The sequence below is a fragment of the Pelophylax lessonae genome, assembly GCF_965119305.1.
Source record: "Pelophylax lessonae genome assembly, chromosome: 2".
Classification (NCBI taxonomy): domain Eukaryota; kingdom Metazoa; phylum Chordata; class Amphibia; order Anura; family Ranidae; genus Pelophylax; species Pelophylax lessonae.
Genome location: NC_138769.1, coordinates 304560974 through 304633062, shown reverse-complemented (window position 1 = coordinate 304633062; position 72089 = coordinate 304560974). Strand labels below are relative to the sequence as shown.

Below are 72089 nucleotides of genomic sequence, written 5' to 3'. Positions count from 1 at the left end.
TTTAGCATTCAGCTCCGAAACACAGTCCTGGGATAATAGTAAAATCCCATGATATTCTTGCAGATTCTGGGACATTTTGGGAATGTGTGTTACCAAACAAAATCTATACTGATCTATATCTATGCATCTACTCTCTGTGTCACTGACCTAGAGTTCTGATTTTCATGGATTCATCCTTGTTCTGATTCTTTTACCGAAAATTAAAGCCATAGGATTTTTAGAAATACACAGCAATGAACAGATCAGCTCTGTAAATAAGTAAACAACTGTGCTATTTATTTCTAAATGAGAGCATTATAACTTGCTCGTGTGACTTTCATCATTTGAATGTGTGGGACATGTGATTTATTAACACGTGTTATGTGAATATATCTTTAATTTAAATGGCTTCTGACTCCATTGCACATTAGAGTTCTCTGTAATAAAATTCTCAGAACCTTGGAATGCAGTAAATACTTGACCTATAATGTGGTTAAAGAGATGATATGTGTCTTACTTTAACGGCTTAAGTGCATACATTTGATGTGTCACTTTCTTCCATACATGTGCATGAAGAACACCACATCCAGGTGAAGAGGCTGCAGTGGGGAAACACGGCCTTTCACCTGATAGTCACAACAAAACTCATGGCATGCTTCTCTATGTCCATTAACGATGCTCCTGAATTGACATAAGGAGAGAAAATGTTTCAATGCATGCAGTCAGGACATCATGCTGGGTTTTAGTGATCGACCCATATCGTTTTTTTATTGCCGATACCGATATTTTGGTCTTCACATATCGGTTTTGGCCGATATTGGCCGATATTTTCGGACATTAAAAAAAAAAAAACATTTTTTCGAAAAGACCCCAAACCCCTCCTCTGCACTTAAAAGCATTCAAAACGCCAAGTTTGGCTGTTTTGAATGCTGTCATTTTTTTTAATTTGGTGCAGAGTACTCGGAAGTGATGTCATGACATCACTTCCGGGTTTTTACATGGAGACCCAATCAGAGCCAAATGTCTGTCTTTCTCCCTCTGCTGCGGGAGATTGTAAGTGGCCGGCGGCCATCAGAGCCACCGGTCACATGCACTGGCTTCCCAGGTAACGAACGGGGATGGGAGCACGCCGCCGGCAGTGCACGCTCGCCCCTAGAGTCTCCTGAGCGAGCGACGTAGTACTACGTTGCTTTGCCCAGGAGCAGCTGCCTGCCGTAGTAAAACTGCGGTGGGCGGTCGTTATGTGGTTAAAAATAATGTCCTCCGTTTCTGTAAAAAGCATGAAAAAAGCATTGGTGTGAATGGATCCTAGGGGGCAGTTCACATGTATAGTTGGAAACTGCTGCGCTCGAGTGTGAAGTGGTTCAAGATTAAGAGAAGTCACTTGCTGGGACCAAATGCAATATTATACCAGATTCTACCACAATAGTGGAGAGACAAGTTTGCAATTATTGTGGATAGATTATGCAGAATAGATACAAGGTACATATACAATGGAACAAAGGGTCCTGTTGAACTTTGTATTGGATCAGGTGTTTGGTACACCTTCCAGTTCCAGAACAGTTCCAGCAACTTCTTGTATCTTTATATAGTCCCTGTATGGACTCTCTCAAATCTAAGTATCTTATTTGATGTACAATGTATTTATACAAAATTGTAATGAACATGTATGTTTATCTGTTTTGATGTATTTCCAATAAAAACCTTTTTATCAACTTTTAAATATGGACTGAATTTGGAAAGAAAAAAATTATTGATGTAATTTTTTTTTCTCTTTTGGCATCTGTGGCACATTTAAATTCCCCTTGGTTCCACCTCTGCCCTCCTTTCTGGACAGGGTTGCTAACCCCCCCCCCCTTTTCTCTTTTTACATAAACAGTAACCTAGTTTATTGTAGTCTTGAAACAGAGCATGTATGTTTTTTGAAGCTTGATTTACATATTTGTGACAGTGGATTGAGGAAGTAACCGAGCCACTGCTAATATAGGGATTTTTAATTCAAGGGACTTCTAAAGTTTATTTGCTCGAAATTCAGCTTTTAAGTCCAACCAATTAATAGCAATACTCAATACACCTTGTAAAATGGTCACTGTAAAGAGGTTCGATTGTGAAAGTATCTGGCTTTTTAGGGCATGACAACTGAGGTTTCCACACCAAACAACAACATATATACAGTGGTGGGATTCAAAAATTTTAGAAACCAGTTCCGACTTTCCCAGCAGAATGACCAGCGTGCCCCCTTTAAATGCACAGAGACCAGCGTGCCCCCTTTCAATGCACAGTGACCAGCGTGCCCCCTTTCAATGCAGAGAGACCAGCATGCCCCCATTCAATGCACATTGCCCCCAATGATTGCAGAGTGCCAGCCACAGCATTGTCCTCAATGATTGCAGAATGCTAGCCACAGCTTTGCCCCTAATGATTGCAGAGTGCCAGCCACAGCATTGCCCCCAATGATTGCAGAGTGCCAGAAGACAGCATTGCCCCCAATGATTGCAGAGTGCCACAACACAGCATTGCCCCCAATGATTGCAGAGTGCCAGAACACAGCATTGCCCCCAATGATTGCAGAGTGCCAGAACACAGCATTGCCCTCAATGATTGCAGAGTGCCAGAACACAGCATTGCCCCCTATGATTGCAGAATGCCAGAACACAGCATTGCCCCCAATGATTGCAGAGTGCCAGCTACAGCATTGCCCCCAATGATTGCAGAGTGCCAGCCACTCATTGCCCCCAATGATTGCAGAGTGCCAGCCACAGCATTGCCCCCAATGATTGCAGAGTGCCAGCCACACATTGCCCCCAATGATTGCAGAGTGCCAGCCACATCATTGCCCCCAATGATTGCAGAGTGCCAGCCACAGCATTGCCCCTAATGATTGCAGAGTGCCAGCCACAGCATTGCCCCCAATGACTGCAGAGTGCCAGCCACAGCATTGCCCCTAATGATTGCAGAGTGCCAGCCACAGCATTGCCCCCAATGATTGCAGAGTGCCAGAACACAGCATTGCCCCCAATGATTGCAGAGTGCCAGAACACAGCATTGCCCCCAATGATTGCAGAGTGCCAGAACACAGCATTGCCCACAATGATTGCAGAGTGCCAGAACACAGCATTGCCCTCAATAATTGCAGAGTGCCAGAACACAGCATTGCCCCCAATGATTACAGAGTGCCAGCCACAGCATTGCCCCCAATGATTGCAGAGTGCCAGCCACACATTGCCCCCAATGATTGCAGAGTGCCCGCCACAGCATTGCCCCCAATGATTGCAGAGTGCCAGCCACACATTGCCCCCAATGATTGCAGAGTGCCAGCCACAGCATTGCCCCCAATGATTGCAGAGTGCCAGCCACACATTGCCCCCAATGATTGCAAAGTGCCAGCCACAGCATTGCCCTCAATAATTGCAGAGTGCCAGCCACACATTGCCCCCAATGATTGCAGAGTGCCAGCCACACATTGCCCCCAATGATTGCAGAGTGCCAGCCACACATTGCCCCCAATGATTGCAGAGTGCCAGCCACACATTGCCCCCAATGATTGCAGAGTGCCCACAGCATTGCCCCCAATGATTGCAGAGTGCCAGCCACAGCATTGCCCCCAATGATTGCAGAGTGCCAGAACACAGCAGTGCCCCCAATGATTGCAGAGTGCCAGGCACACATTGCCCCCAATGATTGCAGAGTGCCAGCCACAGCATCGCCCCCAATGATTGCAGAGTGCCAGCCACACATTGCCCCCAATGATTGCAGAGTGCCAGCCACAGCATTGCCCTCAATGATTGCAGAGTGCCAGCCACACATTGCCCCCAATGATTGCAGAGTGCCCGCCACAGCATTGCCCTCAATGATTGCAGAGTGCCAGCCACATATTGCCCCCAATGATTGCAGAGTGCCAGCCACAGCATTGCCCCCAATGATTGCAGAGTGCCAGCCACACATTGCCCCCAATGATTGCAAAGTGCCAGCCACAGCATTGCCCTCAATGATTGCAGAGTGCCAGCCACACATTGCCCCCAATGATTGCAGAGTGCCAGCCACACATTGCCCCCAATGATTGCAGAGTGCCAGCCACACATTGCCCCCAATGATTGCAGAGTGCCAGCCACACATTGCCCCCAATGATTGCAGAGTGCCCACAGCATTGCCCCCAATGATTGCAGAGTGCCAGCCACAGCATTGCCCCCAATGATTGCAGAGTGCCAGAACACAGCAGTGCCCCAATGATTGCAGAGTGCCAGCCACACATTGCCCCCAATGATTGCAGAGTGCCAGCCACAGCATTGCCCCCAATGATTGCAGAGTGCCAGCCACACATTGCCCCCAATGATTGCAGAGTGCCAGCCACAGCATTGCCCTCAATGATTGCAGAGTGCCAGCCACACATTGCCCCCAATGATTGCAAAGTGCCAGCCACACATTGCCCCCAATGATTGCAGAGTGCCAGCCACACATTGCCCCCAATGATTGCAGAGTGCCAGCCACACATTGCCCCCAATGATTGCAGAGTGCCAGCCACACATTGCCCCCAATGATTGCAGAGTGCCAGCCACACCTTGCCCCCAATGATTGCAGAGTGCCCACAGCATTGCCCCCAATGATTGCAGAGTGCCCACAGCATTGCCCCCAATGATTGCAGAGTGCCAGCCACACATTGCCCCCAATGATTGCAGAGTGCCAGCCACACATTGCCCTCAATGATTGCAGAGTGCCAGCCACACATTGCCCCCAATGATTGCAGAGTGCCAGCCACAGCATTGCCCCCAATGATTGCAGAGTGCCAGCCACAGCATTGCCCCCAATGATTGCAGAGTGTCAGCCACACATTGCCCCCAATGATTGCAGAGTGCCAGCCACACATTGCCCCCAATGATTGCAGAGTCCCAGCCACAGCATTGCCCCCAATGATTGCAGAGTGCCAGCCACAGCATTGCCCCTAATGATTGCAGAGTGCCAGCCACAGCATTGCCCCCAATGACTGCAGAGTGCCAGCCACAGCATTGCCCCTAATGATTGCAGAGTGCCAGCCACAGCATTGCCCCCAATGATTGCAGAGTGCCAGCCACACATTGCCCCCAATGATTGCAGAGTGCCAGCCACACATTGCCCCCAATGATTGCAGAGTGCCAGCCACAGCATTGCCCCCAATGATTGCAGAGTGCCAGCCACAGCATTGCCCCTAATGATTGCAGAGTGCCAGCCACAGCATTGCCCCCAATGATTGCAGAGTGCCAGCCACAGCATTGCCCCTAATGATTGCAGAGTGCCAGCCACAGCATTGCCCCCAATGATTGCAGAGTGCCAGAACACAGCATTGCCCCCAATGATTGCAGAGTGGCAGAACACAGCATTGCCCCCAATGATTGCAGAGTGCAGAACACAGCATTGCCCCCAATGATTGCAGAGTGCCCGAACACAGCATTGCCCTCAATGATTGCAGAGTGCCAGAACACAGCATTGCCCCCTAATGATTGCAGAGTGCCAGCCACAACATTGCCCCCAATGATTGCAGAGTGCCAGCCACACATTGCCCCCAATGATTGCAGAGTGCCAGCCACACATTGCCCCCAATGATTGCAGAGTGCCAGCCACAGCATTGCCCCCAATGATTGCAGAGTGCCAGCCACAGCATTGCCCCTAATGATTGCAGAGTGCCAGCCACAGCATTGCCCCCAATGATTGCAGAGTGCCAGCCACAGCATTGCCCCTAATGATTGCAGAGTGCCAGCCACAGCATTGCCCCCAATGATTGCAGAGTGCCAGAACACAGCATTGCCCCCAATGATTGCAGAGTGCCAGAACACAGCATTGCCCCCAATGATTGCAGAGTGCAGAACACAGCATTGCCCCCAATGATTGCAGAGTGCCCGAACACAGCATTGCCCTCAATGATTGCAGAGTGCCAGAACACAGCATTGCCCCCAATGATTGCAGAGTGCCAGCCACAGCATTGCCCCCAATGATTGCAGAGTGCCAGCCACACATTGCCCCCAATGATTGCAGAGTGCCCGCCACAGAATTGCCCCCAATGATTGCAGAGTGCCAGCCACACATTGCCCCCAATGATTGCAGAGTGCCAGCCACAGCATTGCCCCCAATGATTGCAGAGTGCCAGCCACACATTGCCCCCAATGATTGCAGAGTGCCAGCCACAGCATTGCCCTCATTGATTGCAGAGTGCCAGCCACACATTGCCCCCAATGATTGCAGAGTGCCAGCCACACATTGCCCCCAATGATTGCAGAGTGCCAGCCACACATTGCCCCCAATGATTGCAGAGTGCCAGCCACACATTGCCCCCAATGATTGCAGAGTGCCAGCCACACATTGCCCCCCATGATTGCAGAGTGTCAGCCACACATTGCCCCCAATGATTGCAGAGTGCCCACAGCATTGCCCCCAATGATTGCAGAGTGCCAGAACACAGCATTGCCCCCAATGATTGCAGAGTGCCAGCCACACATTGCCCCCAATGATTGCAGAGTGCCAGCCACACATTGCGACCAATGATTGCAGAGTGCCAGCCACACATTGCCCCCAATGATTACAGAGTGCCAGCCACAGCATTGCCCTCAATGATTGCAGAGTGCCAGCCACACATTGCCCCCAATGATTGCAGAGTGCCAGCCACAGCATTGCCCCCAATGATTGCAGAGTGCCAGCCACAGCATTGCCCCCAATGATTGCAGAGTGTCAGCCACACATTGCCCCCAATGATTGCAGAGTGCCAGCCACACATTGCCCCCAATGATTGCAGAGTGCCAGCCACAGCATTGCCCCCAATGATTGCAGAGTGCCAGCCACAGCATTTCCCCTAATGATTGCAGAGTGCCAGCCACAGCAATGCCCCCAATGACTGCAGAGTGCCAGCCACAGCATTGCCCCTAATGATTGCAGAGTGCCAGCCACAGCATTGCCCCCAATGATTGCAGAGTGCCAGCCACAGCATTGCCCCCAATGATTGCAGAGTGCCAGCCACAGCATTGCCCCTAATGATTGCAGAGTGCCAGCCACAGCATTGCCCCCAATGACTGCACAGTGCCAGCCACAGCATTGCCCCTAATGATTGCAGAGTGCCAGCCACAGCATTGCCCCCAATGATTGCAGAGTGCCAGAACACAGCATTGCCCCCAATGATTGCAGAGTGCCAGAACACAGCATTGCCCTCAATGATTGCAGAGTGCCAGAACACAGCATTGGCCCCAATGATTGCAGAGTGCCAGCCACAGCATTGCCCCCAATGATTGCAGTGTGCCAGCCACACATTGCCCCCAATGATTGCAGAGTGCCCGCCACAGCATTGCCCCCAATGATTGCAGAGTGCCCGCCAGAGCATTGCCCCCAATGATTGCAGAGTGCCAGCCACAGCATTGCCCCCAATGATTGCAGAGTGCCAGCCACACATTGCCCCCAATGATTGCAGAATGCCAGCCACAGCATTTTCCTCAATGATTGCAGAGTGCCAGCCACACATTGCCCCCAATGATTGCAGAGTGCCAGCCACACATTGCCCCCAATGTTTGCATAGTGCCAGCCACACATTGCCCCCAATGATTGCAGAGTGCCAGCCACACATTGCCCCCAATGATTGCAGAGTGCCCACAGCATTGCCCCCAATGATTGCAGAGTGCCAGCCACAGCATTGCCCCCAATGATTGCAGAGTGCCAGAACACACATTGCCCCCAATGATTGCAGAGTGCCAGAACACACATTGCCCCCAATGATTGCAGAGTGCCAGCCACAGCATTGCCCCCAATGATTGCAGAGTGCCAGAACACAGCATTGCCCCCAATGATTGCAGAGTGCCAGCCACAGCATTGCCCCCAATGATTGCAGAGTGCCAGCCACAGCATTGCCCCCAATGATTGCAGAGTGCCAGCCACACTTTGCCCCCAATGATTGCAGAGTGCCAGCCACAGCATTGCCCCTAATGATTGCAGAGTGCCAGCCACAGCATTGCCCCCAATGACTGCAGAGTGCCAGCCACAGCATTGCCCCTAATGACTGCAGAGTGCCAGCCACAGCATTGCCCCCAATGATTGCAGAGTGCCAGCCACACATTGCCCCCAATGACTGCAGAGTGCCAGCCACAGCATTGCACCTAATGACTGCAGAGTGCCAGCCACAGCATTGCCCCCAATGATTGCAGAGTGCCAGCCACACATTGCCCCCAATGATTGCAGAGTGCCAGCCACAGCATTGCCCCCAATGATTGCAGAGTGCCAGCCACAGCATTGCCCCTAATGACTGCAGAGTGCCAGCCACAGCATTGCCCCCAATGATTGCAGAGTGCCAGCCACACATTGCCCCCAATGATTGCAGAGTGCCAGCCACAGCATTGCCCCCAATGATTGCAGAGTGCCAGCCACACATTGCCCCCAATGATTGCAGAGTGCCAGCCACACATTGCCCCCAATGATTGCAGAGTGCCAGCCACAGCATTGCCCCCAATGATTGCAGAGTGCCAGCCACAGCATTGCCCCTAATGATTGCAGAGTGCCAGCCACAGCATTGCCCCCAATGACTGCAGAGTGCCAGAACACAGCATTGCCCTCAATGATTGCAGAGTGCCAGAACACAGCATTGCCCCCAATGATTGCAGAGTGCCAGCCACAGCATTGCCCCCAATGATTGCAGAGTGCCAGCCACAGCATTGCCCCCAATGATTGCAGAGTGCCAGCCACAGCATTGCCCCCAATGATTGCAGAGTGCCAGCCACACATTGCCCCCAATGATTGCAGAGTGCCAGCCACAGCATTGCCCTCAATGATTGCAGAGTGCCAGCCACACATTTTCCCCAATGATTGCAGAGTGCCAGCCACACATTGCCCCCAATTATTGCAGAGTGCCAGCCACACATTGCCCCCAATGATTGCAGAGTGCCAGCCACAGCATTGCCCCTAATGATTGCAGAGTGCCAGCCACAGCATTGCCCCCAATGACTGCAGAGTGCCAGCCACAGCATTGCCCCTAATGACTGCAGAGTGCCAGCCACAGCATTGCCCCCAATGATTGCAGAGTGCCAGCCACACATTGCCCTTAATGATTGCAGAGTGCCAGCCACACATTGCCCCCAATGATTGCAGAGTGCCAGCCACAGCATTGCCCCCAATGATTGCAGAGTGCCAGCCACAGCATTGCCCCTAATGATTGCAGAGTGCCAGCCACAGCATTGCCCCCAATGACTGCAGAGTGCCAGCCACAGCATTGCCCCCAATGATTGCAGAGTGCCAGAACACAGCATTGCCCTCAATGATTGCAGAGTGCAGAACACAGCATTGCCCCCAATGATTGCAGAGTGCCAGCCACAGCATTGCCCCCAATGATTGCAGAGTGCCAGCCACAGCATTGCCCCCAATGATTGCAGAGTGCCAGCCACAGCATTGCCCCCAATGATTGCAGAGTGTCAGCCACACATTGACCCCAATGATTGCAGAGTGCCAGCCACACATTGCCCCCAATTATTGCAGAGTGCCAGCCACACATTGCCCCCAATGATTGCAGAGTGCCAGCCACACATTGCCCCCAAGGACTGCAGAGTGCCAGCCACACATTGCCCCCAATGATTGCAGAGTGCCCACAGCATTGCCCCCAATGATTGCAGAGTGCCAGCCACACATTGCCCCCAATGATTGCAGAGTGCCAGCCACACATTGCCCCCAATTATTGCAGAGTGCCAGCCACACATTGCCCCCAATGATTGCAGAGTGCCAGCCACACATTGCCCCCAATGATTGCAGAGTGCCAGCCACACATTGCCCCCAATTATTGCAGAGTGCCCACAGCATTGCCCCCAATGTTTGCAGAGTGCCAGCCACAGCATTGCCCCCAATGATTGCAGAGTGCCAGAACACAGCATTGCCCCCAATGATTGCAGAGTGCCAGCCACACATTGCCCCCAATGATTGCAGAGTGCCAGCCACACATTGCCCCCAATGATTGCAGAGTGCCAGCCACAGCATTGCCCCCAATGATTGCAGAGTGCCAGCCACAGCATTGCCCCCAATGATTGCAGAGTGCCAGAACACAGCATTGCCCCCAATGATTGCAGAGTGCCAGAACACAGCATTGCCCCCAATGATTGCAGAGTGCCAGCCACAGCATTGCCCCCACTGATTGCAGAGTGCCAGCCACAGCATTGCCCCCAATGATTGCAGAGTGCCAGCCACACATTGCCCCCAATGATTGCAGAGTGCCAGCCACATATTGCACCCAATGATTGCAGAGTGCCAGCCACACATTGCCCCCAATGATTGCAGAGTGCCAGCTACACATTGCCCCCAATGATTGCAGAGTGCCAGCCACACATTGCCCCCAATGATTGCAGAGTGCCAGCCACACATTGCCCCCAATGATTGCAGAGTGCCAGCCACACATTGCCCCCAATGATTGCAGAGTGCCAGCCACAGCATTGCCCCCAATGATTGCAGAGTGCCAGCCACACATTGCCCTCAATGATTGCAGAGTGCCAGCCACACATTGCCCTCAATGATTGCAGAGTGCCAGCCACAGCATTGCCCTCAATGATTGCAGAGTGCCAGCCACACATTGCCCTCAATGATTGCAGAGTGCCAGCCACACATTGCCCTCAATGATTGCAGAGTGCCAGCCACAGTATTGCCCCCAATGATTGCAGAGTGCCAGCGATCCCCCCGCACTTACCTCTCTCGCAGCTTCTCTTCAGTCCCCGGCTCCCGCCGTCTCCGAGTCCTCAGTCCTCCCACGGCGCCTCCTCCTCGTCCAATGGCACGGTGTTTGCCTTTCGGTCAATCAGGAAGCGGGAGGACCCGCTCCCTGATTGGCCAGGAGGAGGATCCGTGTGACAATAGCGAATTCTCATTCGCTATTGTCACAGAATGGGCGGGTCGGGGCGCACTGCTCCGCTCCTTGGCCGCCACGTCTGCGGCTGCGCGGTCCGAGCGCGGGACATTCAATTGTACTGCGCTCGGACGTGCAGAGGGATTCAGCCGGTTCTGCGAACTTGCAGAACGTTAGTAACCGGTTCTATGGAACCGGTGCGAACCGGCTGAATCCCACCACTGCATATATACTATATTGGGGCAGTATTTGAGTAGTGTATAAAATGATAAGTGGTAAATCACTTGCGCCAAGGGAAAGGTAGGTGTATAGATCTATACACCAAATGTTGGCAATGTATGGACTGCTGCTGCTACAACCCACAATGGTAAGAGATGAGAATAATGTAATATGCAGCTTCCGAAGATGTCAGAACTCTATGACGAAACGCATCAAGCTGAGATGCACGTATAAACAAAGCATTCTGTATAGGTCACAGAAAAAAAGGGAGGTTATCTGGTCAGCAAATAATATAGCGGGCTCATAAATTTATGTGAACATAGATAGACACAAGTGACACACCACTAAACACGCAAACCGCCATTTCCCCACATGCGGCTAGCGGAAATCGGAGGCACATACCCGACTGGTTAAGCTCTGCATAAGTCCCCGTAGTCACCAGATACCCTCCCGCAACGACACAGACTAGCTATAAGGCAAAACCTGGAGCGTTACTCTGTCCCAAGATAGGGGTGAAGAAACGGCATTACAGCCGTCAGTGATCAAGACACTAACTGTCAGATCTCTGCCTAGTCCCCATCCAAGAACCCCATACATGCCAACGATTGGTGCTTAATCACCTAGCAGCAACGCTAAGCATACCCTCTCTCTCCCCCAAATGCTGCAACACTGACTGAGATACTTTCAGCTCTCTACCTAAAGAGTCATTTATAAAACTAAATGCACAAAAGAGTGTTCTTACTGGATCCAACACTCAACACAATTCTGCAGTACGGCCACCAGCCCCACTAGCGACCCACACCCCCCTAAGGAGCCTCTTCAAGAGTTGCCTATACTGTAACCATTTGATAAATTGCAAATTATGAATTTATTCTTGATGTAATATCATTGCCGGCCGGTCATTTTCACTGTCTGTTACATGTTATGTTTGTCTTGTTTCTTGTTTCTAACACTGATTGTATTCACTGACATCATTTATTTGCACGGATGTATATCAATACAACTCCAAATTTTTTCAAAATAAATATCTATGTTCACATAAATTTATGAGCCCGCTATATTATTTGCTGACCAGATAACCTCCCTTTTTTTCTGTGACCTATACAGAATGCTTTGTTTATATGCTGCTCTGGGTTAAGTCAGCCAAATACACACAGACAACACGGGCACGTACATAGACTACACAAGTACTACTCCAAACAAACTACCTTATATGAGACGCACGTAGCCTCGTTCTGGTACGTGCTGCGGACCGCAAGGCGATTACACACTCCATGAAGCTCCGTGCAGCGGCGGGCTGCGTTGTCAGCTGAGCAAGCCGGCTTCTTAATATCTGGATGGTGTGCTTAGCGGTTTCCATTGCATTTATTCCACTGTACCACCAACATTTTTATCCTTTGTGAACATTTTTTAATAAACTTTGGAGTATTTTACTACACTATGAGGTTCGATTTTTGTATCCCCATACACATACTGCTAGGACCATCCAGTACCACCCAGGCACGGACGGATGGGACATACCTCTGGATATATACCCTAAGCCTTTATTGACCTCCATTGCCATACGGTACTGGGGGTCAACATCTTCCGGTGAGTTTGCCTTTCTACCTTACCCCACGAGCATGGAGGTTGACACCACCATTGTTTTATAGCTGCACTCCACCAGTCCATGTTTGAGGAGTTTTGGGTTATATATATATATATATATATATATATATATTTTTTTTTTTTTTTTTAAACACACTATATCCACTTTGAACTTACTGGACACTTTTGTGTGTGCTTTGTCTGTGAAGATTACACGTTTAAAAAAGGACATATATATTAACTGCAACAACCATTTTTTCACTTCAGCATCTTGATGCACTTTTCATGGGCACTTATATTGTTGTATGAAGCATTGCATATGTTTTCTATGACCATCACGGATGCACTTTAGTTTATATAGGATGCACTTTATATTTTGATATGCACTTTATATGAATATTATGTGAATGTATTTTGCACATGTCATTTAATGGTATCATCTTATACATATATGCCATTCACTTGACATACACAACACACTGTATTACTACGCACTTTAGGTTTTTATATCTATTCTCCTGACCATTGATTTTGGGTTGTAGGGACAGCATTCCTATCACACCCCTTGATACATTGCGCTGCTAGTAATATTTCTTATTACATTATTCTCAGGATTTGAGTAGGCCTTAAAAATTTCTGTTCTAATGTACACAAGCTGGTCCGTAACAAGGGGTGGGCTGGAGGGGCGGCTGTGCTGGGCACAATGGTTTATTGCAGGGATAGGGGCGCCCTGACCCTAATCCTAAGAGAAGGGGGATACAGTTTGGCATCTTTGCCCTGGGTGCTGGATGACCTCGTCCCAGCACTGTACACAAGACTTCATTATTAGAAGACCAAAGTATAGTCTGTGCCTTCACTGAACTTCCTTCTATCCTAGGTTTGCTACTGATGTAAAATACCACAATCTGATGACCATAAAATACACCACAAAGTCCATTGTCGATTGTACAAAAATATAAACAAATTTATTTGACAGACAAAGTTATGCCATTCCTGTTTAAGTTATAAAACATTGAAAAAAAAAAAAAAAAAAAAAACATTCGTTGTCACATTGAATCAGTCACTACATCATATTCTGGTTTACATAAAGCATAGATGTTAGGAGACATTTTTTTTTCCATTAGTCTACAAAACATTAATAAAAACAAACAAAAGAGACGTGAAATTATAGGTTAAATTACACTGATCAATATTATGGATGAATCTGCCCACTCAGTAAACAGTATGCAGAATCACATTATTATCGTTGTCTTCATACACATACCAAAGAAGTATGTTTATCGGGCAGATAGTGCAGTGTAGCTGGAAGGGTTGCAGTGCCATGAGATTCATATATCCAGTCATGTGCCAACAGAAGCCAATTATGTATGCCGTAGCTAGGGGTGTTTGCTGTTTGAAAGGTAGCACACTTTTGGACATATAAAAGTTTGATATGTTTACTGAAACCAAAACAGGCAAATGACAGTACTGAAGCATCATCACTGCTGAAATGTCTGAACTGTGATGGTATTTGAACTGATGTAGTCAGAGTGCTGTTCACAAACCTGTAAGAGATCATAAAGGATAAGCACAGCCGTTACATAAATACTTAACCTAGTTATTTATCATTTTCTCATACATACAGTATATCATGTGAGCGATTATAGTTATATATACACTGCATATATACAGTATCTCACAAAAGCGAGTACACCCCTTACATTTTTGTAAATATTTTTTTATATATTTTCAAGTGACAACGCTGAAGAAATGAAAATGAAAGTAGTGAGTGTACAGCTTGTATAACAGTGTAAATTTGCTGTCCCCTCAAAATAATGCAACACACAGCCATTAATGTCTAAACCGCTGGCAACAAAAGTGAGTACACCCCTAAGTGGAACTGTCCAAACTGGGCCCAAAGTGTCAATATTTTGTGTGGCCACCATTATTTTCCAGCACTGCCTTAACCCTCTTGGGCATGGAGTTCACCAGAGCTTCACAGGTTGCCACTGGAGTCCTCTTCCATGCCTCCATGATGACATCACGGAGCTGGTGGATGTTAGAGACCTTGCGCTCCTCCACCTTCTGTTTGAGGATGCCCCACAGATGCTCAATAGAGTTTAGGTCTGGAGACATGCTTGGTCAGTCCATCACCTTTACCCTCAGCTTCTTTAGCAAGGCAGTGGCCGTCTAGGAGGTGTGCTTGGGGTAGTTATCATGTTGGAATACTGCCCTGCGGCCCAGTCTCTGAAGGGAGGGGATCATGCTCTGCTTTAGCATGTCACAGTACATGTTGGCATTCATGGTTCCCTCAATTAACTGTAGCTCCCCAGTGCCGGCAGTACTCATGCAGCCCCAGACCATAACACTCCCACCAACATTCTTGACTGTAGGCAAAACACACTTGTCTTTGTATTCTTCACCTGGTTGCTGCAACACAGGCTTGACACCCTCTGAACCAAATACGTTTATCTTGGTCTCATCAGACCACAGGACTTGGTTCTAGTCATCCATGTCCTTAATCTGCTTGTCTTCAGAAAACTGTTTGCAGGCTTTCTTGTGCATCATCTTTAGAAGAGGCCTCCTTCTGGGACAACAGCAATGCAGACCAATTTGACGCAGTGTGCAGCGTATGGTCTGAGCACTGACAGGCTGACCCCCCACCCCTTCAACCACTGCAGCAATGCTGGCAGCACTCATACGTCTATTTCCCAAAGACAACCTCTGGATAGGACGCTGAGCATGTGCACTCAACTTCTTTGGTTGACCATGGTGAGGTCCTTTTCTGAGTGGAACCTGTTCTGTTAAACCACTGTATGGTCTTGGTCACCATGCTCAGTTTCAGGGTCTTGGCAGTTTTCTTATAGCCTAGGCCATCTTTATGTAGAGCAACAATTTTTAGAGTTCTTTGCCATGAGGTGCCATGTTAAACATCCAGTGACCAGTAAGAGAGTGAGAGCTATAAAATTTAACATACCAGCTCCCCATTCACACGAGACCTTGTAACACTAACAAGTCACATGAAAGCGGGGAGGGAAAATAGCTAATCGGCCCAATTTGGACATGTTCACTTAGGGGTGTACTCACTTTTGTTGCCAGCGGTTTAGACATTAATGGCTGTGTTGAGTTATTTTTGAGGGGGGGGGGGGGGGCAACAAAATTACACTGTTATACAATCAGTACACTCACTACTTTACATTGCAGCAAAGTGTAATTTCTTCAGTGTTGTCACATGAAGAGATATAATAATATATTTACAAATATAATATATTTAATATAATATATTTACAAAAATGTGAGGGGTGTACTCACTTTTGTGAGATACTGTGTATTTATCTATTTTTTTCTTACATTATGACCACTGACAGGCAAACTAAATAAAATTGATTATCGTGTTACAATGCCACTTGAAGTGGGTGGGATACATTAGGCAGCAAGTGAACATGTTGCCCTTGAAGTTGGGTGGGCTAAACACATAAAAAATGGGCAAGAGTAAAATTTTAAGGGGCTACGACAAGAGCCAAAATGTAATGGCTAGACATCTGGGTAGGGGCATCTCCAAAACTGGAACACTTGTGGTTCAAGGAAGCAAAATCAGGGAACCAGTAACAGGGTCATAGGCGGCCAAGGCTCATTGATGCATGTGGGGAGTGAAGGCTGAGCAGGGCCGGATTTCCCACTAGGCACTGTAGGCATGTGTCTACAGGCTCCCTTCCTAGAGGCACAACCAAGTGTATGAGGTCCCCCCCTCTCTGCAAAGAGGGGGGGTGCCCCTAAAGAGAGTAGACAGAAGAGAGAGAGAGTTATCCAAATACTTTGTGCAAAAAGCTGTGGATTATCCCAAAGATTTCACACACCTCATCCAAGTTTAACCAGCAATAAAGCCTAAAAAGACATCCACAGCCTGGTTATTGTGAGAGAGACTGTTCAAGTGTTATGTGCTTGGCTGCTTGGGGATCCAGATGGGAAAAGCACCTGGGACAAATTAGTGGGACCCATCAGGGATCTATGCTACATCATTCTGTTACATATGGGGCTGTGTAGCCACATGCTATTTAGGATGCCCATGCTGACCTGTGTCCACAGCCAAAAATGCCTACAGTGGGCATGTGAGCATCAGAACTGGACCACGGAGCAATGAAAGAAGGTGGCATGGTCTTATGAATTTAAGAATGGTTTGAGGAACTCCGAATCAAGCTTGAGGTGTTGACGTGGCCCCTAAATTCTCCAGCTCTCAATCCAATCAAGCATCTGTGGGATGTGCTGGAAAAACAAGTCTGATCCATCGAGGCCCCGTCTGGCAACTTTCAGGACTTAAAGGATCTGCTACAGACAGCTTGGTGCCAGGTACCACAGCATTTCCTCAGAGCTCTAGTGGAGTCCATGCCTCGACATAAAGAGCTACAATCTCATACACATTAATTCTCACTATTTTTTACAAGACAGTCCCAATTTGTGGACACTACCCCTCCCAATAAAGTGTTTATTTTACCCAAAAAATTTGATTTAGGCAGATTAGTTAAAGCAGAGGTCGTACTTCTGTAAAGCTGCATCCAAGGACACATGTTCAAGGAGTACTATGGCTCATTTTACTAATGTGAGAAGTCAAGTGATCCTGTGTGCTGCTTATTTTGTTACTTCTTATTTGTATTGGATAGATAAAAATGGTAGGGTTTTTAAGGTGTCAATATAACAAGCCACACATTGAATATAAAAAAATGATTCAATTTTATTCATATAAAATATTCAAAGCAATATTTAAAAGAAAGCTTTTACATGTATTTCAAGCAAAAAATCCAGTTTTACTTTACATGTTTCACTATAAAAATTGCTTCTTCGGGATATATAACTTCTGTATGCTACGCAAGCAAAATTGCTAGGTCCACAGAAAGGACACATAGTCTTACTCTATCGCTAGATGCCTCAAGATATTGGATAGGCATGAGACAGCAACGGAGACACTAAGGCCTTGTAACAATAATGCTTTAGAGATGATATCAGTGTACCACAGAGGGCAATCAGGCTCAAAATTGTAATACCTATTGCCAACTGTAAAAAAAATCAAGGGGCCATCAAGCTGTGTAGCGTTGCAACTACCTATAATGTGTTACAACTACCTATGAGAAAGATACACGTTTGTAGGAGACACTAAAGGTTCCTCAATGGTGGTCGATGCCTTTTGGGCCCCTTTTCATCCAGGGGGAGAAACTTTATGGTATAATCAACTTTTAAAGATCAACTTGTACTACACAGCTTGATGGCCTCCTGATTTTTGCAGTTGGCAATAGGTATTGAAATTTTGAGCTAGATTGCTCCTTGTGGTCCACTGACATCTGCCCTAAAGCATTATTGTTACAAAGCTTTAGTGTCTCCGTTGCTGTCTCATACTTATCCAATATCTTGTGATATCCTTTAGCGGTAGAATAAGACTATTTGTCCTTTCTGCGGACCTACCAATTTTGCATGTGCAGTATGCAGAAATATATCTCCCGAAGAAGCTATTTTTATAGCGAAACATGTCACGTAAAACTGAATTTTCTCCTTGAAATTCATGTGAAAGCTTACATTTAATCATTGTTTTTAAGAATTTGGAATTAAAATATTGAATATTTTTTATACAAAATGTTTTTCTTGTTATATTGACATCTTAAAAACCCTACCGTTTGTATCTATCCAATTTCTAAAATTTCTTAGGGTATGGTGCAGTTGACTCAGACACCCATCTTACTTATTCAATTCTTATTTGTATTCTTTAATATTATGTAATTTTGTGCAGCAAATCAAACATTAAGATATGTCCTGCACATAATTGGGTGTTTGAAGCAAACATTTTACTCTGAAGCAAACATTTCATTCACTCTGTAGTAAACCTGATCCTTAAGATAGAATGTGTATGAAATCATGTATACAATAATATATAGCATTTAAAAGCTATATTTTCCGTGTTTATTACTTTATAGTATAACTTTCCCCATCACATTTAATAATAATAAAGAGAAGAAAACCAAACTCAATGGATGTGGCACCAGCACTGGTCATGCCATACTTATGGTATAGATTGGTTTTGTGTATCTTGTGCCTAAAGCAAGATCCAACCCTTCTTTCAGAAACAAAATTTTATACCAGCATGGTTAAAAGGATGCATCTGAGAGACAGATACATGCGAAGCTAAATGTGACCCTGTTGTGATTATTTAGGTATAAACTGTAAATTCCTTGGGTCTTTGAAAACGCCCAATAGGTGGGCGAAACGTGCTGACGCACTTCCGGTACGGCTCTGACGCATCGTCACTTCCGGCTACACTTCCTGGATCGGTAGTGGAACGCACGCTACCAGCGGCGTCCACCACCTTACTCTTACATTGCGAATCCTTTACCTAGGTTTGTGAGTATGTTTTTAACTTCTGTTTGGCAATAAATCGTTTAAACATACTTCACTATATGCGGTCCTTTTGTTTTCCACTTGGGGTCTATGGAGGAGATTCGGACCAGTTCTATCTAAGGATATACTAATTACTTTGTGGCATTCCATAGAAGAAGGCTTGGTGCAATATTCTAATTGAATTTTTCAGCTATATCTTTCTGCTGTTGCGGTGAGTGGGGAACCGAGAGGGGTCACCTATCACCTGGAGCACCTTATATAGTTTTTATCTGCACTGGAGCACTTTTTGGAATTTGATCACTTTTATAAAAGGACTTGATTTTGATGTATTTATATGCTATTTATGAAATTTTTTCACAATATTTTATTTCACTTTATGAATGTCTTTCATGCTAGCGCTGTTTTAAATTTGATCACATATTATTTAGGTATACCAACAACCATGTGTTTAAGTTAATTGTATATTAAACATTTTAGATACTCCTTACAGAATATACTTACTCAGCGAAGTGACTTGAAATGCATCCAACAATGTATTAGAATCCCGACATGCAGAATAGTCTAAATCATGGATATCTTGCATTAGTATACCCTTCACCAATTCTGAACTGATGAAGTATTCTGACGTTTTTGAGGGACTTGCAAACCCCAGGTTTATCACTGCAGATTTGTTCTCACTGCTGTAAAAAATAAATAAATAGCTTGTATTTCTAATGTGAAAATTCATGTTGTTTGGAAGAACTCACATCATTTTAACAGAAGGATCATTGCATTCTCTACTGGCATGCTAATTTCACGTATTAAGGTGGACCCATACTCAGGAAATCACCATTGTTTGGGGAACATCTAGAAAACCTAAGGCAGAAGGCTCTAGCGATCACAGGATGATCACATTTAGTATAAATAACAATATAAAAAGGCAAGTGGGGAACATAAGAACCCTAAACTTCAGAAGGGCAGACTTTCCAAAATTGTACTCAATGATGGAAAGGGTAAACTGGGACCAAACCCTGGGATCCCTGACCACTGAGGAAAAATGGGAATGCTTTAGGAACATATTAAGCAAAGGCATCTTGCAGTGCATTCCTATGGGGAATAAATTTAGAAGAGACAAAGCCAAACCTGGCTGGCTAAACCGTAGCGTTAAAAAACTTATTAGGGGAAAAAAATTGGCCTTCAAGAAATATAAATCAGAGGGCACAGTATCGGCCTTCCAGCAATACAAGGAGGAAAATAAGAAGTGTAAACACGAAATCAAGATGGCTAAAATCAACTTTGAGAGACAAATAGCGGAGGATAGTAAAAAAAACCCAAAGAAATTCTTTAAATATATCAACAGCAAAAAAACTAGGGCAGAGCATATTGCACACATAATTAACGATGATGGGAGGATGGTTACAGAGGACACTGAAAAAGCAACCGTGCTGAATGCTTTTTTCTCGTCAGTCTTTACGCAGGAAAAGGAGGGGTACACTGACCATGACTGTATGGTTAGTAGTAATACACAGGACTTGCCACTATGGCTAACAGAGGGGGAAATCAGGGAAAGACTGGATAAACTTAACACAAACAAATCACCAGGCCCGGATGGCGTACATCCGAGAGTGCTCAAGGAACTCAGTATGGTTATATCTAGACCACTGTTCCTAATCTTTGCTGACAGTATTAGGACAGGAGATGTACCAGGGGATTGGAGGAAGGCTAACGTGATTCCGATATTCAAAAAGGGCCAGAGACATATCCCGGGAAATTATAGGCCTGTCAGTTTGACATCAATAGTATGTAAACTTCTGGAGGGGATGATAAGGGACTATATCGTAGAGTATGCTAAAGACAACAACATCATCAGTAGTAACCAACACGGGTTTACAAATGGGCGTTCTTGTCAAACCAATCTCTTAGCATTCTACGAGGAAGTGAGCTGTGAGCTAGATAGGGGCAGACCAGTGGATGTGGTGTACTTGGATTTCGCTAAGGCGTTTGATACAGTTTCCCACAAGCGCTTAATTTATAAAATAAGGTCTGCAGGTATCGACAGCAGGGTTTGCTCTTGGATACGGAACTGGCTAAAAGGCCGTGTCCAAAGGGTGGTAATAAACAGCGCATACTCAGACTGGGCTGAGGTAGTAAGCGGGGTGCCCCAGGGCTCAGTCCTGGGACCAACCTTGTTCAATTTATTCATAAACAGCATTGAGGACGGGATCAGTAGTTCGTTATCAATTTTTGCAGATGACACAAAATTGGCCAGGGCAATAACTGCACAGCATGAAGCAGATATCCTACAGAATGACCTGGACAAAATTACGGAGTGGGCAACGACATGGCAAATGAGGTTTAATGTGGAGAAGTGTAAGGTTTTGCACTTGGGGACCAAAAACATAAAAACACAATACATGTTAGGAGGGGAACCCTTGGGGGACTCAAAAATGGAGAAAGATCTGGGAGTCTTGGTTGATGATAGATTAGGCAACAGCATGCAATGCCAAGCGGCAGCTTCCAAAGCCAACAGAATATTAGCATGCATAAAGAAAGGGATGTATTCCAGAGATAAGACTATAATCCTTCCACTTTATAAAACTCTGGTCCGACCGCATCTGGAGTATTCTGTCCAGTTCTGGTCGCCAGTCCTCAGGAGGGATGTGTTGGAGCTGGAGAGAGTCCAGAGAAGGGCAACTAAACTAATTAGGGGATTGGAGGACCTTACCTATGAAGAGCGGCTGCAATCGCTCGATTTATTTTCCCTGGAGAAGAGACGCCTGAGAGGGGACATGATAGCAATTTATAAATATCTTAATGGGGATCTCAGCTTAGAAAAAAAGCTGTTCATTCGAAGGAATTGCATGAGGACTCGAGGACATACAATGCGATTAGAGGAGAAGCGTTTTAACCTCAGGCAACGTGGGGGGTTCTTTACTGTTAGGGCTACAAGATTGTGGAATTGTCTACCACAAGAGGTGGTTTCTGCGGGTAGTATGGTGACTTTCAAAAGACTCTTAGACTTACATCTCAAGGATCAGGAGATAAAGGGCTATGTTAGATGATTACAGTCACACACACCTACACAGGTTGAACTGGATGGACTATTGTCTTTATTCAACCTCACCTACTATGTAACTATGTAACTATGTAACTATGTAACTTCAACCATCATTAATCCTATTCTCTTTTATGTCACCATTTTCAAAAATCCATTGCATGCGCAGATGCGTCGCAGGTTTTGCCAAGGTATTTGGGACATGGTGGAGACTTTTGACGCATCTTCAAAGGATTTTTGCACGAGCACGAATGCTGCAAGTTTCTGCTATATGGACATAGTGACTCATGGCATCAGTGCACATCCGCTGCAGCGCCTTGCCTAGGCCAGAAAGTAGGACTTTGCAGCCCAAAAAGGTACTGTAGTTTGCAGATAATTGTAAAACTTTTCACAGTCTTTTAACAGGGTAGAAAAGGAACCAAAAAAAAAAAAAAAACAGAAAAGGCTGTAGTAATGGGTTAAGTTATGCTTTCACTTTGGCCAAGCAGTGCTCTGGAAGGTTAATCCTTTCCCTGGAATTCCTTGTGAAATTTAGCAGTACACTTCTTGGCTCAAAATCTCCGATCTGCAAATTCTGCAGTGTGAAATCATGTAAAGCATACCCCTCTCACCCCTGCCTCTGATGACTGCTATCCTCACAGGAAATTTGGCATACATCCCAACTTTCTTATACAAGGAGACCATAAACATTTCAGCTTAAAGTATGCAGGCAAATGACACACCCCTTCCATGCCCACCCCCCCTAACAGCACTGCCCATAGGTGGGGTCTTTCTTTTAAATCAGTCAGTCAGAATACACTGATCAACACTGCAGCTGATTGGCTGCAGCATTTGATCAAATAAAAATTTGACAACATTCCCATTTAACAGTCTTCGCTCTATCAGCTTAAGGTCAGGACTCTGTGCAGGCCAGTCGAGATCCTCTACCCCAAACTCGCTCATCCATGTCTTTATGAACCTTGCTGTATGCACTGGTCCAAATCTTTTGGTGTGTGGGGGGGGGGGGATTATGGTGTGGGATTGTTCTTCAGGGGTTGGGCTTGGCCCCTTAGTTCTAGTGAAGTAAACTTTTAAAAGCATCAGCATACCAAGACATTTTGGATGATTTAATTCTCCCAACTTTGAGGGAACAGTTTGGGGATGACCCCTTCCTGTTCCAACATGACTGTACACCAGTGCACAAAGCTAGGTCCATAAAAACATGGATGAGTGAGTTTGGGGTGGAGGAACTTGACTGGCCTGCACAGAGTTCTGACCTCAACCCAATAGAACACCTTTTGGATGAATTAGAGCAGAGACTGTGAGCCAGGCCTTCTCATTCAACTTCAGTGTCTGACCTCACAAATGTGCTTCTGGAAGAATGGTCAAACATTCCCATAGACACACTCCTAAACCTTGTGTACAGCCTTCCCAGAAGAGTTGAAGCTGTTATAGCTGCAAAGGATGGGACAACTCAATATTGAACCCTACGGACTAAGACTGAGATTCCATCAAAGTCCTTTGACAATATAGTGTATATTCCAGATGTAATTGTAGGTGGTAAACTAAGGATATCCATAGATGTGCTGAATACCTGAACAGTGCCTTCATCTGACTAAATGCAGTGACTATTCTTTGATTTTTAGATTTTGTCCACTTCATCAGGGGTCGTTTGAAATTTAAGTCATCTATGGGATCCTAAGGCCTCATGCACACAGGGCGTTTTTACAGCTGCTTTTAGGAGTGTCAGACATTTTTTTTGCAGCTTAAAAACGCCCCTCTATGTTATTCTAGGATTTTAGGAGCTGTAAGTGACATAGGCCTTTTCAAGCTGTAAAAAAAAAAAACCCAGGGCCAGTTCGTTCTGGAGCAGCAGCGTTAGGCTGTAAAAACATTTGACGCGCCTAAACGCGTGTATACAGCATTAAGCCACATCAAGCATTTTTAAGCTTTAGTAGTTGGATTTGAGAGTGGAAAACAGAAGGCTACTAGGCGCTAACGCTGCTAACCGTGGCTAAAAGCCAATGCAAAACGCTTTTAAAAGCACGTTTTTACAGCTGCTTTTTTCTGGCGTCAAAACTGGCTTTGCAGCTCATTTTTTTCAAACGCCCTGTGTGCATGAGGCCTTAAAACGTATGGGCGCATATTATTTATTTAAATTACCTGCCATGAGAAAATTGTGTAGCCTGCCGTTCTCCTTTAAAGCGTAGTTCCGGCCTCAAATTTTTCTTTCAATAAAAATACCCCGGGACAGTCAGGGCTAGTGCATTTCAGCAATGATAGCCCCTGAACTGCTGAACTGTCCCCGGGTTCACTTACCTTTTAGAAGAAATACTTACCTTGAAAATGTCTTGTCCAGCGCTGCCATCTCAGGTGTGGGCAGCTGAAGCCAGGAGCGTCCTCTTTGGTGACGTCCGGAGTCCCAGAATGCCCTGCACCGGCCCTGCTCATCACTTCCGGTGCAGGCGCGTCATCCCTGCACAGCTTCTGGGCATGTCCAGAAGCTGTTTAGCAGGGAATGATGCGCCTGCACCAGAAGTGATGAGCAGGGCCTGTGCAGGCACATTGACTCCTGGAAGCGATGACGTTCGGCTCCCAGGAGTCAATGCAAGCAGGAAGCCGCGGCCGAAGAGGGAGGAAGAAGAAGGAAGGTAAGTATATTTTCTTCAAAAACAAGGTAAGTAAAGCAAAAAAAAAAATCCTGATTATCCAATTCTTTTTCAGGTTACTTAGAGCAAGTGGATGTCAAATTTTCGTTTTGAGGCTGGAACTCCAGTTTAAGTAATTTTACTTCCTTGCCTGTGAAGTTGATGCTTTAGAAGTACTAAAGTTGTGCACAGCCAGGCAGCTAACATTATCAGAAGGGGCCAGAAATGCTTTCCTTACGACAAGCGTGTTTTCATTTGCGCTTGCAGAATGCAACCACCTGAGCTCTCGGGTCCACACAGCAGAATATGAAAAGCTTTGGATGCTGTTCCTGGCACAGACAGATTGAGGATACAAATATAAACCAATGCTTTCTTGTACATAATTCCCGCATTTAGTAAATATTCCCTTTCCTGTATTGATCCTGAGCTCTCATGCATGCAACTGTGCCTACTGTTCTGATAAGATTGTATATTATTATTCATCATTCATACAGAATTACTGCTCATAGTTTGAAAACATGAAAGCGCCTGAACATCTGTTATTATTAGCATTTATGACACCATGTCTCTCTCCATATGGCTCCATATAAAAGATGTATGTAATTATTTTTTTCACAGCTGTCAACATACAACAAAATGAAATGTTGGCTTACATTGAATTATAGTCTATGTTGGCATCAATAAAATAGTATTGAAGTGAAGGAGATTTTCTATACAAATTGTTGATCTGCAAGACAAAATATATATAGATCATTAGAAAAGCATAAAGGACGGTAACTCGAAAAACAAAAACTTGATAGATACATTTTAACCACTTCCTGACCACCCGCCGCCTATTTACTGCGATCGCTGCGATTACTGTGATCGCTCCCCGTTGAGAGAGGACGGTCGGCTGTTGTAAACACAGCCGACCGTTCTTCCCCTAGAAATGATCACAGAGCTCATGTTATCCTTCTATATAGGATCACATGTCTCTATGGTCATTTCACAAGCCACGCCCCACCCACAGTTAGAATCATTCCCCTAGGCTCACATTTAACCCATTGATCACCCATAGGGTTAACCCCATCCCTGCCAGTGTCATTATTACAGTAACAGTGCATATTTTTAGCACTGATTACTGTAATGTCACTGGTACCTCCAAAAGTGTAAAAAATATCAGTTAGGGGTCCGATCTGTCCACCACAATGTCGCAGTCCAGCAAAAAAAAATAAATCACAGATCGCCGCCATTACTAGTAAAAAAAAAGGAAAACAATAAAAATGACATAATTATTTCCCGTAGTTAGTAGACGCGATAACTTTTCGCAAACCAATCAAAGATACGCTTATTGCGATTTTTTTTACCAAAAACAGAAAACAGATTAGCCTGACATGTTAAAAAATTTTGATTTTTACATTTTTTTTTTTTTTTGAGAATGTCATATAGCAGAATGTGAAAAATATTGTTTTTTTTTTCAAAATTGTCGCACTTTTTTGTTTATAGTGCAAAAAAAAAAAAATCGTATAGGTGATCAAATACCACCAAAAGAAAGCTCTATTTGTGGGAAAAAAAGGACATCAATTGTATTTGAGTACAGCGTCGCATGACAGTGCAATTGTCCGTTAAAGTAACGCAGTGCCGAATCGCAAAATAGGGCCTGGTCATTAAGGGGGCAAATCCTTTCGGTCTTAAAGTGGTAGGTAGGTGTAGTGTAGGAGGTTGTAGAGGATAATTGTTACCGAGCATTAGGATTATGGCTTAAAGCAGAACTAAACTCAAACAGGTATATTATATTTATTTGTTTCAACCATTTTTTTTTCATGTCCTATATCCCAGGAGTGTTCATGGGCATGTTTTTCTTTCATCTGAAGGAGGGGAGGATTGACTTTCTCTGCTAAGAACGCCCTCCTGCCTGCATGCCTGGGCTAAGGGCAGATTCCAGGAAGAAAATGCGATTTAAGGCATATACCCTTATGCAAGATGGCTGTGACCAGAAATGCTAAGGGGGTGTTTTTCCAAGTATTTTCTCAGCATGGAGACATTAATGTATAAATAAACATTAATTCATGTTAATTAGTGGGAAAAGGAGCTTCTCATCTATTAAAAACTGTAAAATCCTAAAGAAAATTTTCGTTATAGGTCATCCCTGCCATTTTTACAGTGGAAAAGGGTCAGAACCTCTCAATGTTTTATTAAACTCCCTCCAGAGGTGGTTCTGGCCAGCTCAGTAGATTGCTTTAAAAAGGCCTGGATTCTTTCCTTAATGTATATAATATAACTGGATACTAACATTTGTAGGTAAAGTTGATCCAGGGAATATATGATTTCCTCTCGGGGGATTAGGAAGAATGTTTTCCCCTGCTTTAGCAAAATTGGTTCATGCTTTGCTAGGGGTTTTTCGCCTTCCTCTGGATCAACTGTGGGTATAGGATTGTGTATATAGAATTGTAGGAGTTTTTTTTTTTTTTTATTGGTTGGACTAGATGGACTTGTGTCTTTTTTCAACCTGACCAACTATGTAATGTATCCATGTCTACAGCTGTCTTCTTTATGGGTATTAAATATGATAGCTTTCAAGAGATTACAGGGATTATAACCCTTTCCCAGACTCATACAAAGTCACACATTTTTTTTTGGCTGAAGTTGGACTTTAGGTTGTATAAATTTGCGTGCATAAGGCTTTAGAGGTGTGCCTTTACTTTTGACAAATATTGGCAGTGTTGGGTTTAATATATTTTCTATGCCTAGGAAACTTGTGACTCTTACCCGGTCCTGAAATGTTTGTTCATTGTTTATCCAGAAATCCCAAAGACAGGGATCATTTAAATTCAGAAATCCTATGAAGGTACAGGTTTTATTTGTTGGTGAATTTTTGAAATGCTTTTCATCCTCGTCTTCATAGACATCTACAAAAAAGAAAAAAAAGGAAGAGAAATAAAAAAGGGATGATCGGAGAGATGTTCTAGTGAAACTTTTATCAGGACTGACATTGCAGGCCCTGTGCATACATGTCATGGTTGTATCTGCAAAAATACTTTTGCTTATTTGCACTAGGCTGGGTCTTCTATAGTATAAGGTGGATTTAAGATACTGGAAAGCTAGAATCAGTAGAAGCCTCCTTCAGGAAAGAGAAGGAAAGAAAAAACAAAAGAAAGAAAAAGAAAGAGAAAGAGAAAAAAAGAAAGAGTACAGGTGACATACTTGGTTGCCGGTTGAGGGAAAAAATGTCCCTAAATCTAAAAAGGGAACTTTTTTTTTTTCACAATAGTAAAGTGGAACTTAAGTCAGAAAATTAAATCCTGCTAGATCACTTCAGGCTGGCCCCTTTTGCAGTTATGGTTATGTAAAAACAGTAAAAATAAGTGCCTATACTGTTTAAAATCCAGTAATACACGGTTTCATTCTGCTCTGCGCATGCTCGGTTGCTCTCCATTTTGCTCTTTGCAGTGCCAAATTTGAAGAGCCTTAAAAGGGTTGTAAAGGCACAAGGTTTTTTACCTTCATGCATTCTATGCATGAAGATAAAAAACATACAAACATTCCCCCCCCCCAACACTTACGCGAGCCCCTTCTTGATCCAGGAATGTCCAAGAGAGCCTTGACTCTCTGGGTAATCGCACTCCTGATTGGCTTTTAAAAGGAGGAGACTGAGGGGGCGAAGCTGAGCCACGGCTGTGTGTGTGAATAATCACACACAGAGCAGCAGGTCGGGAGTGCGCCTGCTTGGGTGCCCCTAGAGCAAGCTGCTTGTTGTGGGGGCACCTGGCAGGAGGAAGGAGCCAGGAGGGCAGGCGTGAGACCCGAAATGAGGAGGATCTGGGCTGCTTTGTGCAAAACCATTGCACAGAGCAGGTAAGTAGAACATCTGTCCACTGTACATAAGCGGTCGGAGCTTCCCTTAGCTCCCCTGGGGTACATCCCTTAGAACAGGGGCCCATGCATGGCACAGCCAATCACCGCTCGGGATATGGGCGCTGTGATTGGTCCTCCTGATTACGTGATATTTGTGTCCAATCACAGCCTTCACAGTGTAAACAGACTACATGTCTATGTGTCAGATCACACAGACTGCAGCCATCCCCACACAGTACACCAAGCACCACTGTCCCTGTCCCATGAACATCTGTACCGGTGCACAAAACATCTGTCATAGTGTCCAATGAACATCGGTACCAGTGCACAAAAACATCTGCAATCATGCAATAGTTTTCCATTGCAACATCAAAATCTGTCAGTGTCTGCCGGTGTACGATCAACATCTATCATAGTGTACACATGCACAAAAACATCTGTATGTGTACCAATGTCCTGCTAATAAAAAAAAAAAATGTAATGCGCCTCCTTCCCCGGTGCTTGTGTGCCAAGGCGAACGCACACATTGGTCGCGTCTGCATACATAACCGCGATCGCACTACACAGACATGAGGTATCCCTTCGAACATCAGAGTGAGAGCAAGAAATCTAGCACCAGACCTTCTGTGTAACTCTAAATTGTTAACCAATAAAGGCTTAAAAAGTGTCGCTTATGGAGATTTTTAAATACCGTAGTTTGGCGCCATTTCAGAAGCATACGCAATTTTAAAGCGTGACATGTTTGGTATCATATCTATTTACCAAGTGCAACACCATGTTTTATATTTTGGCTAAAACATGGGTATTATATGGTCTTGTATGCATTGAAATCCATTAAAAAATATTTATGCGTTGTGTAAAATTTATGTTAGTATGTAAAATTGCATTAGAAAAAGTGCTGCGCAAATACTGTGTGACATAAAATTTTTTTGAAAACCCACTATTTTATTCTCTACTGCCTCTGCTACAAAAATATATAATGTTTTGGGGTTCTAAGTGATTTTCTAGCAAAAATACAGATTTTTACTTGTGTAAAAGTGTCAGAAGAAGGCCTGGCCTTAAAGTGGATAATGCCTGAATGTGCTCCTTGAATGTTGCATCTCTCTATCTGGCTAGGCTGTAAAAAAGTCTCACACATGTGCTTTCACCATGCTCGGGACGAGTAGCAGAATAGGTTTTGGGGAGTAGTTGCAAGTATGCCTATGCCGTGTGTGAGAAATAACTTAATATGGCTTTTTTTTTTACATTTTCAATGTAAAAATTCAATTTTCATTTTCTTTATTTTCCAAAGAATTGTGGGAAAAATTTCAACTTCAAAAAAAACTTGCCATGCCTCATACTAAATACCTTGGGTTGTCTACTTTCCAAAAAGGGGATATTTGTACTGTCTTGGCATGTTAGGGCCTTAAGAAATTAGATCAGTACATCAGGTGTGATCAATTTTAAATGATTGGCACCATAGCTTGTAGACTAAATTTCACACAGACTAAATATATTCGGATTTGGGTTAATTTTCCCAAAGAAATGTAGTAGTATAATTTTTGGTCAAAATTTATGAAGAAAAAATACCTATTTGAAATTTTTTTATAACAGAAGCTAAGAAAAATGCATTTTTTTTTCGAATTTTTAATTTGTAGCGCAAAAAAAAAAAAAAAAATCCAGTGCTGATTAAATACCACCAAAAGAAAGCGCTCACCTGCCATAGATATATGTGTAATTACAAGCCAAAATACATTCTGCTACTTCTCTGGAGTATGGGGATACCACATGTGCAAGACTTTTTGGCAGTTTAGCCACGTACAGGACCCGGAAATTCAATAAAGGTTTTAATGGGCATTATTTTCCTCATTACACTTCCTCACTATCTATCACAGTTTTGAAGGCCCTGAAATGCCAGAATAGTACAAAACACCCCCAAATTACCCCTTTTTGGAAAGTAGACACTCCAAGGTGCTAAGAGGCATGGCGAGACTTTTTCAGTTCTCATTTGTTGTAGTTTTTGGAAAATGAAAAAAGCAAAGGAAAATGAAAAAAAGAAAACGAAAATTGTGACAAAAATTAGATCTTCAAAATACTCACCATGCCTCTTCTCAAATTTCTTGGGGTGTCTACTTTCCAAAAGAGGTAATTTGGTGTGGGGGGGGGGGGGGGGTTATACCATCCTGGCATTTCAGGGCCACCGAAACTGTGATAAGTAGTGAGGAAATGATATGAGGAAATATGCCTGAAGGTGGTCATTGGATTTTGGGGACCTGCACGTGATTAGGCTGTTGAAAAGTATCACACATGTGGTATCCTCATACACAGGAGAAGCGGAAGAATGCATTATGGGTGTTGTTCCACATATACCAATGGCATGTGTGAGCAATATATCGTTTAAGTGAAACTTTGTGTTAAATTTTTTTTTTAATTTATCAGAAACTTGTGGGGGGGGGGGGGCACTTTTTCTTAGCATTTCAGGGCCAAGTGAAATAAGCAATTTTGAAATCCTGAAGGCGGTCATTGGTTTTCGACACCCATATGTGCCTAGGCACCCAAAAAGTCTCACATCTTGTATCCACATTCTCAGGAGAAGCAGCATAATGTATTTTGGGGTGTAATTCTACATATACCCATGGCATGTGTGAGCAATATATCATTAAGGTTACAACTTTGTGTTAAAAAAAAAAAAAGTTGTACTTTTTTCAGAAACTTGTGGCACAAAATTAAATATTCCATGGGTTCAGCATGCCTTTCAGCAAATAGCTTGGGGTGTCTACTTTCAAAAAAGGGGTAATTTGGGGGGTGGGGTGGTTTGTACTGCCCTGCTATTTTAGCACCTCAAGAAATGTGATAGGCAGTCAGAAATTAAAAGCTGCATAAATTCCAGTATATATACACACCATAGTTTGTGGATGCTATCATTTTTACACAAACCAATCAATATGCACTTATTGGGATTTTTTTACCAAAAACTTGTAGCAGAATATATTTTGGTCTACATTTATGACGAAATTTTGAGTTTATTGGATAGGTTTATAAACAGAAAGTAGAAAATATAATTTTGTTTTCCAAACTTTTGGTCTTTTTTTCATTTATATCATAAAAAAATTAAAAAAACCCAGTGGTGATCAAATACCACCAAAAGAAAGCTCTATTTGTGTGAAAAAAGGACACAAATTTTGTTTTGGTACAGCGTTGCATGGTCGTACAATTGTCAGTTAAAGTAGCGCATAAAATAGCCTGGTCAGGAAGGGGGTAAAACCTTTCGGAGATCAAGTGGTTGACAGATATAATAGCACAATTCACTGCAGCTCTGTAATGTAAACAAAGTGACACTAATCTCTGATTTAAAAAGAAATAAGAATACTGTTCAATGTATGCTTAACTCAAAATTTCTGTTTGCTGCTGTGGTGCGTCATTCTATTAGGGCATGGCTATGTACATTCTCCATGGTCCCACTATATGTAGGAAGATAGCCACTCTCTATTGCTCGCTTCCAATATGGACTGTGGAACATGGGGTTTGTAGTGTGCATAGAGCAGTGCACAAGACTGCAACTAAAGCCCCGTACACACACGCAGATCGTCGTCATACAAACGTCGGCGGACGAAAGATCTGCCGATTGTATGCGTGTTAGTATGGTGCCTCCGACAGATGTCTGCACACAATCCGCGGACAAGAGTCTTTCTTGCAAACATGAAAATTTTTGTCTGCAGACACCAGAACGGACAATTGTTCGCCTGTCAGTACAGAAATCAGCCGACAGACCGCAGATTTGCAAGACTGGGCATGCTCAGAAAATAAAAAACACAGGGAAAGTTAACCATTACATGACATCACTTCTGCAGTCAGCTGAAGTCTGCGGACAAAATTCTTGTGCTGTCCTTGTGCTGTCTTTGCACTTTTCAACAGACACCGACATCCCGGGGAGAAAAGACGAACATTTGTATGACGACGATCTGCGTGTGTGTATGGGGCTTAAAGTGTGCTGCTAATTTAAAATGGAAGTGAGGGGGAAAAACAAAATAGAGAGTAGTGAGGTTTAGGATCACTTGGAGGACGTTACGAGGCAAAAAAATCAAGACATTCGGAAACATATATTTCATTAATTTTTTTTACATGACCTCCAAGTAATGGATGTGTATAGATTATTTCTGAAGAATAAGGATATTGTTCAGTGTCACTTTAATAAATCATTTAATTGAATCTTGTGGCAGCAGTCTTTGTGCCCATGGCAGCTCCACTACTCTATAGGAACTAGCATAGCAAACTATTAAAGAGGAGTTTATTGCAAATTGCATACATTTGGCAAAATACAGGCGGTCCCCTTGTTACAAACATCCAACTTACAAATGGAGGGAGACAACAGGAAGTGATAGGAAATCTACCCCTAGGAAGGGAAATTCACTCCTGTAAGAGTTATCGTAGGAAAAAGGTGCTTCCACTGAAGCTTTATCACAATCCTTGTTTACACAACAACCCAAAATTTTCCAAATCCAATTGTCATAGGGACAGAGGTGAAATCTTCTGAACAGGGGCAGAGACAGCAAAACAAACATTACATGGGTGTTACCCCTTTCCTATGCAATCCATTGTCAAGGTCTTACCTTGCCATTCTGATGGCAGCCATCTTGGACACGTGCAGACTGCTGCCTCTTATAAACTCTGATTGCATCATCATTGCTTTCTGCCTGGGTGTTGCACAGTGATGATGCTGCACACCTGACTATATCTATCATCTGATGGGTTGCAGTCCTTGTCCTTGCGTTTGTGCTCCAAGGTGCATCTCTGCTAGCAATCATCTGTCCTCTGTGTTCCTCCGTGTATGACCTGGCTTGGCTATCAACTCTCCTGGCTCTCGACCCCATATCGGCAGACGACCCGTCATCGGTAGACTACCCGATTCTTGACTCACCCCTGGCTTGGATGACTATGCGTTTCTGAGCTTGACCCCGGCTTGTTCCTGCTCTCACTTCCTCACTCTTTCTGTGCGTTTATTGTTGTTTGCTCTAAAAAAAAATGCTTTTTTTTTACCTGCATCCCGTGTGGTCTGGTTTCCTAGCACCTTGACATCCATAAAACTTAAAGTATTTTTTTGGCTGGAGTTACACAAAAAAAAAATGTATCTGTTCCAACTTACATACATATATTCAACTTAGGAACAAACTTACAGACCCGATTTTGCTCGTACCCCGGGGACTGCATGTACGCTAAACTTTACACATATTAAAGTAGCAGTGTAAATGAATACTAAATGTAATAAAAGTAAATACAAAATGTATTTATACACAGTAACATAGGATAAATAGTTTATCAGTCTGCACACATATCAGTGAATAGATTTGAATTTGTTACCTGTCCGCACATAATTGTTTTGCAAGTGCATTTTATGGATTTTATAATGTTAATTGTTATTATTTGTACTTGTTACCGGTCTACAAGCAATTGTTTTGTAAGTGCATTTTATGGATTTTATAATGTTAATAGATTGTGTTTTTTATTATTTTCTTTTCCTTTATGCGTATAAAATATGTTTTTAATTATAAAATAACCAATTTCATAAAAAGCACACAGGATTCACAGAACATTGAGAATTTCTTAAAGAAAGGACATCTAAAACTGTTTACTTTTAAACATTCTAATTAAAACTTAACTATTAGGTTTCAAGTAAAGCTATTTAGCTGTGCAAACATCTGGCTTTTTCCCAGCAAAGTTAGTATGGACTGCTTGGAAAACAGTACAAAAAGAAGCATACAAAATGTTTTAGAATGCAAGAAACGGTCCCATCCAAGTGTGTGTGAAGTTCCCTCACTAGAATGTATCCAGAACTGTGCACTAATAATCGTGTATGATCCTCCACGTTTGTGGACTATTTTTAATTTATTTTTGCCATTATAGCACTTAATTGTATTTATATATTGTTCAGAGGTATTTTGGAGTATCTTAAACATTATTGCATGCAGCTTTCACAGTTTTAAAGCACAGACTATTTCTTTTGATTATTTATACATGTTTGGAGGAGGAGGAGGAGGAGGAGAAGGAGGAGGAGGAGGAGGAGGAGGAGGAGGAAGAAAGAAGAAGAAAGAAAGAAGAAAGAAGAAATGGTTTTAATTTTAAATACCCAGTTGTGGGCTAGAAAAAAAAATATTGTAGTATTTTCCTCCTTCACACAGGATTTGAAATTCAATTGAAAATCTCTTTGCAGAGTAGGAATACATTTTTCAAAGGGTTTAGGCCTCATGTACACTGCAGCTGCTAAACTGACATTTAGGAGCAGTTGGGCATTTTTTTCTAACACGCCCCTGAACTCTCCTCAATGTTATCTTTTGTGTACACACTATACAATTGTCCTTAGATTTTTTCCTTTAGATTTACCAAAACCATATAATATGTGGTCAAATCCAAACACTTTCAATTTTTATGCAATCAGTCAGGCCCTTATACTACTTAGTTGAAGGTGAATCTAAAGGAAATCTAACAACAAAAGTTGTATAGTGTGTATCCAGTTTTAGTCATTTATAGTAGGTTAGAGGCTGTTGAGGTTATTGGCATTTTTTTGAAAGCAGATAAAATCGCATTCCGGACAGTAATTTACCGGCATTTCAAATGCGGTAATCCGCGTTTATAGGTGAGAAACATGTGAGAAAGAGAGAGAGAGAGAGAGAGAGAGAGAGAAGAGAGAGAAAAAAAGAGAGAGAGAAAAAAAGAGAGAGAAAGAAAGAGAGAGAGAGAAAAAAAGAGAGAGAGAAAGAGAGAAAAAAAGAGAAAAAAGTTCTGTCTTGTAATGGCATTAAAATGGCCTTTTATACTTTTTTTTTGTCGTTTGTTTCTGTATAAAAATACCCTTTCATAAAAAGCTGTCAAAAAAGCATATATTTATTACTTTTTTATAATTAAAACTAAAATGAAATTTTAAAGAATGCGGAAAACTGGCTAAAACACTAATAGATTCTTGCACAAAACATCTGTATGAATATTTGAATGAACAATAGTACAAAATTCTTTTTAGATTTAATTCCTAGATGTCATTCAAAATTTGGGAATAAAAACCATTCACTTTTAAAAATTAGTTTTTAGAGAAAAAATTTCCATTTTGCTCATTTAAAAGTTTCTCGTCACTGTGGTCAAAAACAAACATTGGTTTGACCCCACTAACAATTAGAAAATTGAAATGAACGTCCTTAAAACAAAAACTTCCAAAATAATAATCTACTATTAAGAATAATCTACTATTATATAGCCAGCTTAGAGTAAAAACAGCTGCCAGCACTCAGAGTAAAAAGATACACACCCACCCTGACTCATATTGGCCTAGGAGAAAGAATGTTGACTTACATCATGGCATTGTATACTAGGCCCTCGGCGGCGGTTAGGGTAAATAGGTGGAATTCTGACTTCTTTCAGATTAAAAACGGCACTCGCCAGGGATGCCCTCTGTCCCCATTGATTTTTATTCTTGCGCTAGAGCCCCTTTTATGGAATATACGTCAAAATGCGGAAATAGCGGGACCTAATGTGGCAAAGGGACAACACAAGGTGGCAGCGTATGCAGACGATCTGCTATTTTTTGTGACAGAGCCCGAAAAAACACTCCCACAAATACTAGACGTTATCAGTAAATATGGAGAGGTATCCTTTTTTAAAATAAACATATCTAAATCATCGGCATTAAACGTCTCCATACCTGCAGGAAAATATAAGAACTTGCGGCAATGTTTCCCTTTCCAGTGGAATAATCAATCAATAGAATACTTAGGAATACATATTACTTCAAATCCTTCGGATTTGTTTGAGGTAAATTTCTCCCCACTTCTGAAGACACTGAGGACTGATGTACAGAAATGGCAGACATTGGTATTGTCATGGTTCGGCCGATGTAGTGCTTTAAAAATGAATGTGTTGCCCCGACTTTTGTACGTTATACAAGCTGTGCCAATTACAATACCAATGGCTTTCTTTGTTCAGGTTAAAAGATTATTTCGAAATTTTATCTGGGCTAAAAAATCTCCCCGTATAGGGATGCAGATCTTAACCCTCCCGAAGGCAAAGGGAGGGGTGGGATTGCCTGACCTGTTACGGTACTATATTGCAGCCCATCTTATGAGGGTGTATGATTGGCACTGTAACCAATCACACAAACAGTGGGCACACATGGAAAGAGAGATTATGAATTCTCCTACACCATTGGCCCCATGGACTCCCATTTTGAAAACAGATAAAATACTTTCCCACCCGACAATAGGGGCAACGCTACATATAGCAACAAAACTACAAAACCATCAAGCAGTAGCACCTTCGATCTCACCCTTGACGCCGTTGGTAGGAAATTCCTCTTTTATCCCTGGGAATACCAATGGGAAAATCATAGAGCTAGCCAAGGCAGGTAGAGCACGTCTGAGGGACGTATGGACTCAAAATGATCCACCAACTACTGAAGAGATAATGACATGGCCCGAAGGGAAGTTGGACATTTTTAGTGCATTCCAAATCAGACACTATTGTAAACAGTTACAAAATAGGGGGTATATCCCAAGGTCATTAACACCATTTGAGTCTTTATGTGAGGGTGGGGAGCGAATTCCGCACGTACTATCTTACATGTACTCGCTTTTAGGGGGTACACAGGACTTACACCGCCCGAGTTTTGTGCAGAAATGGGAGAAAGATCTTGCTGTCTCTCTCAATCAACAACAAGTAAACAAAATCCTGAGACTCGCTCATAAAGCATCAATTGCCAGCAGATATCAGGAGATTAGTTATAAAGTATTAACCAGATGGTATAGGGTGCCGAGGATCCTGCACAAAATGGATCGAAAACACTCGGACAAATGTTGGCGATGCGGAGAAGTGGGGGGGACTTTGTTACACATATTTTGGTCATGCTCAGCAATTGGGGAGTTTTGGAACGAGGTGGCCCGAATAATTGAGAAATTAACAATAATTAAGGTAAGAGAAGATCCGGCATTGTGCCTACTACATTGTACGAGTAACTCTATTAAAAGATATAGAAATTCTATTTTGATACATTTATTGAACGCAGCGAAGGCTTGTATACCAGCTATGTGGGGACAGACACAGAGCCCAACAGTACGCTTGTGGCTCTCCAAAATAAGGGAGATTCAGAGGATGGAATCATTAACTGCAGCACGGTTAAGTATGGAAGAGCGACATAGGGTACGATGGCAACCCTGGACGCTGTTCACATGCTCAGAGGAATACTTACAGGCAGTAGGTTAGGAGGGCGGGTGCGGGGGGGGGGGAGGGGGGAGGTGGGCTGGAGAGGGCGGGTGAGAGGTCATTTTTGTTTTAATTTTAACTTTCTTAATTTTTTTTTTTTCTTCTTTCCTCCTTTCTCCCGCGATCTTCTGTCTTGCTCTCTCTATACCTGGTGTGACAGTGGAGGAGGTAGTTCTGGGAGGTTTGACAATTAGGCGGGTTATCCGGAATATATGTTGTGTATGTCTTGTCTGGGATAGGGATTTTTCTCCCCCCACCCCCTTTTTTTTTTTTTCCTCTCCTCTCTTCCTCTCTCCCCCCCGTCAAGGACGGGGGGAGAGGAAGGGGGAGGACTTTCTTCCTTGTGCCGAGGAGGCGCTTGTGGTTTTTTTTTTTTTTTTTTTGGTAGTAGCTCACGGATGAGTTTGGATTTGTGCGGTCTGGTGACATGGGGGGTTAATTAATGTGTTTTGATGTGGGGTCCCACGAACTGAGTGAAATGTTCACGGTATATGACATGGGGGGGAGTAGGGAAGGGTTCCACCTCCCCTCCTCTTATGTTTTTGTTGTTTTTGTTATTGTGTTACATTATGTTCCTATTCACTGTTGGGAGAGTACAAACCTCCTTCTGCCTGTCGGGCCGAAGGTCAAAGTGCACTAATGGAAATTGAAGAAGGTATTTTGATCCCTTCTTTTTTTTTTTTTTTTTTTTTTCTTCTTGGGCAGAAGGCCAGAGTGCACTAAGGGAATCACATGGTGTGCATCCTTTAAAGGAAGGGTTGTTTTTTTTTTCTTTTTTTTTTTCTTTTTTTATGTGTCTTGTTTATTTCTTGCTGGGATGGGGGGAGGCTGGGCGAAGTGGTGATGTAAATGTTGTCGATGTATTGTAGATAAGTATGTAATGTATTTGAAAAACAATAAAATGTTGAGTTATAAAAAAAAAAAAAAAAAAGATACACACTCCAAATCAGTATAGGAAAAATGAGTGCAGCACTAAATTCAAAATTAGGCCTATCCCTAGACCACGTAGTTTGTGATGAACCTCGTAGGGTAGGGCCTACGACAGTGACGTCATAATGGGATTCCTATCCGATTGGTCGGTGCTTTGTTTGAGCCCATTGGGAAGCCCGCAGGGAAGCACACGTCTGCTGTTTGTTTACTCGTGTTTTATGCTGATATTAACTACAGGATCTTGTAAGTACAATTATTTACTTTATTTAATAAAAACTGGTATTTGGATACTGCACTGACAAAGTTCTCAAAGTTGATCAAGTTTACACGGTCTGAGGGAGCCCCATTTCCCTGTGCCTGATTAGATCACCTATAACTCAGTGGTCATTGAACTCTGGTAAGCAGCTTATGGTATTCACTTGGGGTATGGAGTAGGAACATCTTGGTCACCTTTTATCTACATTGCTTACCTCCCCTCTCACCTGTGGTGGCTTTTTCCATATGGATCAATGATAAGGACTTGGTTGTCTCTCTGCTCCTATGGACATTTTTTCTCTGGCCTATATATTTTATATGCATTTTAATATATATATTTTCCATGGATGTATTGATTTACCATTCATGCATTGTGTTTATTTATGTTGTTTAAGTGGCCTTGAGTAAGTGTTTTGAAGATGGGCAAAGCTCAATATATTGATTGATCAACAACTACATACAGTTGTGCTCATAAGTTTACATACCCTGGAAGAATTTATGATTTCTTGGCCATTTTTCAGAGAATATGAAAAAACTTTTCTTTCACTCATGGTTAGTGTTTGGCTGAAGCCATTTATTATTCTTTCACTCATGGTTAGTGTTTGGCTGAAGCCATTTATTATCAATCAACTGTGTTTACTCTTTTTAAATTATAATGACAAAAGAAACTACCCAAATGACCCTGATCAAAAGTTTACATACCCTGGTGATTTTGGCCTGATAACATGTACACAAGTTGACACAATGGGGTTTAAATGGCTATTAAAGGGAACCATCCTCACCTGTGATCTGTTTGCTTGTAATCAGTGTGTATAAAAGGTCAATTTACTGACAGACCCTTGCATCTTTCAGCCAGTGCTGCACTGATGTTTCTGGATTCTGAGTGATGGGGAAAGCAAAAGAATTGCCAAAGGATCTGCGGGGAAATGTAGTTAAACTGTATAAAACAGGAAAGGGATATAAAAAGATATCCAAATAATTGAGAATGCCAGTCAGCAGTGCTCAAACTCTAATCTAGAAGTAGAAAATGAGGGGTTCTGCTGAAACCAAACCACGGACAGGTAGACCAAATAATTCAGCCACAACTGCCAGGAAAATTGTTCAGGATGCAAAGAAAAAAGGTAGATGTACCACATCTGCTGGGTCTGCCCCAATATTAGGGAATATTAGATAAAGGTGCGACAAATCATCAGTGAGATTACAGAAACAGCCATTCCTAATGACCCATGGGTCTGTTTATTCCATAAAATGACACTCCCACTATATCCCACTAAAACAATATAAAACAACTCCGGTTTCAATCTTATTAAATGCAGCAGAGGGGACAATCCCTAGAAAGTGGTGCGAAATAGAAAGCCCGTGTCTAAAAGAATGGTGTAGTAGAATTAACTAACTATGTCTATAATATGGAGTATATTAGTAGTAGACAAGAGGAATATCCAATGCACATGATTAAAAATTGGGAAAAATGGGCAGAATTTAAAAAAAAATAGTAAATATGCAGAAATGAATATTTAGGTCTTATTGTCGTAAAAGGAATGTAGGAATATCATAAGAGCTGAAGGTAATACCCCTATATAGGAGGAGAATGACCGAGAAAGGAGTTTAGGTTAGAATTTTCAGCCATTATTAAAAAGCCTAAAAAACATAAAGCAGTAGAGGTAGTTTAACCACTTTAAGTCCGGAGTCACTTTAACCACAAGTCATGCAAAGCTGTACTCAAACGAAATTTACGTCCTTTTTTTCCCACAAACAGAGCTTTCTTTTGGTGGAATTTGATTACCTCTGCGCTTTTATTTTTTGCGATATTAATAAAAAAAGAGCGAAAATTTAGCAAAAAATTGACACTTTCTACTTTGACAGTTAAAAAATATCCAATATATTAAATTTTTGTCATATATTTAGGCCACAATGTATTTAGTTACATGTCTGAAGAAAAAATTCTCAATGAGCGTATTTTTAACCACTTTAAGACCGGAAGATTTTACCCCCTTCCTGACCAGGCCATATTTTGCGATTTGGCACTGCGTTATTTTAACGGACAATTGCGCGGTCGTGCGACGCTGTACCCAAATGAAATTTACGTTATTTTTTTCCCCCACAAATAGAGCATTCTTTTGGTGGTATTTGATCACCTGTGCGATTTTAAATTTTTGAAAAAAAGAGCGACAATTTTGAAAAATAAAACAATAATTTTTCACATTCTGATATACAACATTTCCCCAAAAAAATGTACAAATCAAAATTTTTTAACATTTTAGGCAATAAGCGTATTTTGATTGGTTTGCGCAAAAGTTACTAACTACGGGAAAGATTTGTCATTTTTATTATTATTTTTTAATGTAATGGCAATCTGCGATTTTTTGCGGGACTGCGACATTGCGGCAGAAAGATCGGACCCCTAACTGACATTTTTGAGACTTTTGGGGGGACCAGTGACATTACTACAGTAATCAGTGCTAAAAATATGCACTGTTACTGTAATAATGACACTGGCAGGGAAGGGGTTAAAACTGTTGGTGATCAAGGGGTTAAATGTGTGCCTCATGCTTACTGACATGTGTGGGGGGAGGGGGTTGTGTAACACAGACAGAGATCGCAGGTTCAGCTTTGCTGAATCCTGTGATCTGTCCCTGCCTGTCACAGAGAAGATCCGCCCGCTTTGTTTACACAAGCGGGCGGATTTTCTCAGTCTTTCCCCGACGAATAGAGACAGCGATCGCCGCATCTCCTTCCCTGGCCTGACTCCCGCTGTGTCTAAACACAGCAGGAGCGAGCCTCTGGCAGCGCGTGCGCACCGCCAAGACAGCAGGGGTTCCAGCGACGTAGGTGTACGTCGCTAGACCCAGGGCTGCCACCTTGCTGCAGTAGCAGCAATGTGAGCACTCCTAAAGTGGTTAAAAAAGAGACGATAGGAGGAGGAGGATAAGAGGGAAGGGAGGGAGGAGGGAAGGGAGGGGGGAGGGAGGATGGGTTGGGTTGTTTTGTGAAGACATTTGAATTTTTTTCTTATTATTAAAATCTTTTATATGTTTTTGTATGAATTTGATGGAAAATTAAATAAAAATTAAATAAAAAAAAGGGATGCAAAGAAAAACCCACAAATAACGTCAGGTGAAATACAGGACTCTCTGAAAACATGTGGTGTGGCTGTTTCAAGATGCACAATAAGGAGGCACTTGAAGAATGATGGGCTGCATGGTCGAGTCACCAGAAGAAAGCCATTACTACGCAAATGCCACAAAATATCCCACTTACAATACGCCAAAAAGCACAGAGACAAGCCTCAAACCTTTTGGCACAAAGTCATTTGGAGTGATGAGACCAAAATTTAGCTTTTTGGCCACAACCATAAACGCTACATTTCGGAGAGGAGTCAACAAGGCCTATGATGAAAGGTACACAATTCCTACTGTGAAACACGGAGGTGAATCGTTAATGTTTTGGGGGATGTGTGAGCTACAAATGCACAGGAAATTTGGTCAGAATTGATGGCAAGATGAATGCAGTATGTTATCAAAAAATACTGGAGGAAAATTTCAGCTCGGAAGCTGCGCATCGGACATACTTGGACATTCCAACATGACAATGATCCTAAACACAAGGCCAATTCGACCTATCATTGGCTAGTATGGCTACAGCAGAATAAAGTGAAGGTTCTGGAGTGGCCATCTCAGTCTCCTGACCTCAATATCATTGTGCCACTCTGGGGAGATCTCAAACGTGCAGTTCATGCAAGACAGCCCAATAATTTACAGGAACTCAAGGCTTTTTGCCAGGATAAAGGGGCAGTTTAACATCAGAGAACATAAAGAGCCTCATTCACAAATACCACAAAAGACTTCAAGCTGTCATTGATTTTGAAAGGGGGCTATACACGGTATTAACCACTTACCGCAAAGTGACGTACCCCTACGTCGGCTGACTTTGCGTGGTTACACCGGGATAATGCCTCTAGCTAAAGGCATCATCCCGGTACCATTGTTTAGAGCCGGCGGTCAGCTTTCCGGCGGTAAGGACCGATGAGCCGCTCGATCGTTACCCCGGTGAGCGGGAGGGGATGTCCCCCCTCCCGTCGCCTTCCGCGGCTGGATGGAGTCCCGATCTAAGCTGGATGCGGCTTCGATCAGGTCTCCGATGACGTAACCTGGAGGTGGCGTCCATGACATCACATCCGGGTTACTCGGCTGTTAAAGGCGGCAGATTCAAAAAGTGAGTGTATTCAAAAATGCTGTTTTCGGCGTTTTGAATACATGGAAGTGTAGTGGAGGGGTCTAGGGTCTTTTAGACCCTCGATCCCTCCATAAAGAATACCTGTCACTGCATATTGCGATCACAAGGGATGTTTACATCCAATAAAAGTGATCAGATTTTTTTTTTTTCTAAAACCTGTGTTAAAATGAAAAAAAATAAATTAAATAAATAGGAAAAAAAAATCTAGCCGCCCCCGTCGCTGTTATCTCGAGCACGAAAGAAAACGTATATGGAAGTCAAGCCACAAAATTTAATTACTGTTCCAATCACACATGTGAGGTATCGCCGCGATCACCAAATCGTGAGCAATAATTAAAAAAAAAGAGCTACACTCTAACTCTAAACTGGTAACCGTTAAAATTTTTTAAAAGCATCGCCTATGGAGATTTCTATTGACCGTAGTTTGTCGCCATTCCACGGGTGTGCACAATTTTAAACCATAACATGTTGGGTATCTGTTTACTCGGCGTGACATCATCTTTCACAATATACAAAAAAATGGCCAAACTTTACCGTTTCGTTTTTTTTAAATGCAGTGAAATGTGATTTTTCGTAATTTTTCCCAAAAAAATGTTGTTTGAAAGACCGCTGCACAAATACCGCGTGACAAAAAATATTGCAATGACCGCCATTTTATTCTCCAGAGTCTTTGCTAAAATATATATATATATATATATATATATATATATATAATGTTTTAGGGGTTCTAAGTAATTTTCTAGCATAAAATACTGATTTTATAACAAAAAGTGTCACAAATAGGCCTGGTGCTTAAGTGGTTAAGAACTGGGGTATGTAAACGTTTTATCAGGGTCAATTGGGTAGTTTCTGTTGTCATTATGATTTAAAAAGGAGGAGACACAGTTGACTGATAAAAAAATGGCTTCAGCCAAACACCATGAGTGAAAGAAAAGTTTTTGTGTCATCATTCATATTCTCTGAAAAATGGCCAAAAAATCATAAAATTCTGCCAGGGTATGTAAACTTATGAGCACAACTGTAGAGTATGGGACTGCCTAACTGGATATAAATTGAATTGGTTCTTTAGGCTGGCCCTTCCATTACAAACAGGCGATGTCTCTAAATTATATTCTACAGAGAGCTGCACAGTGTTTTTTTAACATCTCACTACCATGCTGTCCGTTTGTCCGTTTTTCATCCATCCGTTGACGGATGAAAAACGGACATCAATGTATCTCTATGTAAAAACGTATGACAACGGATGATCATCAGTTAACATCCGTTTTCATCCACTTCCGTCAATGTCCGGTTTTTTGAACGTATGAAAAACGGACGAACAACAGATGACAATGGATGAAAAACGGTTGACAACGGATGAAAAACAGATGACAACTGATGAAAAACAGATAACTGACGAAAAACGGATGAATAACGGATAACAACTGACGAAAAACGGATAACAACTGATGAAAAACGGATAACAACTGATGAAAAACGGATAATAACTGACGAAAAACGGATGAAAAACGGATAACAACTGACGAAAAACGAATGACAACTGATGAAAAACGGGTGAAAAATGGATGGAAAACTGATACATTTTGACGTGACTGAACTGATGAACTGAACGGACCGTATGTGTGAAAGGGGTCTAAAACAGATTTTTTTTTAACATTAGCAGATCAGCTAAATTCACCAACAGGTAGTGTGAGATGCTACCTGAATAGATATGCTGTAAATTAGATAGATAGGTAGTGGTACATTTTCATGATCTAAAAAGACTAAATTCAAGTAAAATCTAATTGATATGTGGCCAGTTGAAGACAGACGTATGGCATAAAAAAAGTATTGCATGTTTACTTACTTGAATAAAGTACTAGACTGCTAATTATTACAAGTGCAAACAATACAAATATGAGGGGTATCCAGAATTTAGGTTTCTTAAAAATGTTCTTCTTGTGCCTTTTTGAAGCATTTTCCTAGAAAAAAAACAAAAAAAAACAAAAAACAACATGTACATTATACTGTAATGTGTAATCAAAGACTTCTACAGATCATTTGGGATTATTTGATGGTTATGGAAAACTAAAAAATGTTGCAATATAAATGCATCATTAATTTTTTAGTATCATATTACTATAAATACTAATAATAATTTGAATACCGTAATACCACCATCGTGTTGATATTTCAAGTTCATAGTATTTTTTAGCATAAGGTTTTGGTACAAGTAATATTACTATACTGCAGTATTCCTATGCTTGCACTCCCATTCTTGTGGTTTTATTCTTTTCTCAGACATCTACACAGACCTTTATCTCATATTACAGTAGTCCACAGGATTAGGAGTGTCATCTTTGGTGAAATATTTTCCAAAACTCTGGCTTGTGTAAAGGGATACCAAGTCGGCAGCTTTTCTTTTTACAACACTGGAACTTTTATGTGGATAGATGCTCCCCCTTTACAGTCAGTCTGAGAAATTGCTAGACAATATCTCAAGAAACCAAGTAGTTAGGTATTAGCAATTAAGGTTGATTATTTCATACCTCCCAATTTTGAACGAGATAACGAGGGGCAATTAGAGGAACAACTGCGTGCATCCCTGCGCATCTCTGCGAAATTGACCAATCACAGCGATTAAACATGTAAACAAAGGTGGCAGAGAATGTGTTGTATAGCGCTGGGCACTGTACTGCACACTATTAAAAATAAATAAATACGAACGATCACTGTCACAAGAGCAGAGCAGTGTCACTATGGTGACATTGTACTGCTCTAGTTAGTGATTGGAGACAAAAGTATTCCATTGCAGCATATAATGAAAAAAAAAATACCACTTGCCTAAGCGCATATGGATAAAAAAAAACTCTAACTAACTTGGATTATCAATTTGCAATAAGGTAGCTGCCACTATAAAACAAAAACATCAATACAATTCAAATGTCTCTGCTCGAATGCATCCCAAAGATGTTCTATCGAGTGGAGGTCAGGACTGTACAGGCCAGTCAAGTTCCTCCATCCCAAACTCGCTCATCTATGTCTTTATGGACCTTGCTTTGTGCACTGGTCCAAATCATTTGGTGGAGGGGGGATTATGGGGTTAGGATTTTTTTCAGCGGTTGGGCTTGGCCCCTTAGTTCCAGTAAAGGGAACTCTTAAGGGCTCTTTCACACGGAAGTTCCATTGACAATGCTTGTCAATGGGGTTTGCGGATGTCAGCGGATGACCATCCGCTGACATCCGATTTTTGTGTCCTTTCAGTTCTGTTCCATTTTTTGGAACGGAACAGAACCCTATTTTTCCTCCGTTAAAAACACAGAACTGATGCAAAATCGGATGCCAGCGGTGTCATCCGCTGACGTCCGCAATCCCCATAGACTAACATTATGTCCGTATATCATCCGCAAATGGATGGGATGATATGCGGACATACGGACCGGATGACACAAGTGTCATCCGTGTCCGTAAAAAAAAAAGTGCCGCAGCGGACAAAAAAACCGGAGCGGCCATGTGAAAGAGGCCTAAGGCATATCAAGACATTTTGGACAGTTTCATGCTCCCAACTTTGTGGGAACAGTGTGGAGATGGCCCCTTTCTGTTCCAACATGACTGTACACCAGTGCACAAAAGCAAGATCCATAAAGAAACTGATGAGCGAGTTTGGGGTGGAGAAACTTGACTGGTCTGCACAGAGTTCTGACCTCAACCCGATAGAACACCATTGGGAAGAATTAGAGTGGAGACTGCAAGTCAGGCCTTCTTGCCCACATCAGTGCCTGACCTCACAAATGCGTTTCTGAAAGAATGGTCAAACATTCCCATACACACACTCCTAAACCTTGTGGACAGCCTTCCCAGAAGAGTTGAAGCTGTTATAGCTGCAAAGGGTGGGCCAGTTCAATATTGAACCCTACGGACTAAGACTGGGATGCCATTAAAGTTCATGTGCATCGAAAGGCAGGCGTCCCAATACTTCTGACAATATAGTGTACCATATGTTTGTAAATGTGTTTTTAAGGGGGTTAGTTTTACAATAAATGTTATATACAGGATTACACTATGGAATGTTGCTTTGATTTTTGGTGAGACTTATTACGCTTGAAGTAAGATCCGAATGTGTGTTTGATCTACCGTTGGAGGAGGTTCTAAAGGGCATTTCAAGTATATGATGATCTATACTGAGATCTGGTGAGTGTGAATTCTGAAGGGAGTGGGATCCACGTAGTGAGGTGCAGGTGGTTGTGATCTAAGATTACAGTATTTGAGCACGATCCCACAGACTACACTCATTTAGAGACCTTATGATTTACTCACAACGGTGGACTATATATGAACATAAACACCAGGGGATTTTGAGTGTATATATGCACAGTGTCCATTCACTGGTGGAGCGCTGCTTTTAGTGTTCTAAAGATTTTATTTATGACACTTGAATTTAATGGATATAGCGTTTCTGATCACTAGCCAAAGTAGTACAATGTCACCATAATGACACTGCCCTACTCTGCTGACAGTGTTTTTTTTTGTTTTTTTTTTTTAGGGCTTATTCACACTTGCAGTGCTCTCTGAAGAAGAACGATTGAACCACATTCTGTATCCTCACTGCCTGTTTTAACCCTCTAAATGCTGGACCACTGTGCCACAACCATATGTGTTTCAGGGCAGTTACAGTGTGGTCCCATTCACTTGGTAGCAGCCGCAGGGAGTGACAGGGGGTATAATTCCTATCATGGCGTGTGTACACCCTGGCCACTACCTTCCCTGCTAAAAAGGGAGCGGTTGAGGGTGGTTAAAATGCGGCTCAAGCTTGGGGTTTTATTTCCCCCTAACCACAAGTGTTATCAAGCCCTTACACACTCACCCCACCAGTGTACCTGAACACTGCCACACCAGTCCCAGTGTCACCATAAGGCCTCATTCACACAGGGCATATCAATGTATGCCCCATGTGAGGGCCATGTTTCCCTGCACAGGGGTTTCATGCATCCATGTGCAGGCAGTCCCATCGATGTCTATTGGGATACAACAGCTGCAAGGACACTGCCAATGCTCCCAATCTGACATCCATGTGGGTGCAAGGCCCCAAATGTACACAGTGTGACCAGCCAGCCACAGTGTCTCCAATCATCGTCACACTAGACATCGTGTCACCAGATCAATGCAGCCATCATCAGCATTGTCCCTGATCTCCACCACAGTACAGTGTCACCAGAGTCAGTGCAGGCAGCAACAGTGTTATTGTCAGGGACATGCTGGCCATAGCACAGTCAAAATTCCTAGGCCGAGGCAGATATGCATGCACAGGCACTGCAGGTGTCAGTCTCACCGGGCACAGGTGCACGCCTATGCGCAACCACGTAAATATCTGCACACAGATGTGAAAGCCTATGCGCATTGCCTATTAACATTGGCGCGCAATTACCTTTATAAAGTGCAGCAGGTGCAATAGTGCATTACTGTCTGATCTGCAGCTTTACCTGTGTTCCTGTGCTCTGTATATTGATTCCGGTGTTTGACCCGGCTTGCATCCCACCTGTCCTGACCATGGCTTGCCTTAAGACTTCTAATCTGCCTGTTATCTCAGGTAAGTATTAGGGGGGCTGAGGGGGGGCTGCTTCACACAGAAGATTTTTTTTCTTCATGCACGATATAAACATATACATAAATAAACCTTCTGACTTTACAACCATTTTAAGGCTTTTAATGCAAACTAAAACAAATCCCTGTCTTTTGAAGATCACTACTGAATTCAATAAATCTCTGAACATATCGGTCTGTGGTGACAGTGTGTGTACAGGCATTTCATTTTTCACAATTGTTCTTGCTAATATTGTAAAGGGGTGATAGACCCAAAACTGGGGGCAGTTTGGAGTTTAAAGGGTTACTTGCTTAATTAAATTAACCCAGTGACAATCACTCTCAGGCTGCTCGAACCTAGATTGAGTCCCGCAAGCTTGAAAATCTTTGTGCAGGGTGCAGCTGAGAGTGGCATGGTTACGCAAGTGACAACGCAGTGTAAGATTGGCCAGTCCTTTGTCAAGAGTTGGCGAGGAGGTCAGGGATCAGATATCCGCATTTGTCACAGCCTGTACAAACTCTGGCCTGCTTATTGACCACGTTTCTACCTGCTGTCTGGACTGATCAGTTGCCTGTTTATTGACTATGTCTCTTCCTGCTGCCCAAACTGACCCATTTGCATGTCCTGCTGACTACATTCCCGAGGGGCACCAAACCCAGTGATCCCCTGTGGACAACTGTACGAATGGAAACACAGGAACTCTTTTGTTCACTCTTTGTTTAGCCTCCTGTACTACCTACCTAGCCAGTGAACATAGCATTCCTAGGGGGCAGCCACAGACCACACCAGTAAGCCAAGCTTTTTTTGTAGGAATGAGAACCCGGTTAAAACAGTGTGACAAGTTGAAATGTGCAACACATCACTCCCTGCCAGAGCCAACGCTTACACTAGCCTGCAGGCTAAAACACTGCATTTTACTGTGCATGCTAGCATAAACCTAGCGTAAAGATAAGCCTGGCATCAGGGGTATCTGCAGAGTGCATAAACACTTAGGGCTCAATAACAGCAGCAGCTATGTTATAAAGCAGCGACTGGTGTGCATTGTGTTGGGAGCGGTTCTGATCCACTGCAAAAAACTTTCCTGTCCCTCCTCAACACTCTTATATTCACAAAAAATAACTGTAAAAAGTCAAACATATGACCGCTATGAAATGCAAAACAATATTGATTACATTAGAAAATTGATTATTCCCAATGCAGTGATATGTCCATTCCAGTAGGTAGCTAAGTCTACACGTTTCGTGGGATCCCCCACTTCATCAAGACCAATAGTAATGAATTTTTGGCTTGAAAGGTTTGCACTCAAATACAGGAAAAAATAAACTCTAAGGAAAGAAAAAAAATATATACATTATAAATAAATCCATAATCAAATACCTCATATGTAAAACATAAGAGTGACTGGCAAAGACTAGAGATGGGCTGAACCACCCCCTGTTCGGTTTGCGGCAGAATTTTCTAACATCGCAAAAGTTCAGAACCGAATAACGAACCCCATTAAAGTCAATTGGATCAGAACTGGAAAAATTCCCCCCGAAAATTTGAAGGCTAATATGCAAGTTATTTGTCATTCTGTAGTTATGGGGGTCTGAGTACTGCCCCGGGGGACATGTATCAATGAAAACATTTTTTGTAAAAAAAGGTTTTAAAATGAGCATTGATTTAATGATGCCTAAAGTAAAACCATAAAAATGAGAAACAATAAAAATGAAAAATTCCTTAGTATAGTGCCTGGGGGCTCTCCTTGGCCTGCCTGTAAAGTGGCACATCTGTACCTTGTATAGAGCCTGCTGCGGCAATACTGACATTAGTAACAATAATTTAAAAAAATAATATTACAGTTTCCATTCAAGCTTCCATTCAAGCTCTCTTTATTCCAATGGCTTAGGGAGCCAGTCTGTATGACGAGGACACAATCTAGTGCACTCTAAACAAGTTTATCGATTTTTTTGGGATAAATTCTGGTGTTTTGCAGACTTTGGAAAAAAGTAACAGGTGTAGGAAAAATTGGGCTTTGGGTGTTGGAGGCACCTTCATGCCGTAACCCTATAGAGGTACTCTTGATGAAAGCAAGAACTGGCCTTGCTGTCTAAAATTGCAATATTATGCACCTGTCAAACAGGTGCAGAAAAATTGGTCCTTGGGTGTTAATTTTGCCCATGAAATCTACACTAAAAAAATTTCTTCCAGATGAAAGTAACACCCACAAAGCTAGGCAGCCTAGACAGTCTTTCAGCGATTCAAGATCCAGAAAGAACTTAATCAGCGACATCGGCATCGCTGCTCTGCTTCGAGTGCCCTGTCCATAATGTCACGCAGAGTTTGCTCCAACAGGAACACAACAGGGATTGTGTTACTGATGCATGCGTTGTCATGGACCAACATCCTTGTCAAATAGTGACAGTACAGTGCATGCATCTTTTGTTAGCAACCATTGGCGTCGGGAAAAAAAGCAGAGCCTACCTGATCCTCTCGTTGTGTCATTCTAATACAGATACTCGTTGGCTGCCCTCTGCTGCATGTGCAGCTGCTGCAGTATTGCCAAAGTCGAATTCCACCTGGTGGGCATGTCACAAATCAGGCGGTTTACGGGCAGGTGGGTGGAATTCCTACTGAACTGATCCAAGCACTGGCAGTGTATGCCTGCCTGAAATAACTACAGACTCTCCTGGCCTGCTTTAGCATATTTCCAACCCTAAGTAACTATTTAGGAAGCACTGCACCACCAAATTGAGGACATGTGCCAGGCATGGCACATGTGTCAACTTTCCTTGTCTAAGGGCAGACAGGAGGTTTGTGGCATTATCACACACCACCATTCCTGGCTCCAGCTGGCATGGCGTGAACCACCTCTGGGCCTGCCCCTGTAGAGCTGCAAGAATCTTTGCTCCAGTGTGGATCCTGTCCCTAGACAGACCAGCTGAAGTACTGCATGACACCTTTTAGCCTGACTCATTGAATAGCCCCTTGAATGCTTAGAGGATACCTGTAGTTCATAGGAAAATTCAGCAGAGGAGGGCATAGAGGAGGAGGAGGAGAAGGGGGGTGGAGCTGACAAATCTCGCATTACCACCACTAGCTGTATAGAGACGTGGCGGCACTACAAACTGCAGCACTGAGCCCTGTCTTGCATCCCTCTGAGTTGCCGAGTTATCCAGTGTGCTGTGAAGAAAATGTATATTGTCCCTGATCATGTTTTCTGAACCACATCAGCAGTAATGTGGACCTTGCAGCTGACTGCCTTACCCAGCGATGCCACAAGATTGCCTTCCACATAGAGAACTGGAATGGCCTTACTTGAAATGAAATAGTGAATGGGAACCTAGCGAATGGGAACCTGCACATTCTACAGATTCACACAAGGGGGCAGAATCCACCAGACGGAAAGGCAGGAGTTGTAAAGCAGCAGCTTAGACAGGCTTTTAGACGCTGGGCATGTGGATGACAGTGACTATTTGCAGCAGATGGGACAGAGAAATTTGTCAGCAATAGTCTACAGCTGGTGGTGTGCTACTGGCAGACGCACTGCAAGGACCCAAGACATATAGCGGGGGGAGACCGGAAAGGTGAGGAGGAGCAGATTTGTGTCCCATTTGTGTGGCTTTCAGGTGCTCTTGCCAAGGAGCTGAATAGTGATGGGAGGTTAAATGCCTTTAAATATATAAAAAACAAATCTGTGCAAATAGTGAAAAGAAATGAGATGTCAGCAGCTGTACAAAAATCCAAACACCAATTTTTGATTGATAAGTTGAACCTGTTAAAGTCCATATAAAACAGTCCCATAAAGGGCTTTGAAAGAATAAAGATGAGAAATACCGCAAATCATGGACAGTAATGAAAAAATTATAGCAGATCTCACACCGTGCTTACCCTGTATAAAGTGACCCCCTAGTAAGGCAGGTCTCATTTGCTTTGTTTACAATGGATAAGGCCAAGATCCAAGTCCCTGGGAAGTCCTTTCCTCGAGCTACCATGTACAACAAACAAACAGACAGCGTCCCCCGTCCATGATGGTTGTGCCAAGGAGAGCTCAGATGGCCAAGATTTCATGTAAATGAAACTACCGACATATTGTGATATTGTTTTAAAATTTTAATGAATAAAAAAAAGAGTAACACTCACTTTTTAAGAAATAGAGACAAGCGTTTAGTAACAAGCGTCTATCCAGTAGTTAAGATGGCCGACATCGACCGCGCATGTGTAATAGCGTGTGTGCGTAGCTCTGCCCAATGCATTTCGTCTTGTGATGTCATCAGGGGCACGCACACACACACACCAATACTACGCCAATATATAATGTACACATCAAGGGACCCGGGAGGATCACTATGATTGGACGACCAATCATTCAAAGAAGGAGATGGCCACCACCGAATATGTTAATAGTATCCCAAACTATTCAAGTACAATACGCTAGAAGGCCCGTTACCAGCGCCATCTTGTGGCAGAATGCCAATATGCATTCTATGGACAAAATAGTAAAAAAAAAAAAAAAAAACTCCACAGGAGTCCAAAAATATTTCAAAAATGGTTAAAAATGTAAAAAGCTCTATTTTATGGGGGGGGGGGGGGGGGGCACTCTTTTGCATATCAAGCTTAAGGTATCCTCCAAAGTGTATTACAACATAACATATATAAAAACAAGTAATTTTAAAACCGAATCAAACACGCATTAATGTATGCCAAAATAAAGCGCACACAAAGGTAACGCCATGTTTCTACAAAAATTAACACTAATCCACAATTCATGAAAAATCAACTTTTATTAATATAACAGTTAATATTCCACTCCATATTTAATCCCAGAGGAGAGTATGACCTTAAATGATAAATCCAGCTAGTTTCAGCTCTAGAAATGCACCTCTTAGCATTACCTCCCCTCCAATGGGGGATTTATTTCTCCAGGGCTTTAAACACTATTCCAAAGGGGTCCTTATTATGTTTCTTGGCATAGTGCTTAGGTACACTGTGCCCTGGAAAACCCTTGATAACATTAGAGATATGCTCACCCAATCTATCATTCAAGGCCCTAGTGGTGCGGCCAACATAATCAAGGCCACAAGGACACCTGATCAAGTACATTACGTTTTGAGTGGAGCAGGTAATATAGGACTTGAATCTTGGTTAAATGCCTTGTCAAGCATGTGGTACCCAAATGGCGGGTGTTTTTGCCACGCTCGATATGCTTGAGGCAAAGTTTGAAAATTGCAACAGTTCGATTGGCTACACATGTGCTATAAAAGGCCCAAAACAGCTGAGCTGTGGGAAGTGGGTCAGGAGATAACAGCTCGACAATCTGGTGAAATAGGTTGGATGCTCTCTACTCTGCCATGATAGCTGCCTCTATGGGGTTGTGCCTCACCTTTACTTTCCTCCTCTGCTCTATTCGGCACCCAAGTTCTCGTCAGTGACCTCATCATTATCCCCTCCATACTCATTATCACTGGAGACAACTTGGCAATACGCTGCAGCTGGGGGAACATGACAGCCAATTTGTTGTTTACTCCTTTACTTGTTTGACTCCTCCATGCCTGATGCTGGGGCTATTGCAGAAGAGGATGTGGACAAGGATGCAGAATAAGCCACTCTGGCAGCTTCTGTGGACTGTGCACTCGTCTCTCCTTGGGTGGTGGAGGATAAGGATGGTTTAGAAAGCGAGTCCACCACCTCCTATGCATGCTGTGGCTGTATAGCACGGGCAACATCATTAAACAGAGGGAAAGATGTTCTGCCTAAGGATGGACCACGTCCTCCTTTGCCTGTGGACTACTTACAGTGTCATGGGATTATCTGACTTTCCTATTTTGCCTCCCAGACATGATGGGGTAGGGGCACTTATTAACACAATGTAATTAAAGATGTGGAAATGTGTATGTGGATGCACTTTAATCACTGGAAAGTGGTGTTTGGTGCACTTTAACTTGAGTACTCACTACACAGACATACTCCACTGACACACTACAATATACTGCAGTAACACTGCACTGACGCACTGAAATATACTCCAGGAAACCTACCCTGACAAAATAGGCTGACATTAAATTAAAAATGAGCAGTCACACTACAGTAAATTCACACTAAACTGATATTCTACACTGACAAAAGAATCGCAAGAGCACACTACAATAGAATCGCTAGTAGCAATGAATAGAGCCCTGTTCTCTCTCTCTTCCTCCATGCCAATATCACACTGCAAATGGCCGCTATGGGGAGAATATTTATATAGTATGGGGTGGAACTAAGAGCAATGAGCCGTGATTGGGCACAGTGATCATTATTTCTCCAATAATGACATTACTTTGCCCAATCAGGGCACAGAGCATTCATTGCTTCGGCCAATCAGGGCTTCCAATGCACTGCATGGCGGTGCAGAGCATTTTGGTCATTCAGCGGACCGAAAAAAATGGTGGAACAACCCAACAATTTGGGTGTTCATCGAATGGGCGAACAGCCAATGTTTGGCCCGAACTCATGGCTCAGGCCAAACCTTTCGCTCAACTCTAGAGAAGAGATGCCATTCAAAAACATAAAAAATAACCAAAATATGTCTTACTACCATGTATTATAGAGGAGCAATATGGTAATCCTATTGCAACATTCAGCCCTGGACATTGCCCAGTGGGTTAACGAGAGTTTCCTCCCAGGCTGACACTCACCGCCTATCCAGGGTTCTCCATTCCAAAGCTGCTGCAGCAAGGCAAGGGAAGGCTCTGACTCCTCCCCATAAGAAGGTAGCTGCACCCCTCACAACACACAGAGTGTACAGTTACAGGTTAACAGCTTTGAGATTCAGCCAATAACCATGAAGCAAATCAGCCAACTCCAGTCAGCAAAGAGTGCCAGGCTTAGGGACTCTGCCTGCATCTACAGGAATCCCTTTAACTTTTGCGACAGTCCCGTAGTATGTAGTGTAGTGCTACCCCCATAGGAGCCACTTGGTTGATTGGGTTACTCGATTTTGAGAACAGCCCCAGCCCAACTGACACACCAGGTTAAGCAAATGGATACTGCACTACAACTGGGAGAACAAATATAGATAGATACTGTGCACATAATGAACCAAGGACATGTGCATGAGCCACTCAGGCTGTATGGGAATGAAGATCTGTGCCCACCGCTGTGAGCGCTGGCTGGGAAGTAAGCTTGTCCATGCTCCAGGCAATGGTAGAGAGTGACTAGGTGTACTGGGAGTCGCATATCAAGTCAAGACCTACTGTGTGATAATAAATGGCAGTCTCAGACTAGACCCCTGCCAGGCCACGCCCCCAATGCATTGAGGGCATGGCCTGGTGGGGGTCCAGGCTGAGACTGCCGTTCACTATTACACAGCAGGTCTTGACTTCATGTTAGGCTCCCGAGACCCCTTGTTAGTCTCTACCATTTACTGAGCACACAACTAAGGTTCAGTATCAAAAAGCAAACAGACTGGTTAGTGGTAAATTAACCCAATATATTGTCATAGGTTGCAGTAAATAGCAGTATGAACATTAATGGGTAAGTAAAGAATTAGTTCAATCACAGCTCCATATACACTATATTATCAAAAATACTGGGGCGCCTGCCTTTACACGCACATGAACTTTATTGGCATCCCAATCTTAGTCTGTAGGGTTCAATGTGGAGTTAGACCACCCTTTGCATCTATAACAGCTTCAACCCTTCCAGAAATGCTGTCCAACAAGGTTTTGGAGTGTGTCTATTTAAATGTTTGACCATTCTCCTAGAAGTGCATTTGTGAGGTCAGACACTAATGTTGGATGAGAAGGCTGGCTCACAGTCTCTCCTCTAATTCATCCCAAAGGTGTTTTTAGCGGGGTGAGATCAGGCCAGTCAAGTTACTCCACCTCAAACTTGCCCATCCATGTCTTTATAGACCTTGGTTTGTGCACTGGTCCAAATCATTTGGTGGAGGGGGGGGGGGGGTTATGGTGTTGGGTTGTTATTCAGGTTTTGGGCTTGGCCCCTTAGTTCCAGTGAAGGGAACTCTTAAGACATCAGCATACCAAGACATTTGGACAAAGTTCATGCTCCCAACTTTGTGGGAACCGTTTGGGTATGGCCCCTTCCTGTTCCAAAATGACTGCGCACCAGTGCAGAAAGCAAGGTCCACAAAGACATGCATGAGCGAGTTTGGGGTGGAGGAACATGACTGGCCTGCACAACCCGATAGTCCTGATCTCAACCCGATAGAACACCTTTGGGATGAATTATAGCGGAGACTGCAAGCCAGGCCTTCTCGTCTATATCAGTGCCTAACCTCACAAATGTGTTTTTGGAAGAATTCTCAAACATTCCCATAGACACACACCTAAACCTTGTGGACAGCCTTCCCAGAAGAGTTGAAGCGGTTATAGCTGCAAAGGGTGGGCCAACTCAATATTGAACCCTACGGACTAAGACTGAGAGGGTATTAAAGTTTATGTGCATATACAGTAAAGGCAGGCGTCCCAATTAGTTTGGTAATATTGTGTACAATATGTTTATCACACTATAGCAGCATAGAAGGGAGTTTTGTGCTGCTAAATTAGAGTAAACCTGGTAGTCCACAAAAATAGCAATAAGTAATGGCATTAGAAAACAGTAACATCAATCAATACTGTAGTAACTCCTCTGGAAACAGTAGTGTCCATTTTAGCGTAGTCTATATGAATGGCAGTGATGAAATGTAAGACTCCCTACAGAGGTACCTCTTACTATGGACAATCGGCAAAGTTCTTGTGCAGCAACTACTGTATCTGAGTGAGCAGTTTTTAGCCCTAGTTCTTCAGCTAGCTAGCATTGGGGCCCGGTCTTTACAGTGGTGCACTTGAGTACAGTCCCAGCAAAGTCTGCATGCAATAAATAATGCTGATAGTTAGATGGCACGTCATTATGTGCTCGGTTTCTGCTAGCAGCAATGGCAGCAGGATCCTCCCACCAGTCCTAGGAATACAGCAACAGGGGCAGGGCAATCTTACCAAATGTTGCCCGGGGGCCCCACTTGCCCTGGGGGCTCCAACTGCCCAGCAACCCAGCTCTAGCCAAGCATTAGCCCTGATTCCCATGTGCATCCTGCCACCGGACTCAGCAGGTGGCAAGCACCTGTCGGTCCTGAGCTGCTGTCAGGCCACTTGGGCCATGGAGGGGGAGCCCACAACTGCAGGAATGCCTGTCCGCCTCCCCGGGAACAGGTGCGCACAGGACAGTCGAGTCTGACTTCCGTCCGTGTGTGTGTTCACCGGACCCAGCCGCCGAACTTGGAAGCTGTCATTAGCCTGGCACTGCTGTAACATCGCCTTATCAATAATTTGCATTTTTATTCTCGTGGATGATTGTGTAGGCAGGGCCCCAGTACACTGCATCACCGGGGGCCCTTTAATCTGCTGTTCAGATGTTAGCTCACTTCTGAGTCTGCATGGAGTGACTCTGATCCTCACCACAGATTCATAACAGGTTAATGTGTGCACCTTGGTCTCCTTGCAGCAACGAGGAAATCCCTCTGTATTCAGTCTGTGAAAATACAGCTCTTTCTATTTATACACAGCTCACATTGGGAATTGTAGCCCAAAAGTCTATTAACTACTATAGTAAAGTTTCTTCATCTTCCATAATTCAGTGCTGCTAACCATCAAGTCTTTGGGCTCCTTCTGCTTGTCAGCTCCCTCTGGTGGACGGAGGCAAGGTAGTGTTAACCCATTCAGTTGAAGTCCATTGGGAACACAGAGAGCATTGCAGCACAGTATCCTAAATAACTCTCTGTCCCTAGCCAAGCACCTGACGATAGAAGTATTTTGCCATTTAAATATGGAAGGGATTGAGCCCCTGAAGAAGTCTGTGTTTCACTTTTAACCGCTTGCCGACTGCTCACAGTATATTTACTGCGGCAGTCAGCCCCTCACAGGCAGAGCGATGTAGGTCTACGTCGCTAGCCTGTGAGGCTCTGGGGAGCGAGCGCGCGCCCACGGAGGCACGCTCCCGCGCGGTCACGGACCCCCCCGCGCGTGTGACCGGCGGACCCGATGTCCGCCGGTCACTCGGCGATCGTCGGGGGAGAGGGAGAAAGTCAGGCGGCTTGTGTAAACAAGCTGCCTGTCATTCTCCCCTGTGTATGAAGGATGATCATACGGTTCTACTATGTAGAACCGTTGATCACTGTTCATACATCTGAAGCCACAGCCAATCACAGTAGAAAGCACGCCCCTAGGGACAAACATAGCCCCTCCCTTTCAAAAAAAGTTAACCCCTTCACTGCCAGTGTATTTTTACAGTAACAGTGCATATGTATAGCACTGATTACTGTAGAAATGTCACTGGTAACCCCAAAAGTGTCAAAAATTTCAGTCAAGGGTCCGATCTGTCCGCCGCAATGTCGCAGTACCGCAAAAATCGCAGATCGCCACCATTACGCGTTAAAAAAAAAACCACCAAAAATTACATAAATCTTTCCCTTTGTTAGTAAACGCTATAACTTTTGCGCAAACCAATAAAAATACGCTTTTTGCGATTTTTTTTACCAAAAACATAGGTAGCATAAAACAAATTGGCCGAAAATGTTAAAAAATTTTGGATTTTTACATTTTTTTTGTGGGGAATTTCATATAAAAAAATGTGAAAAATATTGCTATTTTTGCAAAATTGACGCTCTTTTTTTGTTTATAGCGCGTAAAAAAAATCCCAATAAGCATACTTTGATTGATTTGCGCAAAAGTTATTGCGTTTACTAACTAAAGGCCCGTACACACGTACCGATTGTCGGCCGTAAAGATTCGGCCGACGACCGATTGGCCGATTGTAGGCTTGTTAGTATGATGCTTCCGACAGCCGACAGCGCATTTTCGGCTGAACAGAATCTGTCGTGCAAGCATTAAAATTTTTGTTGGCCAACACCAGAACGGCCGATTGTTCGCCAGTCAGTACAGATTTCGGCCGACAGACAGCAGATTTGCAAGACTGGGCATGCTCAGAAAAGAAAAAAAGACAGGGAAAGTTAACCATCACATGACATCACTTCTGCAGTCGGCTGTTGTTGGCCGACAAAATTCGTGTGCAGTCTTTTGCAGTTTTCAACAGACAAGACAGCCCTCGGACAAAAGACGGCCGATCGTTCGGCAGACGATCGGTACGTGTGTACGGGGCTTTAGGGAAAGATTTTTGTCATTTTTATTGTTTTTTTTTTTTTAATGAGTAATGGCGGCGATCTGCGATTTTTTTTGCGGTACTGCGACATTGCGGTGGACAGATCGGACCCTTGACTGACATTTTTGACACTTTTGGGGATACCAGTGACATTACTCCAGTAATCAGTGCTATACATATGCACTGTTACTGTAAAAATGACACTGGCGGGGAAGGGGTTAACTTTATTGGAGAAGGAGGGGTTAAGTGTGGCCCTAGGGGCGTGATTCTTACTGTGCAGGGATGTGGCTTTTCATGTAACAGCAGAGATCTACGATCCTACATAGCAGGACCGTATGATCTCTGCTGTTACACAAGGGAGAATGACAGGCGGCTATGTTTACATCAGCCGCCTGCCTTTTTCCCTCTGTTACTGCCGATCGCGAGTGACCAGCGGACATCGGGTCCGCCGGTCACACGCGGGGGGATCCCAGTGAGCGAGCGAGGGCGGGAGCGCGCCTCCGGCGGTGCGCGCTCTCCCCCTATTGGGTCGCAGGCGAGTGACGTACAGGTACGTCACTTTGCCTGCACGGGGCTGACCGCCGCAGTATATGTACTTGCGGCGGTCGGCAACTGATTAAAGGAGTTGTAAAGTCAGAAAGTTTTTTTATCTTAATTCATTCTATGCATTAAGATAAAAAGCCTTCTGTGTGCAGTAGCCCCCCCTCTGCCCCTCTAACACTTACCTGAGCCCCATGTCTTTCCAGCGATGTCCATGAGTATCTCAGTCATCTGAGATGCTCTCTCCTTATTGGCTGAGACACAGCAGCAGTGACATTGGCTGCTGCTGCTGTCAATCAAAGTCAGCTAGCCAATCAGTTGCTTGCTGTGGGGACACTCACAGGAAGGGGCCAGGATCACAGAAGAAGGACCCGGGAAGAGGAGGATCCGGACTGCCCTGTGCAAATCCACTGCAACAGAGCAGGCAAGTATAACAGGTTTGTTATTTTTATAGGAAAAAACTAGACTTTACAATCGCTTTAACACGTTTGTGCCGGTTCACATTTGTGCGATGCGGGAACACTGCGAATATACATCGTGTTCCCGCATCGCATCCGCACCCCTGGCAGTTCACACTGCCATATGCGATATGCTGGGGGTGTCAATTAAAAGTTAATGACACCCCCAGATCGGATCGCACTAGTGTGAACCAGCATCCGATTCTGCTGCGGACCAAAAAAAAAAAAAAGGGTCCTGTGCGTCTTTTAGTGCGATTGCGGTGCAAATTCAGCCATACATACTGTATGGCTGAATTTGCACCACACAGAGATCGCATGTAATTTTAGGAGCAGTGCGCTCCGAATTACATGCGATCTCTGTGATCGCACAAATGTGAACCGGCACTTAATCCTCTGTAGAACAGCTGAATGATATCCAGGAATGGTGGGCTGCAAGTGTTCTAAGAATGACATGTACACATTAAATACAGTTCCTGCAGTCTTATTGTTTGCAAAGCAGTCACTGTCTGCTTCTGTGACTGAGTTATCACAGCAGAATACAAAACGGTTCACTAAACATTGCTCCCTCTAAATAATTATTAGGTAATGAAAATATATTTTTTTTACATAAATTAAAATTACTGGAAAGGGAAACTATACCAGCAAAAGTGTGCCCATTCCAGAATGGGTAAGTTTGTATAGTGGAGCAGAGTGTAGTGTATAGGGCTGGTTCACATTAGCGGCTTCGTTAGTATGTAGCCACTGGTGTGCGATAGAATGAAAGTATTGCTGATGCACTAATCGAATCGCATCACATGGTTTACTTTTTACCAAACCTTATTGAAATGTCACACAGTGACATATTTAAGTTTGATTGGCAACAGCACAGTGCGAGGTAGTGTTGCCAGATCTTCAGAGGTGAGGAATGGGGGACAGCAGCATTAGATCAGGTGTAAGAAATTAGGGAAAGCAGTGTGGGATAGGGAGCTGGGTGCTGAAAGCAGGGTCAAATCAGGGGAGAGGAGTGTAGAACAGCAGCATGAGATTGGGAATGAGGAATGGTGAATAGCAGCATCAGATCAGGGGTAAAGAGTTGGGGACAGCAACATTGAATGGGCAAAGGGGGGGGGGGGGATGAGGTACAGAAGACAGTTGCATTAGATGGGGCTGTGGGGTTGAGAAAAGAGGGACCACAGTCTCAGGTAATGGGGTAAGGAGTGGGAGACAAAAGGTACTGAATGGAGGGGGCAATTAGCAGGGGACAGTAGTTTTGAATGCGGGGGTAAGGAATAGGGAACAGCAGTGTCAGTTAGGGGGTGTGTAGCGCAGGGGACAGCAATATTAGATAAAGGGGTAAGGAGCAGGTGAGAGAGGTGTTGGATGAAGGGTTAACTCCCGGAAATCTAAAAAATCTCCTGTGCAGTGGACCTGCAAGGGTTAACAGCTCAAGTTTATTTATTCGATCCTCAACTCGGATGCAGGTGGCACTTCTCCATGTGCTGGCAGTGGACTATTGCTCAGCAACCTCATGTTCAGGCTGTCACGTACCTGGGAGGAGTCTGAGTTGACGAGGTCGGCCTCTCTTATATCTCCGACCCAGACCCCACTGAAGGTGAGACAGAGGGTATCAAAGGCCAGGAGGGACACGAGTGCCTGTGGTTGTTGATGGATCAGGATAGGCTGCTAGTCCGGATCCCGGAAACTGGAACATGCAATGATGTATGGAACAGGTGCAGCAGATAGCCAGGCAAGTACTCAGGGTAGTTCTGAGAGACAAGGTTTGAGACGGAGTCAGAGTAGTAGGAAAGCCAGGGTCATCAACAGGCGGTGCAGCAGGGTACCAAATCATAAGCAGAGCCAAAGTCAGGGACGGAGCCGGGTCAGGTTTAGCAGAGAAGCAGAACCAGAATCTAAGTCCAAGTTCAGAGCAAGCCAGGTCAGCAACAGGGAAGCATACAGGTATCATCAGGTCACAGGAAACAGCTGAAGATCAGTCAGCACAGGAAACAGGATTGAACTTCCTTTAAATAGCTTGTCTGGCGCACACGCCCATTAGTCATGGGAAAGGAGGATGCAAAGTCAACCCTTACTTATTTCTAATAAATAAATACAAAAATCCCATTCTTAGTTTTGGCATAGAAATGGCCGCGGCACTTTATTGGTTTTAATTTATAATCATTTTAAAATCTTTAAAATTATTTATTCAACAAAATCATCAAATTATTAACCAATACCAAAATATACAATCTGTATATAAATATCAATAAATAAATAAATCAATCAATCTCGCTTAGTCACAGAACTCAAGCGAAAATATATAACTCAAGTATTAACCAAAACAAAGTCCCCCCTTGATTCAAGGGTGACATACCCCACATAAAGTGCCTGCGACGGGAGGGAGGGAGGGGAGCTCGTCAGGCAGCCTCCAGTCAGGGATGTGAGAGACCCCCTTCTGTGGACCCCCTTATAAAGACTGCCTGAAGGTTCTGGAAGGAGCGCGCGGGTAGAGCTTTACCGCCCGAACTGCGCTGCATTCTTAAAGGGGCAGCGTCCCAAAAATTACCACACATTTAAAACTGCATTTTTTTTTTTTAAACAAAAATTGTCGCATCCCCTTCCCCATGTCTGCGGGCGCCAATTCTTTCGCCCGCTTTTCCTTCTTCTGGGAATAGCCTGTGCACAGCCAAACGTCTCACAGGGATTCCCTGACACAGGCTAAGATCCCTGCATTGGTATGGATGATGTCAGAGGGCCTTAGACCACCAAAACATAGGGAAGAAAAGGCTACAGGGCCTGTTCTAGCAGTGCAAAGGAGCCTGTAGGAGTGTAGGAGTGGGTAAAGTACTTTACAAAGTTCCCTAGACAGAAATGAGCAGTCGATGCTTGCAGTACCTGGAGTTCAGATTTATAGTGGAACTTTAAATAAACTTTTACTTTATTTAACGATACTCTCCGGAAGAAGTGCTATAGCACGAAACATGTAGAGAACACTATCGTGAATAGAGATTGCTATCGTGACTAAGTGAACCCACCGCCACCGTTGGAATCCATTGTTAAACCGGTTTCTACCATACTAGCTCTCTTTTTGAGCACACGTGGTTTACCTATCATTTGGTTACTTTGTATATTCAATTATGTGGTAAGGTGGTCTTCACTCAGATTGGTTGTCAGGCCATTATTTTAAACTATGCTTTGTATATGCTTGTATTCTAAATACTTTTTAATATTTTCTAATAAAAATATAGTTATTTTATGACATTGTGTCCTGTTGTCGTGCCAACAAAGTCCAACTACCTATGATTTTTCCAGTTTCCCACTCACAATTAGGATGAGGCACAGGTATATTTGAGTGTCCACAGTGTCATCCTGCGGCGACAGGAATATCCCTTTATAAACTTTTACTGTAAACAATTTGCTTTTCCAAAGAGAACAAAACAATACAATGAATACAGGGCTTCTTTTGATCTGCAAGGATAGAGATCATGAAGTCAACCAATAAGAGGAAGCCTTGTAATTATTGATAAAATTACAAGGCTTCATGTGAATGGCTGAGAAGCACCCATTCTGACTTGATTTTGTTCTAGCAGCAGACGGGAAGTCCCTGTACCGCTGCCAAAACACATCACTACAAACAGTTTTTTTTACAGCGCTGATAGCAGCCACACCAATTAGTAAAGTAATTGTTTTTGTCAGCTTGGTCTAAACAAACTATTTAAAGTGATAGAAAACTGCATGCGCGGGAGTGACTTCATCTCAGGCCAGTCAATCAAAATGGCTGAAGTTCAAAACCACAGAAGAACCACCGTTCTGGTGGGACTATCCATGCACTTACGTGACGCTGGGTCCACAGCGTATGTGCGGCTATGGGCTGATGCGTGGCACCTTTGTTTGGAGTCTGGGATCTATTTTCGGTAATTCCTGCCATTCATTTTTTCTGGTTCTTTCTTTCTCCCTTGTCCTTGCATTCATGTTCAGCACACTGTTCCTGCTTTGTTTTGGCAGGCCCAGTTTCTTTCTTTCAAATCATCCCTTCCATTTTCTTGGGCTTTCTGGTGTTTAGTACTTTATCACGTCCTATGCTCACTCATTCTTGGTTTGTGGCACTTGTCCAACAAATTCAGGCTACTTTGCTATACATATTCAAAGTTTTTTACTTTTTTCTTTTTCCCCTCACACTTGCTATGCAGCACTATGGCACCTCTATTATGAATATAATTACTCAATATATTCTCATCACCATTTTTATACTTTACTTATAGGTTTTATCATGCTGCCACACTGTTTGCTCTTCAACTTATCTCGTCCAAACCCACACTCACCAATTGTGCTACGTGTTCCGCCTTGCCTGCCTGTGTGCCCTCAGCTCCCGGGTGGGACACATTAGGGGCCTTCCTCATCTCCAACATCATGCACCACCTGGCTGCTATGTAAGTTGGGAGTTTGTGGGCTTGGTTTCCCCCTTTCCCCAATTTCCCCTTTTCATCAACATGACAATTTTTCATGTTTTATAGATCATTATCGTGCATCCACTCCTGACGAAGTGGCGAATGAGTCCACGAAACATGTTGAGTCTATGATGCTTCGATATAGCTCATCTTTTCCTCATTTTTTTGATTCATTGCTACCATGTATATACTTTACTACTGTAATATTTTTATGACAAAATCATCTTGTTGGTTTTATGAATGTGAAATTGGGGATTCCTCTACCAGCCTATGTAATTGATTATGTACAATTTACATGTCATGTTTTATATCTGTATGTACAATAAATGTGTGACTTTTCCTGCCAGTTTAGCCATGTCCCTCATTTAAAGTCCCAACCCTTCTTCTTTTCGAAAACTACAGAAGAAGACATCAGTGGCCGGTAAGGGAACTCTGCAGCGCTCTAGTGGAGGGGAGTATTGTTCCATTTTAGTTATATGTATGTATTATGTATATGCAGTGCTACCCCCAAAAGAGCTGCTTGGTAATATGGGTTCTCTGCTCTGCTCCTCAACTCCAAAAAGAACCCCAGGCCCTCTGGCACACCTGGTTGGGTGAATTTTACTGCACGCACTTTTAGGAACACAAGTGTGGATACCTTTATCTCAAATGTGAATTAGTACCAGGAAATAGACACAAGACAATTTAGTGGTAAATTAACTCAATCTATTAGTATGGGCTATAGTAAATAGGGGTTTGAGCATAAATTAGCACAAAGAGGAAAGATTCAGAGACAGTCAGCTAAACAATGTGATCTCTAGGCAGAAGGGACACAAGTTAAAGCTCTATACCACTAGACTGGAATCAACTCAAATCAGCAATAAGCAGTGCATATAAACATTAACTGCGACGTGAATAATAACACTAGTGCACTCTGGGAGAATGGCTAGGATATGGTGCAATGTTCACTGAAAGGAACCTCTTGGCATAAGCAATAGGTGAAAGTCTCTGTGTAGCAGCTTTAGAGGGACAGTCAGTAGTCATAACTCCTCAGCTGGTTCGCACTGGGGCCGAGTGGTACCATTGGTGCAAATTAAAATCATCCCAGTCAAGCCTGCAGGTAGCAATAAGGCTACTATATGGCTGTGTGGTTCCTAAAGGGCTCAGTCTCTCTCTCTCTAGCAGCAGATAGTAAATCCCCACAACAGTTCACCAGTCCCAGCATTATTGCAGCTCACTATGTGGTCACACACACAGCAATTAGTCCACTCTCTGCTCTGCACCCAGGTGACTCTACCTGTCATCACTGCACTCTGGATCCTCCTCAGGTCGCCGATATGCAGCAGTGATGGTGCACATTAGACAGCGATGTCTCCCTCAAGGAAAAAAGAAACCGTGTCCTGTACAGCCTGAGAAAATGCAGCTCTCTCTTCTCCCCTCCTCCTGGCAATCTCTTTCTGGAAAATGCAGTTCAAAAGCTCTTGATTACAGCAGAGTCTCTCTCCTCTGGACTACAGTTCCCACAGTACAGGGCTGCCTGACTCAGTCTATTGAACTACAGGGCAGCAGCCACAGAGAGCAACTGCACATATGTTTTTTTTAACGCTCCAGTCTTAGCCAAGTACCTGGCTACACACACACACACACACACACACACACAGTCGCATAATTCCTAATTATCTAGTGGTCTACAAAGTTGAAAGAAAGATATAAACCCTGTGTTTGTCATTTCAAGCTGTTGGATGAAGAACACACAAAAATTTAAGGTTTAATTACCTGACTATGCACAAAATGACTTTTACAAGCAACAAGCATCAATTGAAAAATTAAGGAGTGCAATAAAAATCTATAGCATTGGTTGCATTTATCTTCCAGAATGCTGGGCAATTTTAATTTTTCCATAGTGCCATCTGTGAGCCCAGAAGAAGAATGGAAGCATGCAAACAGTATGCACACTACAAAAACATAATAAAAAAATAAAACTAGAAGGGTACAAGCAGTATCGTCTAGCATTTTACAAAGTATTTTTGTAGTAGGCTCTTTGGTTTTGTTTACATGAACTGGAAAATATCCATTTGTCTCATTAACCACTTACCGCAAAGTGACGTAGGGGTACGTCGGCAGACTTTGCGGGGTTATACCGGGATGATGCCTCTAGCTAGAGGCATCATCCCGGTACTGTGGTTTAGAGCCGACGGTCGGCTTTCCGTCGGTATCGACCAATGCGGCTCGGGAGCCGCTCGATCATTACCCGGGTGAGCGGAAGGGGACGCCCCCCCCCTCCCGCCGCCTTTTGTGACTTTGCCCGGGCCTCCCGTCCCACCGGGAGACCCGAGCACCCAGCCGATGCGTCCGCCGGCTGGATGGAGTCCCGATCTAAGCCGGAAGCGGCTTCGATCGGGTCTCCGATGACGTAACCCGGAGGCGGCGTCCATGACGTCACTTCCGGGTTACTCTGCTGCAAAATGCGGCAGACTTAAAAAAAACGACTGTATGCAAAAATGCCATTTTCGGCGTTTTGCGTACATGAAAGTGTAGTGGGGGGGTCTAGGGTCTTTTAGACCCTCGATCCCTCCATAAAGAGTAACTGTCACTGCATATTGGTGTCACAAGGGATGTTTACATTGCTTGTGACAGCAATAAAAGTGATCAGATTTTTTTTTTTTTTAAAAAAACCTGTAATAAAGTTAAAAAAAAAATAAAATAAATAGGAAAGAAATTTTTTTTAGCCACCCCGCACGAAAGAAAACGTATACGGAAGTCGAGCCGCGAATGAAATCACTGTTCAAACCACACATGTGAGGTATCGCCACGATCGCCAGAGCGTGAGCAATAATTTAAAAAAAGAGCTACACTCTAAAAATTTTAACGTGTCGCCTATTGAGTTTTCTATTGATCGTAGTTTGTCGCCATTCCAAGGGTGTGCGCAATTTTAAACCGTAACATGTTGGGTATCTATTTACTTGGCGTGACATCATTTTTCACAATATACAAAAAAAAATGGGCTAACTTTACTGTTTAGTATCTTTTAACCACTCTGCAACCGCTCACAGTAATACTACTGCGGCAGAGTGGTTCGTTATCGTCCAGCCACGTAGTATTAACGTGACTGGACACTCCCCCTTCTGGGCGGCGCTTGCGCGCCGCCGGAGGCTCGCTCCCGCTGTTTTCATTCACAGCGGGAGTCGGGCCAGGGGAGGAGCAGCGGCGATCGCCGCTGCTCTTACCCGATCGTCGGGGATCGAGTCTGGAGATCCGCCCGCTGTGTGTAAACACAAGCGGGCGGATCTCCATAGTGACAGGGAGTGACAGATCGGACTGTTCAGCATAGCTGGACATCCGATCTGTCCATGACTCACACAGTCACCTCCCCCCCTACACGTCAGTAAGCACCAGGCATACATTAACCCCTCCCTTTCCAATAAAATTAACCCCTTCCCTGCCAGTGTCATTTTTACAGTAACAGTGCATATTTATAGCACTGATTACTGCAGTAATGTCACTGGTACCCCCAAAAGTGTCAAAAATGTCAGTCAGGGGTCCGGTCTGTCCGCCGCAATGTCGCAGTCCCGCAAAAAAAATCGCAGATCGCCGCCATTACGCGTTAAAAAAAAAACACCAAAAATGACAGAAATCTTTCCCTTTGTTAGTAAACGCAATAACTTTTGCGCAAACCAATCAAAATACGCTTATTGCGATTTTTTTTACCAAACATATGTAGCATAAAACAAATTGGCCAAAAATTTTTAAAAAAATTGGTTTTTACATCTTTTTTGGGGGGAATTTCATATAAAAAAATGTTAAAAATATTGTTATTTTTTCAAAATAAACGCTCTTTTTTTGTTTATAGCGCAAAAATTAAAAATCGCACAGGTGATCAAATACCACCAAAAGAAAGCTCTGTTTGTGGGAAAAAAAGGACGTAAATTTCGTTTGGGTACGGCGTCACACGACCGCGCAATTGTCAGTTGAAGTCGCACAGCCCTGAATCGCAAAAAGTGGCCTGGACGGAAGACAGCAAAAGCCTCCGGTGGTAAAGTGGTTAAATGCAGTGAAATGTGATTTTCTGTAATTTTTCCAAAAAAATGGCGTTTTAAAGACCGCTGCGCAAATACCGCGCGACAAAAAATATTGCAATGACCGACATTTTTTTTCCAGAGTCTCTGCTAAAAAATATATATATATATATATATATATATATATATATAATGTTTGGGGGTTCTCAGTAGTTTTCTAGGAAAAAATACTGATTTTAACTAGGTCCGAAATAGGGCTGGGGCATAAGTGGTTAAGACAGGGCTATGCAACCCTGATCACACAATAGAGGTGAACTGACATTAGCCAAAAGCTACTAGAGATAGCATACAGCTGTGCATTCAAGACCACAGGCATTTACATTTTCATCAGCCCTGCCTATGAAGGTAAATGGGTGGAGTACAAGTGTCATGATGGGGGTACAGACAGTCTCCAATCTGACTATAAATGATGGGATTGTGTGATTGTTATCTAATGTATGTATGGTTCCTTAAGTAATGAAAAGTCTCTCTATGTTTGGACAACTTTAGTTCTGTACAGTTTAAGTAGATTTGATAGATTGTAGTTTCAGCTCATACTGTTTTACACAATGTAAACACAAATAATAAAAAAAAATTCAAGAATCAAATAAAACACACTTGAAGTACCTACCTGATTTTCTGGTATGAGAGTCTGCAGTTGAATTGTGTGGTTATTCTGCTCTGATTCCATGTTGGAAAGATCTCCTGGATTACATAGATATTGACATATGCGGAAGCATTTCAGACTGCTCTCAAAGCTGATGCAGTTACAGGGTTTTAAGGAGTGGCCATACCTTCTCTAAATAGTTAAAGAGTAACGAGACTGAGCAAATACTATCTGACTGGTTTTTCTGGTTTGCTCTAAATTCCCAGCAGTCCATGCACTGGGCGAGACAGGAAAGCATGAATAAAGATACAAAGTTAACAAGAGAAAGGGAAAGAGAAACAATCGCTTTACAAATCCTTAAAAATAACTTTCTCCAAAATGATCAAAACACTTGGCATTGAACAGCCTTCTGATTAAAATCATCTGACATTGAGCAACTCAATGGGAAAAGGTTGAATGGACACTTGTCGATCCATATCTTTTATGTTTATGAAGCTCTTTGTTTTTGTACCTTTGTGTTACACAAGGCATATTTATAAAAAGCAGTGTGCTAGCATTCACTCTGATTATTTGATAAATAATAATTTTTCGTAGCAGTTGCAGATAGTAAATGCTCACATGTACTGAAAATCCACAGTGCGTTCACCTATTTTGAGAACCAATGGCTGAGAAATCTGAAACAAGATGAATTTAAAGCGGTATTAAACCCAAAACCAAAAAAACTGAAAATTCCTATCATACTTACCGTAATTTTCCTTTCCTGATGGTCTCCATGGCAGCCTACGTGTGGGTTAACCCCGCCTCCTCTCCAATGGTATAGGATCCCCCCTCTATAAATTTCAGCTTGCAGGCACAGCCAGTGTTCCATATCTTAGCCGAATCCAAGACCAGAGGGTGGGACCTCCGGCTGCCATGGAGACCATCAGGAAAGGAAAATTACGGTAAGTATGATAGGAATTTTCCGTTTTCCTGACAGTCTCCATGTCTACGTGTGGGAAATAACTAGCCCAAACCACACGGGTGGGAATGTTTCAAATCAAATTTTACTTCAAATTATTAGCAGACAAAACAGTCAAGCCAAAATTAACTGAAGATAAGGAGGCTGGCTCCACACAATAATGTGTCATAAACGTACTTACAGAAGACCAGGAAGCCGCTCTGCAGACTACTTCTGGTGCAACATGATGTGAAGCCGCCCAGGACGTTGAGATGCTTCTCGTTGAGTGGGCTGTCACCGCCTCCGGAGGAGCCAAACCCTCTACACAGTAAGCTCGCTGAATAGCAGACACAATCAAGGCTGCAATGGACCTTGACGAGGCCCGCTTTCCTCTATTTTTGCCTGAGAAGAGGACGAAGAGGTAATCCGATTGACTGAAGGAAGATGTTGACTGAAGATATTCCATTAGAGTCTTCCCTACATCCAAGGGATGAGGTTCATTATCCTCGGAAGATCTAAAGGTAGGAAGCACAATCTCCTGGTTTTCATGAAAAACCGATGATACCTTCGGATTGGAATTGAGCATCGGAATTAGGACTACTCGATCCGGAAAGAACGTGAGGAAAGGTTCTTTATGACCAAGGGAACTGATCTCAGAAACCCTTTTGGCTGAAGTGATTGCCACTAAAAAGGCTGTCTTAATGGTAAGTTCTCTGATAGAGTCCGTCAAACTAGTTCTTGAAAGGACGTTAAGGACAAGAGGAAGGTCCCATTTTGGGAACCTTGGCTTCCTCTGAGGTCTGAGTCTGACCGCACCTTTGAAGAATTGTTGTATGAGTACATGCTTGGCCCAGGAGAACCCTGAGAACACGATAAGGCTAATATTTGCACCCTGAGAGTCCCAATTGAGAGAGATTTATCCAGTCCTGCTTGAAGGAACTTCAGAACTTCTTGAACTCCAAAATTCGAGGAAGGATTTCCCTCCGGGTACGTGAATTCTAAGAATCTAGACCAGACTCTGCAGTAAACTCTGTTCGTGCAGGGTCTTCTGGAGTTCATTAAGGTAGGGATTGCCCCAGGAGGGCATCCGAGCGACTCCAACCTCTCCCTCTCAAGAACCAGACCGTTAACCTGAGCAGAGCAGGGCAGGGGTGTAATGTTGTTCCCTGCGAGAGAAGGTCTGGTTTGAGGGGCAGGGGAATCGGGCACTGATAACTGAGTTGCAGGAGAAGTGGGAACCAGGGCCTGTTTGGCCAATGAGGGGCCACCATGACAATCTCCACATCTTCTGCTTGGAGTCTCTGAAGAAATCTGA

The 72089-nt window shown here is 43.4% G+C and overlaps 1 protein-coding gene across 1 annotated transcript; it reads right to left on the bottom strand.

Moving 5' to 3' along the window:
- Window positions 1–13828: 13828 nt before the first annotated feature.
- LOC309548450 (TPA-induced transmembrane protein homolog) lies at window positions 13829–70087 on the bottom strand. Its single transcript, XM_082248394.1, has 6 exons — window positions 69862–70087; window positions 44946–45060; window positions 27377–27516; window positions 25282–25355; window positions 19469–19647; window positions 13829–14151 (listed from the first exon to the last, which is right to left on the bottom strand). The coding sequence occupies exons 1-6, from the start codon at window positions 69919–69921 to the stop codon at window positions 14144–14146; spliced, it is 576 nt and encodes a 191-aa protein (XP_082104520.1). The 5' UTR covers window positions 69922–70087; the 3' UTR covers window positions 13829–14143.
- Between the last annotated feature and the right edge of the window lie 2002 nt (window positions 70088–72089).

Excerpts from the sequence above, each read along its gene's own strand:
- LOC309548450 (XM_082248394.1), bottom strand. The coding sequence starts at position 69,921 with ATGGAATCAGAGCAGAATAACCACACAATTCAACTGCAGACTCTCATA. Across the intron at positions 45,061-69,861 it reads CTCTCATACCAGAAAATCAG|GAAAATGCTTCAAAAAGGCA; the intron begins GTAGGTACTTCA and ends TTTTTTTTCTAG. Across the intron at positions 19,648-25,281 it reads AACATAGACTATAATTCAAT|CAGTGAGAACAAATCTGCAG; the intron begins GTAAGCCAACAT and ends TATTTTTTACAG.